The sequence below is a fragment of the Lontra canadensis genome, unplaced genomic scaffold (assembly GCF_010015895.1).
Source record: "Lontra canadensis isolate GAN:19392208 unplaced genomic scaffold, GSC_riverotter_1.0 scaffold171, whole genome shotgun sequence".
Lineage (NCBI taxonomy): Eukaryota > Metazoa > Chordata > Mammalia > Carnivora > Mustelidae > Lontra > Lontra canadensis.
This window is the reverse complement of record NW_022631165.1, coordinates 2,143,407-2,209,689: the sequence shown is the minus strand read 5'-3', so window position 1 is coordinate 2,209,689 and position 66,283 is coordinate 2,143,407. Positions and strand designations below refer to the sequence as shown.

Below are 66,283 nucleotides of genomic sequence, written 5' to 3'. Positions count from 1 at the left end.
TTTCCAGGTGCAAGGCTGCACGACTCTTCTGGTTAAGGACACGTAGTCTGGGCGTGGCCCACAGACTCGTCTCCAGTCCTGCTCCCGGAGGGGACTCTCTTCCTTGCTCCCTCAGCCCTAGCCTCCCCTTGGGCAGGCCCAGCCTTGTGATCCTGCCCACCCTCCTGAGCTCTCCTCGGCCTTGAGATGTGGAGCACCGTCACGCACATTAAGTCAATTAAGGCCTTTATAATTAGTGGTCTCATCATCTTGGCAGACCACAGGGCCTTGATCACGATCATTGGATAATTATGGCAGCTGTGACCTTTTGGGGTTGGATCCTGCAGGCAACACGTGACAGAGGCAATTTGCAAACACGCAAAACAGCACGAGCAACTGCCTGCAAGTGGTGCAAGTTTTCCAGATGGTGCTCCCCACCTGAGCGAGCGAGGAGGCCAGGCAGCTGCAGGTGAAGACATTCCCCTCAGCTGAGTGCAAAGGCCATCACGCAATCTGCCAGCTTCCGCCCAGTGTTCCGGTTGCTCCCTGTGTGGGGGTCGGTGCTTATCAATGCCCAGTGTTGTGGCTGGACCAGCCCTTCAGGTTCTGTGATTGCAAGATAGTCTCCGGCAATCACCATTAGGAACCTGCGAGGGTTGGGGGAGGTTTATTACCTCAGGACCAGGAAATCATAGAACACCCCTGGGGCCATGCAGTGTGGTCTCTAGGCTCACAGGCCCGGGGTTCTGCTTTAGTTGGGTCCATGGTGCAGGGGTACAGGCCTCAGGGCTTTGAGCTTACTCTTTATTGCTAAATCTAAAACACAGTCGCAGGAATTTAAAGCCAGGGGGCAGGGGGCATGGAGAAGTGGTCCAAGGGTCAGTTGTCGAGATCAACCAAACTCTAGGATAAAAGAAGCCTCAGCTGGGGGAGGTGGCCTGGCTCATTAATTTGGCTGGAACCGAGTTTGAGATAACGGGCTTTTTTTAATTTTCCCAAGTGATGCCACTTTGAAATGGATGCTTTGGCAATCAAAGCTTAAGTCAGGCACCTGCATTACCAAACCAAACCAAACCAAACCAAAGCAGGCTATCCCCGCTGACACTACAGAAGCATGTAGGTTTTCCCCATCTTTTTGTATTAGAAATTGTGCCGACAGTGCACTTGGAAGCTCTCCTCAGCTGGACCTTTAGCTGCAGGCAACTCTGTGGGCCCCTCCAGCAAGTGGTTCCCTAGTGGCTCTGGGGGCTCTGCAGGGCGGGGCTGACGTGTTGCCAGGTGGTGGGAGGCCACTTTGTATTTTCTAATTTTATAAGTGATGGGATTTGGCTGATCTTTCACCTTTCAGTGTTTTTTGGTTTTTTTTTATTTATTTAAAAGATTTTATTTATTTATGAGAAGGAACACAAGCATGGCGGGGGGCAGCCGGAGAGGGAGAAGCAGGCTCCTCGATGAGCCTGATATGGGGCTGGATTCCAGGACACAGGAATCAGGACCTGAGCCACCCACTTGCCCTCCCAGTATTTTTAAATACAAAAGTGCCATGGCTGATAGTCATAATTCACCTGAATTTTCATAAAACAATCCTAAGAAAATAAAGTTATTGCTTTTATTTCATTTTTAAAAAAGATTTTATTTATTTGACAGAGAAATCACAAGTAGGCAGAGAGGCAGGCAGAGAGAGAGGGGGAAGCAGGCCTTCCTGATGCAGGGCTCGATCCCACGACCGTAAGATCATGACCTGAGCCGAAGGCAGAGACTTAACCCACTGAGCCACCCAGGCGCCCCTTCATTTTATTTTTTAAGTTTATTTTATTTTATTTTAGTGATCTCTCTACCCAACATGGGACTCAAACTCACCACCTGGAAATCAAGAGGTGCCTATGCTTCCAACCGAGCCAGCCAGGCACCCCTAAAGTTATTGCTTTGATTTGATTTATGTATTTTTAATTTTTTAAAAGGATTTGAGAGAGAGCAAGCACACGGTCACACTTGAGCAGGGGGAGGGGAAAAGAGAGAATAATCCTCCAGCAGACTCCCCAGGTAATCGTGGACACCCATGCAGGGCTCAACCCCAGGACCCTAAGATCACAGCCTGAACAGAAACCAAAAGCCAGACGATCAACCTACAGAGAGCCACCCAGGTGTCTGAAGTTATTGCTTTTATTTATTTTTTTTTTTAAAGATTTTATTTATTTATTTGACAGAGAGAGAGGGATCACAAGTAGGCAGAGCAGCAGGCAGAGAGAATGGGGAAAGCAGGCTCCCTGCCGAGCAGAGCCCGATGTGGGGTTCTATCCCAGGACCCTGAAATCATGACCTGAGCCGAAGGCAGAGGCTTAACCCACTCAGCCACCCAGGCGCCCCTGAAGTTATTGCTTTTAAAGTTGTAGAAACTCTCAAAGTTTAGACAGTGTCTATTCGAAGGAGTGGTGGGGGGACAGTACTGACCCGGGCCCGGGTATGCTGCACAAAGGCTGCCTCCTGCAACAAAGGAGGCAATGCCCCAGATGCTGCAGACTGGGACTGTCCCTGTGGCCTGTGCTGGGACTTCCCCGTTCAGGCTCCATTAAAATTAAAAACCTTTGGGGCGCCTGGGTGGCTCAGTGGGTTAAGCCGCTGCCTTCGGCTCAGGTCATGATCTCAGGGTCCTGGGATCGAGTCCCGCATCGGGCTCTCTGCTCAGCAGGGAGCCTGCTTCCCTCTCTCTCTCTCTCTCTCTCTCTCTGCCTGCCTCTCTGTCTACTTGTGATATCTCTCTGTCGAATAAATAAATAAAATCTTTAAAAAAAAAAAAAAAAAAGACTGTCCTTTAAAAAAAAAAAAAAATTAAAAACCTTTGTGCATGAAAGGATACTATCAAAACAGGAGAAACAACCCACGGAATGGGAGGAAACAGTCACAAATCAGAAATCTGATGAGGAATTAATACCCATGATATATAAAGGATCCTTCTAACTCAATAGTAAAAACAAAAACAAGCCTCCCCGCAAAAACAAAAAACCCATTTAAAAAAATGGATGAAGGACGAACAGACATTTCTCCAAGGGAGATATTCAAATGAACAAAAGCACAGGCAAAATGGCCCTGAGTCCACAGAGAAATGCAAATCAAAGCCGCAAGGACACCCACTGGCATGGCCGGAGCGATAGCCAAGTGTCACGAGGGTGTGCAGCCTGGAACCCTCGTCTGCTACTGGCGGGGTTGTGAAATGGTGCAGCCCCAGGGGAAACCAGTGTGGTAGTTCAATGTAGAGTTCTGTATTGCTGGGTCACCTAATCCTAGGTGTACGCCTGAGAAGTAAAAACACGTGTCCACACAAAAAGTTGTACGCCGACATTCACAGAATTATTCACAATAGCCACGGTGTGGACACCCAAATGCCCATCAGTGAATGAACAGACGAACAGTGTGGTCGGCCCGTGCAACAGGACGTGTCGGGCCGTGAGAAAGAATGAGATTCCTGACACCCGCCGTAGCGTGGACGACCCTTGAGAACATGATGCTAAATGCAATACGCCCGACACAAAAGGAGCAACACGGTGTGCTTCCATCCATGGGGTACCTAGACAGGCACACTTATAGGACAGAAAATAGAAGAGAGGTTACGGGGGCTGGGGGAAGAAGGAAGAAAGGAGTTACTGTTAACAGGGTCAGAGTTTCAGTTTGGATGTTGAAAAAATTCTGGAAACATGGTGGTGATAGCAGCAAAACACTGTGACTGGCTTAAAGGCACTGAACTGGATACTAATGGTTAAAATGGCATATTTCATTTTATGTACATTTTACCAATATACTGAACTACGGTTTCTCACATCACGGTAGCAGAATTTGGAAAGTACAGCAACCTATTTTGCTGGCGAGGCTGTGGGCGAGCAGGCCTTCTCATATTTTGCTACTGGAAGGAAGCTGTCATTACCAAAAAAACATAAGTGTCCTTACCTTTTCTTTTTTTTTTCTCCCCCCCCTTTTTTTTTTAAAGATTCTATTTATTTATTTGACAGAGAGAGATAGATCACAAGTAGGCAGATGTGGGGGGTGGAGAAGGCTCCCCGCTGAGCAGAGAGCCCGACATGGGGACTGGATCCCAGGACCCCTGAGATCATGACCTGAGCCGAAGGCAGAGGCTTTAACCCATTGAACCACCCAGGCGCCCCAACCTTTTTTTTTTTTTTTTTTTTTTAAGATTTATTTATTTTACCACCCAGGTCTACTCACCCACTGTTCCTTTCACTGGCTGAGTGACACAGAGAGAGAGGTTGTGTGTGTGGATAGTTGGCGGACAGAGGAACAGGGAGAGAAGCAGACCTGCCACTGGTGGGGGTGGGGAGGAGCCTGCCTGGGGCATAACCCTGAGATCAGGAATCAAGCCAAAATCACGAGTTGAATGCCCAACCCACTGAGCCACCTAGACGCCCCCTGTGTCTTTACCATTAGCCTTAGCAATGCTAATTCCAGGAATTTACCTGGAAGGTACATCCTCAACAATATGAAAATACCTCTGACCTGGTTACTCATGGCAGCTTGTAATCACAATATCCTGGAAACAATTTAGATGTTCATAGAGAGAAGCGCAGTTGAATGAAAAATCCATCCACACAGCTCTGTGAACTGATGTGGAATGATTTCCAGGCTCTGTTGCTAAGCGAGGAAAGGGACGTGTGAAGGAGTATCTATAATGTGCTACCTTTGTGTACAAAAGAAGGGGAATTAAGAAAATAAACATTTGCCTCCTCACTGCAGTATAGAGAAACTTAGGAAAGAAAACCCAAAGAGGACAGAGATTGATTTCAGAAGGCAGTTGGCAGGACTTGAATGGAGAGAGAGAATTCGGGAGAAGCCATTTCTCTGAATAGACCTTTTTGTCCAGACCTGACTTTTGGAACTATGTTATCATTTTATGTATTTGAAAAAATAAAATAAAATCTTCAAGGATGGGAGAAAAACAAATCCCCCAATTTAATACAAACAGAAACAAATAAACCAAAGCATTCTTTCAAATGAATAACATAAACATACTCAAGGCTGAGAAAAAACAAAACCAGTAACTCAAGTAACTTTTGGACGTAGTAGAATAGGCCACGGGGCTAAAGACAAAAAGAATCTAAACAAATATTTAGTTCTAATCGGAACTGGTAGGCTTCTCCCCCACCCCCCAAATACAGATGAAAAATTCTGAAGCTACTTTTTGGAATTCTGGCAAACTGAACCCACAGATAAAGGAAACCAAGTCCCTCCAGAGTGGAAAATGGGGTTACAGATACTGAGTGGGAGAACAAAGAATGAACCAGCAGGACTGGGTCGGGATTAAAGATGGTGTAAACTGGCGCATGTGCGCATCCCATCCGTTTCCCAGCTCCGTTCTGCAGGAGGTAATGATGCCACAGGTACTCTGAGTGCATAGCAGAGAAACCACACTGACCACCCTTCCTAAACACCTGAGCACCGGAAGGCGGGTACCTTTCCACCCTATGCAGAGAACAGAGCATCACTTCCGTGGTCCCTCCTGCCCAAAGCGTGGAACCTGACATCAGGCTAAACGTCAGACAGATCCAACTTGAGGGACAACAGTTAAATAAGGTCTGCGGGTTACTGCACTGTTTCAGTCTTACTTTCCTTATACTGGAAACTGGGCTGTGGACGTGTTAGGGAATTCACCGCTCTCGCCATAAAAAACGTTGACCGCTTATCCAAGGGGGTGGTCCCGAGCAGCCAATCAAACGCGCTGATGGACACAATTCAGGACCGAACAACGGGTGAATACTGGCAAGGGTCATCCTTGAGAAGAGATCTCACTGGACAGGGTGGGTTCTAAGAAACCGCCAGCTCGGGCGCAGAACTAGGCTCTGCCAGGGTCCCCTGGGTCACTCGGAGGGGTTCCGCTCGTGCCGGCGGGATCCGCAGGTGCCCAGGTTGCAGGAGGGCAGGGTTCTAACAAGGCCCGGCGCTCCCACACGGACCGGCGGGCCTTCCTGTTCCAGCTCCCGAGATCGGGCAGGTTAAAAAGGAAATTTGCTAACAGCCAACACAGAGCCCCAAACCCAAAGGGACTGCCGCCCACCGGGTCCCCGAGCGGGTGCCAGACCCCGCCACCATGACCGGCCCCGCCAGGGGCGAGCCCAAGGTCGGCGGGCAGGCGGCGGGGTCTCAGCCCGGCTGGTTTCGGCTCTGCTTTGAGACAGCACAGCTGGTTCTCAGGCTAAAAAAACCTGGTCTCTAAAAAGGTCACGGGGGACATACTGCATGGGGTGAAAAATTAAGGGTGTTTGTGATGTTTCTACCCTGACACGTTGAGCCCGATGCGGGTTCTGTAGGAGAACATGGCGTCGCGGCCCGGCCGCCTTACCCCGAGGTACTAGTACGAAATCAAGGGCAGCCAGCCCGGTCCGGCACCGTCTGCAGCGTGGAAGCTGCCAACACCTCGGCCAGCTGCTGTGGCCTTCGCCTCAGGCCCTGGCCCTGAACCTGGGCTCTGAAGTTAGGTGTCGGCCCGCTGCTTGGGGTCTGCGGGGGCTTCTCCCGGGTGCGGAAGGCCGGGTGCGACGCGGCCGCGGGGGTGCGGTGCTCACACCTCAACAGCTCTGTTGCTGGCCTCAGACCATCAACTCCAAACATGGGGAAACAAAATGGCGGCCGTGTTCCGGGCCGAAGCCACATACGGGTTCCGCGGCACGCAGGGCCTACAACTCCCAGAGTGCTCTGGGTCGAAAGTGAGGGGGCTGGGAGCGCGCTAGCCTCCCTCGGTGTGGCGCGAGGCTCTGTGCCCCGCCCCCTCCCGGCGGAAACCCTCTGGAATACGTGGCCTGCTCCGGGCCGCTCACCCGCCCTTCTTCGCACTGGCCGAAGGGATTCGTAGTTCATTGGCCCGGCGCTGAGCCTCCCTCGGGTCTTAAGAAACTACAGTTCCCGATGTGACTTCGGCGCTTGCGCACAACGCCGCAGGGCGCACTACGGTTCCCGGCGGGCCCTGCGACGCGCGCAAGTGCGTGCTGACGCGCTTAGCTGGTCGTGCTGACGTGCAGCGTGGCCCAGGCGGGGTGCGAGTGGCGCAGTCGGAGCCCGCTGCGGCCCCTGAGGAAGCGAGGAGGCGTCGGTGTCGGCTGAGGCGGGCGGACCGGCGAGGCGAGGCGGCAGCTCCAGGCCCTGAGGGACTCGGGAGCTTGAGCAGCGGCAGCACCTCTCCCCCTCGGAGGCGGCGGGCGGAGGCGGCGGCGGCGGCGGGTGAGAGGGTGAGGGAGCGCGCGGCTGAGCCGGGTGGGGGAGGGGCGGCGGCCCCCGGCGCGAGGCCAAAGCGCGCGGAGAACGGTCCAGGCCGCCGCGCGCACGCGCGCTCGCCGCCCCTAGTTCATGCGGACGCCCTCGCCTGCCTGCCTCCCCTCCCCCTCTCGCCTTCCTTCGGTTCCTGTCGCGCGCGGGCTTTTACTGCTCTGCCCCTCCCCCATGGCAACGGCTCGCGCCGCCGACTGCTCTCGGGTTCGCGCGCGCTCGCGGCGAGGAGGGGGGAGCGCGCGCCTCGGCTTCTCGCCTCCCCCACGCGTGCGGCCGAGGAGGCCCTCCCGCGGCTGCCCCTTCCGACATTTTCTCGGCGGGGAGGCGGCGGCGGCGGCGGCGGCGGGACTCTGTTCCTGGATCTCTTCCCCCAAGTCTCGCCGGCCTCTGGCTTCCCCGTCCCTCCCGCGGGCTTGCGGTCCGGCGCGGAGCCTCCCAGACTCCTGGCGCCACGCAGCCCCCTCCCCCATGCCTGAAGGCCGAAAATAGGCCTTGGCGGCTCCGCCGCCGCAAGGAGGCCTCGACTCGGTGCCCCGCGTATGGGGGCCCTTCAGACTCGTTACTGTTGGTCTCGAACCGGTAGGGCGAGGAGAGCTCCGAACCTTGGTTTGGTTTGGTTTGGTTTTCTTTTTTTTTTGAAACACGTTCGGCTCAGGTGCGTAAAGGCAGACTGCGTGCTTTTCTTCTTAATTTTTAAAAAAATTTTCCACTTTTTATCGTCGTCTTGGAAGTTGTGTTAAAGCCGGGGAGGCCGTTGGAGCCCTTCTTTGGGGAAGAAGGCGCCGGGCGCCGGTGTAGGCATTACTTGGCACCCAGCCCTCCGGAGCCTTCGTCCGCACTCGCGGCTAAGATGTCGTCTGTGCCAGAAACCGGGAAGAGCGGCTCGTTGCCTTTTAAGCGTGTGGTTTTAGGTCTCGTGTTGAGCTACTATTTCGGATTTGTGGGGTCCCCCAGCGTCTGCCCAGCTACCGAAATGCCCTCTTAGGAGCTTCCGTGTTAGGTCCGTTTTCCCGCACACCCACGTCCTTGTTTCTGGTGCGTTTCTGGAGTGTCTGTTGGATTTCCAGGTTGCCGTCTATCTCTTTGTTAGTTTGGCGTCGCGATTTTAACTTCCCAACAAAAGAAATCCTGTTGTCTTGCTTTGCAGCTTCTTTTTATTCTGACTTCAGCCTGGGTGACTTGGATGCTCACAGTGCGGCGCCCGGTTAGGAATTCCTGTTTTATAAAGTTAATTGGTTTGGGTGATTTCTGCGTGTGGGGGTGTTCCCCTTTGGTCTTTTCTTTTAGTGTTTTGAGGACTGCATCGGAAGCTGTGGGCTGTTTATTGTGCGGGGGATTCCGTAAAAGTTCTCCAGTTCCTTGTGTTTTAAAACCCCTTTAGCAGCTACTGGTTTTCCCTTCTAAGGGAGTGGGAGGATTTTTGTGTGAGGTATGGAAGTGTGGGTGAGTGGTTAGGCTGTCAGAGCATTCTGTAAGGGAGGCAGAAATTAGGTGGGCTTTAGAGAGGCAAAGAAGGACCTAGGTTTAGGGTGGGGAGGATTGGTAGTTGAGAAAGCAAAAGGGAAGGTTGGAAGGTACAGAAACTGATTTTTTGTGTGTTGTAAAGAGATTTTTCTTATTTTGTGCATTTCCATTTTCTTTTCCTAGATTAAGCCTTATTTGTGATTCCTTTACCTTAGTGTAGTTTTCTTTGTTTTCAGCCCTCTTGAGTGCTACTGGGGTTGGGCAAGGACCCAGCCTTTAGCGTTTGGGGATAGAGGTACGAGTAGTTCTGGAATTGGGCAATTTTCCTTCCATTCAGTGTCTCCCTGTACTTAAATTTTTGTTGTTGTTTGCTTTAGTATGTTTTTCCAGGTATTTGTATGGTGTTTTTTTATTCTGGAATTTTCAAAACCTACCGTGTCTTTTTTATCCAATTTTATCTCTCTTAATCTCTCCACTTGTTCCTTGGGGTAGTTTCCCCTTTTATTTACGCTTCGTGAAGTTGTCTACAACAGGATGAGATTGGAGAAGAAACAAAGTGTATACAGTAGGGAAAAGGAATAGAGTATGTGTGAGTAAGAAATGTAACCAGAAGATTGGGGGCATGAGGGCTCATTCTGAGCCATGCTGGAGGTTGGGACAGGTTGAGAGGAGAGAACGTGGTAGAAGGTGTGGAGATGAGTTGAGAGGGATAAGGCAGGGCTGGAAGAGAAACTCTAGGAAGTGAGTGAGATACAGGGGTTGATAGGGAAAGCTGACATTTGTTAGTGAAGGGGGAGTATAAAGAGTGGGGGGCGGCTTCTGAGTAAGTTTAGGGCAAGGAATGTAGACCGTATGGGAACAGTTGGAGCAGAGAGGGCTGATTTGATGTATTCAGAGCATTGAGTTAAAAACAGGTGATGTTTAAGAGGAGCTAATGAGACTTGGGTGAGCTGCAAATCATGTAAGAAATCCTGTTGGCAATTAAATCAAAGGAATAAGATACAGGTGGCTCAGTTGATAGGCGCTTGTAAATAGTTGGAATCCAAGAAATGGCCCCTTCCTTCTGGGACGGAAAGTACAAGAGGATTATGTATCCAAGGTTCATGTGTTTCTGATACGCATACTGGCCTTTATTCTTCAGTGTGAGGCTGTACAGGACGCTTGGCTTATATGAGGAGCCAGTCGGTCCCCCTGGTCAGGTACATAGGGGTCTGTTTTGTTTTCATGACGGGGTAGTCTGAAATTCTCAGGTCTGCTCTTAGAAGAATCTTTGAACTTGGACCGTGGGCCTTCGTTGCCACAGATCTGTGGTGGTGGTGGTTCCCTGTTTGGAGGCCTCAGTCAGACACCAGATGTTAGGGATTAGATTAGTTGGTGGAGACCTCTCTTGTGCTTACTGGAGCTGGAGAATAAAGAGGCAATGTGGAGAAATTTGAGAGAAACAGGTTTCTTGTTCTTTAGTGTGGAAAAGAAGAAATTTAGGTGCATATAGAAATGGAAATATAGCTCTTGCCCTTTGGGGGAAAAGGCTGTAAGAGCTGGGCTGTGATTTTAGTGCAGAGTATGGGAAGGGTGAGGAAGCGTTTTTGTTAGACCAGGAGGATTATGCAGCTAAAGGAGGTTTAGTGCGGAGATTCATGCTGAAATAGGGATGAAGGAGAACAAGGATTTGGGTGGTGGTAAGTGGTTAGTTTGGGGTCAGGGGCCTGACCCGTGTTTCCCCGCTCCCCCTCAGGAGCGGTGGTGCCCCCCCGGGCACGGGGCCATGTACAACGGGATCGGGCTGCCGACGCCCCGGGGCAGCGGCACCAACGGCTACGTCCAGCGCAACCTGTCCCTGGTGCGGGGCCGCCGGGGTGAGCGGCCTGACTACAAGGGAGAGGAGGAACTGCGGCGCCTGGAGGCTGCCCTGGTGAAGCGGCCTAATCCTGACATCCTGGACCACGAGCGCAAGCGGCGCGTGGAGCTGCGATGCCTCGAGCTGGAGGAGATGATGGAAGAGCAGGGGTGAGGGGAGGGCTGGGGGAGAGCCAAGCGCTGAGTGAGTGCAGAGCTGGGGGAAATCAGGTGGGACGTAGGGCGTTTAGGGCTGGTTGGAAAGAGGCCTGGAGAGGAGTTGAAGGGAGGGGAGGAGATAAAGGAGCTAGTGAATGGGAAGGAGTTAAGGGACAGCTCAAAGTGGGAGATGAGGAAACTGTGACAGGAGGAAGCCTCGGAGTCTGGATTACACACGTGGGGAAAGAAGGGAATCGGAGAGAAACATAAATGTGCTTTAAGGGGAGAGGTGGGGAAGCAGGTACCAACCAGGGAGAAGAGTTGAGGTATAAGCGGACAGGTGTCGTCATTGGTAGAGAAGAGGAAGGTAAATGGATTTAAGGATTGAGGCCTTGGAACGTACTGAAGGCAGGAAAACAGGAACTGGAATAATACCTGGATAAGAGGAGATCATGGGTTGAGTAGGGAAGTGAAATTTTGGAAAGGGGGTGCAGTCAGGCAGAAGACCTTTTAGAGCAGTGGTTTTCAAACTTGAGCAGTGGCACCCTTTTTACACAATGTACTTTTGGAATCTCAGGAAATACCTGTTGTTGAAGTTGGGGAGGAGCACCTAGAACTTGCTTAACTTTCCTCTTTTGGCCCCTGGAGTGTGGCATGTTTAAAATCCACTGTTCTAGAGGCTACAGTCAGTGGACAGAAGAAAGATAACAGGAAAAGATCAGAAAGATTTAAGAGAAAGGCCCTTTGGGTGACAGTGAGTGAAAAGTTTTATGTGTGCATGGAAAGGGAAGGGACCCTCCTGGGAATGTGGAAGCTGTAAACCTGGGACTGGGGAAAGTGCTTAGTCTAGCTTTAACCCTGAAGGGATTTGTTCTTTAGGTACGAGGAACAGCAAATTCAGGAAAAAGTGGCTACTTTTCGACTCATGTTGCTGGAGAAGGATGTGAACCCTGGGGGCAAGGAAGAGACCCCAGGACAGAGGCCAGCGTGAGTGTTTTCACTGTCACTTACTTCCTCTGGACGCCAAGTAGTTTATATTCTCCTCCGTATCTTGTACTTTTTCCCTGCCCTCATCTTCTTTTCCAAGTCCCATTGGACTGCCTACAGTTGTGTGAATATCACTCTGCTCTTTGCTGACTCGTTCTGACCTTGGCCTTCTTTTTCCCACAGGGTAACTGAGACTCACCAGTTGGCAGAACTGAATGAGAAGAAAAACGAGCGACTCCGCGCTGCCTTTGGCATCAGCGATTCCTATGTGGACGGCAGCTCTTTTGATCCTCAGCGTCGTGCTCGAGAGGCTAAACAACCAGCTCCAGAGCCCCCTAAACCTTACAGGTACTTAAGGCCAAGACACCCATGCCAGCTCCTTTTCTTGATTCTGAGTACTCTGGTTTTGGTTTTTGTGGGGTTTTTTAGACTGTTTATTATCAAACTGCTGAGATTCTGTCGTTTTGAAGTTGAAATGTTTAAAATTTGTCGTAGCACTTAACCCTGCTTCATTTCATCTTTCCCCAAGCCTTGTCCGGGAGTCCAGCAGTTCCCGCTCACCAACCCCAAAGCAAAAGAAGAAAAAAAAGAAGAAAGATAGAGGACGGTAAGTTAGTTGGGAAGTTACTCTAGTAGCCAGAGAACCAATCCTGTCGTTTTCTTTCTCTTTCTGGAAATGGAGAGTTCTTGGAAGCAGGTGAGAGTGGTCACATAAATCAGGGAAGATGGGAGGTGCCCGGGTGGCTCAGTGGGTTAAGCCTCTGCCTTCGGCTCAGGTCATGATCTCAGGGTCCTGGGATCAAGCCCCGCATTAGGCTCTCTGTTCAATGGGTAGCCTGTTTCCCCCTCTCTCTCTAGAGGCCTGCCTCTCTGCCTGCCTTTCTGCCTACTTGTGATCTCTCTCTCTGTCAAATAATATCTTTAAAAAGAATCGGGGGAGATGGAGTTTCCATTCTGATTTCAGTTGGGGAATGAATATGTATGTTTCTTCAGTGCGGAAAGGTTGATTCTGCATTTTTGTCAACTAAGAGTTAACCAGAAATATCTTTTTTTTTTTTTTAAAGATTTTATTTATTTATTTGACAGAGAGAGATCACAAGTAGACAGAGAGGCAGGCAGAGAGAGAGAGGGAAGCAGGCTCCCTGCTGAGCAGAGAGCCCGATGTGGGACTCGATCCCAGGACCCTGAGATCATGACCTGAGCCGAAGGCAGCGGCTTAATCCACTGAGCCACCCAGGCGCCCCTAACCAGCAATATCTTAAATTGTATTTTCTTTCTCATTTTGAGATTTGTTGCTTTATGCTAGAGATATGCTTCTTGGAGAGTGAATAAGTCTGAGAAACTGGTGTGCCTTTTTTTTTTTTTTTTTTTTTTTTTTTTAAAGAAGCCTCCTTTGGGGGTAATTGTAAGTGGGAGGGTGAGGGAAGGAGCTGAGCAGAATGACTTTGTTTTTAAACCCATCTTTAGCAGGTCAGAGAGCAGCTCTCCTCGACGGGAGAGGAAGAAGAGCTCTAAGAAGAAGAAGCACAGGTATGATGTGGGAGTATGTGGAGTGATTGGAGAGGCTTGATGAGTCCAGACAGAGGTATTGGTTCATTTTTTTTTTTTTTCCTCTTCTCTTCCCCTTCTAACAGGTCAGAGTCTGAATCCAAAAAACGAAAGCATAGGTAAGAGTTTTTTGGGGCATAAGGGGCATAGTGGCGTATGGAATGGTGAGCCCCATTGGCCTTGCCTGTTCTCCAGGGGGTTTCTTGGAATTTAGCTCAATTTTTCAATCTTGCACTGTTAAAAATTTCTCTGATTCTTCCAGTTTCAATTTTGGTTTTATTTTAAAATGATTATTTTTAATAATCTCACTTATATTGTCAGGTCTCCCACTCCAAAGAGCAAACGTAAATCTAAGGACAAGAAGAGGAAGCGGTGAGTGAATTTGTGTGGATTGGAGGGTAATTAATTGGCCTAGCAAGTAGGTAAAGGCTACCTGGTGGGGGATAGAGAAGAATTTATGTCCTTGACTGATGGTGGAGGGTTGAGAGATGGATGAGGAGGATGCAGTACAAGTGTGACAGTGAGTTATGGTGACCTTCCTTCAGGTCTCGAAGTACAACACCAGCCCCCAAGAGCCGCCGGGCCCACCGTTCAACATCTGCTGACTCTGCTTCCTCTTCTGATACTTCCCGTAGTCGGTAAGGGGTGGTCCAGGAGGAAGGGAGGGAGAGGGACTTGTGGGTTAATCAATTTAATATTTATTGAGCGCCCACGGTGTGCTAGGCGCTGCACAGACCATTCGGAAGACACGGTCCCTGCCCTCTAGGAGCTGACAGGCTAAAGCAACAGGATGGACAGACATATACATTTCCCCTTCTCTTTTTTTTTTTTGTTTTTGTTTTTGTTTATTTTGTTATTTTTTGTTTTGTTCTGATGTATATGGACTGCCAGAATAGGGGGGGTGGTGGTTTGTTCGTGGTGTCTGGGGGAGGAAGGAATCCTTACCCTGGCTTCCTTAATCGGGGAAGGCTTCCTGAAGGAGGTGGGCTCAGAGGTGAGTTGTGAATGAAGTGGGTAGGGAATGGGCAGGGTGGAGGGTTTGGGGAGGTTGGGGGAGGTGAATGAAGGGGTAGAGGGAGAATGTTTTTTTGGGGACTGTTTTGGGAAGAAAAAGACCAAAGTGAATTGGGACTTGAATTTCCATATGAGTAATTTGAGTGATGTGTGTAAGAGAAGGCTTTTTGGAAGAGGGTTTGTACAGTCCGGAAAGGTGGATGGGAGCTGGGGAGGGGGTATTTTGTTCTTCCCTGAGCTGATTTCCTTCCTCTTCCCTGCCCTCAATTACCTTCCTCAGGTCTCGAAGTGCAGCAGCAAAAACCCATACAACTGCCTTGACTGGGCGAAGTCCTTCCCCCGTTTCAGGGCGGCGAGGGGAGGGAGATGCACCTTCTAAGGAACCAGGTACCACCAACACAGGGCAGCCTAGCAGCCCGGAGCCCTCTACAAAGCAGCCTAGCAGTCCGCATGAAGACAAAGACAAGGAGGTATGTTAGTGAGTTGATGGATGTTTATTGGGTTGCAGGTTTAGGATGGGTGTGTGAAGTGAAGTTTTTGAAAATGAATTTAGTTCTCTTTTGTGCATTTCTCATCAAGTTCTTTTTTCATCTGCACATTCTTTAAAATTATGTTTTTCAAACCTGAGTGGTTATTAATAGGTTTTACGTCAGCATTCTTTTATAATTTATGTACAGTTTGGGCAAATTTATTATTTTTTTAAATTTAGCTTTACTCCTTGAGATCTCTCCAGTTTTTTATTTTGCTAAATGCTGGCTGTAGCTAATTAAGAGTTTTCAACCTCTTGGGTTGCTGCCTGCAGTTTGAAAACACTACTACATTTGTCTTTTCAGTACCTGTCATTCTGTGGTTATTCTCATTGAGCCTTAGTCACGATGTTTTCTTGCTATTACATAAATTGCTCTTCGCTAAATTCTTTTTTGTCCATTTTCCATGTCATCCACATTTAGGTTTCTAAACAAGGTGGATCGCTAGAAAAATTTGTTTTATATTTAAAAATTTTCTGTCTGTTTTCTGTAGTTCACCATCGTCTTATTTACATAAATCTTGTTCTCAAATCTTTGCCTTTGTTCTTTATTTTAGCATTCTTTTTCAAGGGTGAAATCAGATGCATCCCATTTTGGGAAACTGCTTTGTTTCTCCATTTTTAAAAAGTGCCTTTTTTTTTTTTTTTTAAAGTGTTTCCATAGCATTTTGTTATGGTTGTTACACAGTATCATGCATTAGTTGTTTGTATTGCGTTTTTTCATAGATAATAATACTTAAAGTGACAGCTTGTCCATATTTTTGTGTTATCTTCACTGTCTTTTTATATGATCTTCTTTTAATGAATGATGGCCTATGGTGAGGAAAGGGACCAGTTGGTGTAATAAGGATGTGTAGAGAAAAATTTCAGTGGGAAGGACATTGCGCTTTTACAGGTGATAAGAAGTTTTGGTGCTTACATTCCTATCCGTACTTTTTTTCCCACTCTTAGAAATCTGCAGGTCGACTTAGCCCCTCTCCGGAAAGGAGCAGCACAGGCCCAGAACCACCTGCTCCCACTCTGCTCCTTGCTGAGCAACATGGCGGCTCCCCACAACCCCTTGAAACAACCACCTTAAGTCAGGAGCCAGTGAACCCCCCATCTGAGGCTTCCCCACCCAGGGGCCGTTCACTACCTAAGTCTCCTGAGAAACCAGCCCAGTCTTCTTCAGAGAGCTGTCCACCATCCCCTCAACCTACCAAAGTTTCTCGACATGCGAGCTCGTCCCCTGAAAGTCCTAAACCTGCACCAGCTCCTGGGTCCCGCCGAGAGATTTCTTCTTCTCCCGCATCCAAGAGTCGTTCACATGGTCGGGCAAAGCGGGATAAGTCACATTCTCATACCCCTTCTCGAAGGGTAGGAAGGTCCCGTAGCCCTACCACTACTAAGAGGGGACGCTCTCGGTCTCGAACCCCTACGAAGAGAGGTCATTCTCGGTCCCGGTCCCCTCAGTGGCGTAGGTCCCGGTCTGCACAGAGGTGGGGACGATCCAGAAGCCCCCAGCGACGTGGGCGCTCTAGGTCTCCTCAGCGACTAGGCTGGTCTAGAAGCAGAAATACCCAGAGAAGAGGCAGGTCTAGATCTGTGAGGCGAGGCAGGTCACACTCTAGATCCCCAGCCACTAGGGGCAGATCTCGTTCTAGAACGCCAGCCCGTCGGGCCAGGTCTCGCTCTAGAACACCCGCCAGGCGGAGATCACGATCCAGAACACCCGCCAGGCGTAGGTCTCGCTCTAGAACACCAGCCCGGCGGGGCAGATCTCGCTCTAGAACACCTGCTAGGCGCAGGTCTAGGACCCGATCACCAGTACGACGGAGGTCTCGTAGCAGATCACCAGCCAGGAGAAGTGGCAGGTCACGTTCTAGAACCCCAGCAAGACGTGGTAGGTCACGCTCTAGAACCCCAGCCAGAAGAGGGAGATCTCGGTCTAGAACACCTGCAAGACGAGGACGGTCTCGGTCTAGGACACCTGCAAGACGAGGACGGTCTCGGTCTAGGACACCTGCAAGACGAAGATCTCATAGTAGAAGTGTAGTTAGACGGGGAAGATCTCATTCTAGAACACCACAAAGAAGAGGCAGATCTGGTTCATCTTCAGAGCGGAAGAACAAATCCAGAACGTCACAGAGAAGGAGCAGGTCTAACTCGAGCCCAGAAATGAAAAAATCTCGCATTTCTTCAAGACGGAGTAGGTCTCTCTCTTCACCACGGTCCAAAGCAAAGTCTCGCTTGTCTTTGAGGCGAAGCCTTTCAGGGTCCTCTCCGTGTCCTAAACAGAAGTCTCAGACACCACCAAGGCGCAGTCGCTCTGGATCATCCCAACCAAAAGCTAAATCTAGAACGCCACCAAGGCGAAGTCGTTCTGGTTCTTCTCCTCCTTCTAATCAGAAATCTAAAACCCCATCAAGACAAAGTTGTTCCAGTTCATCTCCTCAACCTAAAGTGAAGTCTGGAACGCCACCAAGGCAAGGGTCTGTAACAAGTTCCCAGGCAAATGAACAATCTGTAACACCACAAATACAGAGCCGTTCAGAATCATCACCTGACCCTGAGGTGAAATCTGCAACCCCTTCGAGACATAGCTGCTCTGGGTCCTCTCCTCCTAGAGTGAAATCTAGCACATCTCCGAGACGGAGCCGATCTGGGTCATCATCTCCACAACCCAAAGTGAAGGCAGTCATGTCACCTGTCCAAAGCCATTCTGGCTCCTCTTCTCCAAGTCCTAGCAGGGTGACATCTAAAACACCTCCAAGGCAAAGCAGATCAGAGTCTCCTTGCTCCAAGGTGGAAGCTAGATTGTTGCAAAGACACAGCCGTTCTAGGTCCTCCTCACCAGATACCAAAGTGAAACTTGGAACACCGCCAAGACAAAGTCACTCAGGGTCTACTTCGCCATACCCTAAGGCCAAGCCCCAAACTCCATCGGGGCACAATATTTGTGGATCAAAGTCACCATGTTCCCAAGAGAAATTGAAGGACTTAACAGCACAAAGTTCTGGATCCTTCTCTCTGTGTCCAGGAGTAAAGGCTAACACGCCACCAGGAGAGCTATATTTTGCTGCTGCCTCTTTGCAACAGAAAGGACAATCTCAAACTTCGCCAGACCCTAGGTCTGATACTTCAAGTCCCGAAATGAAACCGAGTCACTCTGAGTCTCCATCTGTGCAGAGCAAATCTCAGACACCTCTTAAAGGTGGCCGGTCCAGGTCCTCATCTCCAATCACTGAGCCGGCCCCCAAATCTCCGGCAAAACAAGAAAGAAGTGAATTGTCAAGTCCTAGGCTAAAATCTGGAATGTCTCCTGAGCAGAGCAAGTCTCAGTCTGACTCTTCCCCATATCCTGCAGTGGACTCTAAATCTCTTATGGGGCAGAGTAGATTGGAGCCTTCTGAATCGAAAGAGAAAACAGTCTTATTCCTTCAGGAGGAGATGACTGCGTCCTCTCCTAGACCAAGAGACAAATTGAGTCCTCTTCCAGTGCAGGACAAGCCTGATTCCTCACCAGTACTCAGAGAGATGCCTAAAACCCCATCAAGGGAAAGAGGTGGTGGTGTTGGATCATCTCCAGATCCAAAAGACCAAAGTGTGTTAGCTAAGCCAAGCCAAGATGAAGAATTAATGGAGGTGGTAGAGAAATCAGAAGAATCCTCAAAGCAGGTCCTCTCCCATTTGTCTCCAGAACTTAAAGAAGTGGCTGGGAGTAACTTTGAATCATCTCCTGAAATAGAAGAAAGACCCACTGTGTCTCTGACTCTTGACCAAAGCCAGTCGCAGACTTCCTTGGAAGTAGAAGGCCCTGCAGTGCCGTCAACTTGGAGTGGGCCACATTTTTCTCCAGAACATAAAGAACTCTCTAACTCTCCCCCAAGGGAGAATAGTTTTGGATCACCTTTAGAATTTAGAAACTCAAGTGCTGTTGCAGAAATGAATACTGGGTTTTCTCCTGAAGTCAAGGAAGATTTGAATGGATCTTTTCCTAATCAGCTGGAGACAGATCCATTTGTAGACCTTAAAGAACAATCTACAAGGTCTTCTAGACGCAGCAGTTCTGAGTTATCCCCAGATGCAGTGGAAAAAGCGGGAATGTCTTCGAATCAGAGTGTTTCCTCACCAGTACTTGATGCAGTACCCAGAACGCCGTCACGGGAAAGAAGTAGCTCTGCCTCTCCTGAGCTGAAAGATGGCTTACCCAGAACCCCTTCACGGAGAAGCAGGTCTGGGTCTTCTCCAGGACTTAGAGATGGGTCTGGGACTCCCTCAAGACACAGTCTGTCTGGGTCCTCTCCTGGAATGAAAGATATACCTAGAACACCATCCAGGGGGAGAAGCGAATGTGATTCTTCTCCAGAACCAAAAGCTTTGCCTCAGACTCCTAGACCAAGAAGTCGTTCACCATCGTCCCCGGAGCTCAACAACAAGTGTCTCACCCCCCAGAGAGAGAGAAGTGGATCGGAATCCTCAGTTGAACAGAAGACTGTAGCTAGGACTCCGCTTGGTCAGAGAAGTCGATCTGGATCTTCTCAAGAACTTGATGGGAAACCAAGTGCATCCCCTCAAGAAAGAAGTGAGTCAGACTCCTCTCCAGATTCTAAAGCTGAGATACGAGTGCCGCTCAGAGAGAGGAGTCGCTCTGGATCATCTCCAGAGGTCGAGAGCAAATCGCGCCCTTCTCCTCGGCGCAGTAGATCTGGCTCATCTCCTGAAGTTAAAGATAAGCCAAGAGCAGCACCCAGGGCACAGAGTGGTTCTGATTCCTCTCCTGAACCCAAGACTCCTGCCCTTCGGGCTCTTCCCAGACGAAGCAGATCAGGTTCATCAAGCAAAGGCAGAGGCCCTTCTCCTGAAGGAAGCAGCAGTTCAGAGTCCTCTCCAGAACACCCACCCAAATCCAGAACTGCTAGGAGAAGCTCTAGGTCCTCACCAGAGCCCAAGACCAAGTCCCGTACTCCACCTCGCCGTCGCAGCTCTCGATCGTCTCCTGAACTGACCAGGAAGGCCAGACTTTCTCGTAGAAGCCGCTCTGCGTCGTCCTCACCAGACCGTTCTAGAACTCCCCCAAGACGCCGAAGAAGTCCTTCAGTGTCTTCCCCAGAGCCAGCTGAAAAGTCAAGATCCTCACGCCGCCGGCGCTCAGCTTCATCCCCACGTGCTAAGACAACCTCAAGGAGAGGCCGTTCTCCTTCGCCAAAGCCTCGTGGGCTCCAGAGGTCCCGTTCCCGCTCAAGAAGGGAGAAAACCAGAACGACTCGACGTCGAGATAGATCTGGATCTTCTCAGTCAACCTCTCGGAGAAGACAGCGGAGCCGGTCAAGGTCTCGGGTCACTCGTCGGAGGAGGGGAGGCTCTGGTTACCACTCGAGGTCTCCTGCCCGGCAGGAGAGTTCCCGAACTTCTTCCCGGCGCCGAAGAGGCCGTTCTCGGACACCCCCAACCAGTCGGAAGCGGTCCCGCTCACGCACTTCACCAGCCCCATGGAAACGTTCAAGGTCTCGAGCCTCTCCTGCCACTCACCGGCGATCCCGCTCCAGAACACCTCTGGTCAGCCGCCGTCGGTCCAGGTCTCGAACCTCACCAGTCAGTCGGAGACGATCAAGGTCCAGGACATCAGTGACTCGACGAAGATCTCGATCCAGAGCATCCCCAGTGAGTCGAAGGCGATCCAGGTCTAGAACGCCACCGGTAACCCGCCGTCGTTCGAGGTCCAGAACACCAACACGCCGGCGCTCCCGTTCTAGAACTCCACCAGTGACCCGAAGAAGGTCTAGATCTAGGACTCCACCAGTAACCAGGAGGCGATCACGTAGCAGAACATCTATTACTCGCAGAAGATCGAGATCCAGAACATCCCCAGTTACTCGTAGGAGATCTAGATCTCGCACGTCTCCAGTAAATCGCAGGAGGTCCCGCTCTCGAACCTCTCCAGTGACACGCCGCCGATCTCGATCCCGAACGCCTCCAGCTATTCGGCGCCGCTCTAGGTCTCGGACCCCACTGTTGCCACGCAAACGTTCTCGAAGTCGCTCTCCACTTGCCATCCGCCGCCGTTCTAGGTCCCGTACTCCGCGAACAACTCGGGGCAAACGGTCCTTAACAAGATCTCCTCCTGCCATCCGAAGGCGTTCTGCGTCTGGAAGTAGTTCTGACCGTTCGCGTTCTGCTAGTCCTCCGGCAACAAGGAATCATTCTGGCTCTCGGACACCTCCAGTAGCACTCAGTAGCTCCAGAATGAGCTGCTTTAGTCGTCCTAGCATGTCACCAACACCTCTGGACCGCTGTCGATCACCTGGAATGCTCGAACCCCTTGGCAGCTCTAGAACACCCATGTCTGTCCTGCAGCAGGCTGGTGGCTCTATGATGGATGGTCCAGGTCCCCGAATTCCTGATCACCCAAGAACATCTGTGCCAGAAAATCATGCGCAGTCAAGGATTGCACTTGCCCTGACAGCCATCAGTCTTGGCACTGCTCGGCCGCCTCCATCCATGTCTGCTGCTGGCCTTGCTGCAAGAATGTCCCAGGTTCCAGCTCCAGTGCCTCTTATGAGTCTCAGAACGGCCCCAGCTGCTAGCCTTGCCAGTAGGATTCCTGCAGCCTCTGCAGCAGCCATGAACCTGGCCAGTGCCAGGACACCTGCCATACCAGCGGCAGTGAATCTGGCTGATTCGAGAACACCAGCTGCCGCAGCAGCCATGAACTTGGCCAGTCCCAGAACAGCCGTGGCACCTTCTGCTGTGAACCTTGCTGACCCTCGCACCCCTACAGCCCCAGCTGTGAACCTAGCAGGAGCCAGAACCCCAGCTGCCTTGGCGGCTTTGAGTCTCACCAGTTCTGGCACATCCCCAGCTGCTGCAAACTACCCCTCCAGCTCCAGAACACCCCAGGCCGCAGCCCCTGCAAACCTGGTGGGTCCTAGATCTGCACATGCCACAGCTCCTGTGAATATGGCCAGCTCAAGAACCCCTCCTGCCTTGGCACCTGCAAGCCTCACCAGTGCTAGAATGGCTCCAGCCTTGTCTGGTGCAAACCTTACCAGCCCCAGGGTGCCCCTGTCTGCCTACGAGCGTGTTAGTGGCAGAACCTCACCACCGCTTCTCGACAGAGCCAGATCCAGAACCCCGCCGGGAGGCCCAGGCTCCAGAACCCCACCATCTGCCCTGAGCCAGTCTAGAATGACCTCTGAGCGGGCTCCGTCTCCTGGCTCTAGAATGGTCCAGGCTCCCTCGCAGTGTGTTCTCCCTCCAGCTCAGGATAGACCTAGGTCCCCTGTGCCATCTGCTTTTTGTGACCAGTCCCGAGCTCTGCTTGCCCAGACCACCCCTGTAGCAGGGTCTCAGTCCCTTTCCTCTGGGACAGTGGCCAAGACCACGTCCTCTGCTGGTGACCACAACGGCATGCTCTCTGGCCCTGTCCCTGGGATGTCCCATCCTGAGGGTGGGGAACCACCGGCCTCCACTGGGGCCCAGCAGCCTTCTGCACTGGCCGCCCTGCAGCCGGCAAAGGAGCGGCGGAGTTCCTCCTCCTCCTCCTCCTCCAGTTCCTCTTCGTCGTCGTCGTCTTCATCGTCCTCTTCCTCCTCCTCCTCTTCTGGTTCCAGTTCCAGCGACTCAGAGGGCTCTAGCCTTCCTGCTCAACCAGAGGTAGCACTGAAGAGGTGAGGGGCTGGGCTCTCAGAACTGTTTCTACGGGGCAGGTTTTGGGGGTGCTTGGCTGGGGGGAGGGAGAAGCCCCATCCAGAGATTCTGCTCTTTGAAGGAGGTGTGGGGACCTTGACCCTTAAGCCGGGGGTAGAAGAGAATGCTGGGGTGGGGGCAGTGGGAGGGGGAGGAGGAGCGGGTCACATAAAAGTCTCCAAAGGTTCATTCTCTAGAGGATAATGATGAGTTTTCCGTCTCTACAGAGGACAGAACTAGAGGAAATGGACTTAATTTTACAGCAGGAGGGATGGCAGTTAGACCTCAAGAGGAACTCCCTGGGCTGGAAGGATCTTCAGAGGTCATCCCGTCCCTCTCCCTGCCTCCAGGCAGGACGGCCCCTCCCCCAGCCAACCCGCGCACACGCAGGGGCCTCCCCAGACTGTGGCTCTCCGTGGAAGGAGACCACCCTGCTCGACTTCCACACCTGAGCCCAGGGGCTTTATTCCTCCATCAGGGACATTCTTGAGGTTTAGCCTTGATCCCTTGTGCTGCGGGCCCCGGCCTGTCGCTTGTGTTAGCAGAGGTTGGGTCAGCTCGGGGCCACTGCTCTCCAGAGGACGCACTCACTGGCGCTCAGCCTGGACAGCGCGCAGGGCCTCTCTGCGGCACCCCTCCCCCACTGCCGTTCCTCCAGGCCAAGGAAGGTAGGGCTGGGGCTGGGGCGGCTTGTCTCCTTGTGACACTCTGCTTCTCCCGCAGGGTGCCCAGCCCCGCGCCAGCCCCAAAGGAGGCTGCTCGAGAGGGACGTCCTCAGGAGCCGACGCCAGCCAAGAGGAAGAGGCGCTCTAGTAGCTCCAGTTCCAGCTCCTCCTCCTCGTCCTCCTCGTCCTCCTCCTCCTCGTCCTCCTCGTCGTCCTCTTCCTCTTCCTCCTCCTCGTCCTCCTCCTCCTCCTCTTCTACTTCCTCCCCCTCCCCTGCTAAGCCTGGCCCTCAGGTCTTGCCCAAACCTGCAAGCCCCAAGAAGCCGCCCCCTGGCGAGCGGAGGTGAGTGCTGCCCGGCTTGAGCTGGAAGGGGTGGGGGGAGACCCTGGGTGTGCAGTCCCTGCCGGGAGTCTCAGGCGGACTGTGGTGTCTGGTTCTGCGGGAGGAGTCGGGCTCTCCTCTCCCTGCCACCTTCGTGGTGCCCTGCTGTGGCAAAAGGCTGCACCATCCGAGTGGGTGCTCTGGTCCAAGTCGTGGAGGCCTAGGTTCCGGCCTCTCCCTGCCCCTGACACGGCGCCTGCTCCCTGCTCCCTGCTCCGAGGTCCCAGGGATACGAGCTTTTAAGTCTCCCCGTTGCTCCTGCCAGGGCTCCGGTCTGGCCACCGTCATCTTCTCCCGACTCTGTCCACAGCCTCTTCCCTGTCTCCCTGCCTCCACGCCATTCTCTTCCACACGTAGCCAGAGGGATCTTTCTAAAACGCACATCTGGCTACTTCCCTCCACTCCACAAATCCTTCCGGGACGCCCCGTGGCCTGCAGGATAAAGCCCCACCTCTGCGGGAGTGGCGCGCGAGGCTCTTCGCCAACTGGCCTCGCCTGCCCTGTGTTCTCCTCTCCTCCCGCCCCCACACATGCCCTGTGCTCCAGCCACACCCGCGCCTTGCAGTCTAAGGAGAACCCCATGCCTTTGGACATGCTGTTCCTTCTGCCTGGAATTCCCTTGTCCGCCTGGTGAACTCCTCGTTCTGCAAGACTCCGCTCAAACAGCACCTTCGAGAAGACTACCCCGCCCCACTTCCCCTTCCCCCGGGTCCCCAGCCCCACGTACACCGGTCCTTGTGGGGCTGCTTCCCATACACGGGGCCAAGTGGGCCTCCCTTGGCCTTCCTCCCCCACCAGACCGAGCCCCTCCAAGGGCAGGGACTCTCTTTATCTGTGCCTCCCCCGCTGCACCCCGTGCCCTGCCCACTGGGGCACTCGGTGGATGGTGTGCGGGCGGATGGGTGAGTGAGCAGACAAAGGTGGGTCTGAGGCTGGCCCTGTGTGGTATGAGGTTTGGTGGTCAGGACCTGGGGGGTGGTCCTGAGTGCCGGCTGGTGGCTTTGGAAGACTGCGGTGCTATGGGGACTTACTCTGCTCCCCAGGTCCCGTAGCCCCCGGAAGCCAATAGACTCCCTCCGAGACTCTCGGTCCCTCAGCTACTCCCCTGCGGAGCGCCGCCGCCCCTCACCCCAGCCCTCGCCACGGGACCAGCAGAGGTAAGGCCTCCGTCGGACCGGCGCGGCCCCGTGAAGTTTCGCGGCCCAAAGGTGCCGGGGGTTGGTGTTGCCTTGCGCGTGGTCTGATGTCATTTCGGTGTTGCAGCAGCGGCGAACGGGGTTCCCGCAGAGGCCAGCGTGGGGACAGCCGCTCCCCGGGCCACAAGCGCAGGAGGGAGACACCCAGCCCCCGTCCCGTGCGGCACCGCTCCTCCAGGTGGGTCCTCCTGGCGCTCCAGCGCCAGGTCCCCTTCTGTGTGCCCCCGCGCTGGCTGGTCTCGGCACTGACTGTCCTTTTTTCTGTTGCAGGTCTCCTTGAATCTTTGGGGCGGGGGGGACTCCACCACACCCTAAGTTCTGGAGCTGCAGGGAGTGTCCCCTTTCCCCAGCAGAGCCATGGGGAGGGGTCCATGTCTGCCCCCCTTTGAACCCTGGCAGCATCTTGGGGGAGGGCGCTCTCTTCCCTCCCTTTTTTCTTTGTTCCTGTGAAATGTTAATCTCTGTGAGTTTTTCCTGGTTCACGTTTTGGGGGGTTTGGGGGTGGGTGGGAATGAGAATGGGAGTTGTGGGAGGGGAGGATACAGTTGGGGACACCCTGGTCTTGAGTTAGAAAGGGCCTGGGAGGCAGTGATGCCCCCTTTTAACCCTAAGTTCCTGGGGGGCAGTGCTTTGGAATTTGGGAACTTGCGTGAGGTATTCCTGGAAGGAAGGGGCAGGAGTGGAAATGAGTTGCCCCCTGCTGCCCCCCCAGTGACGTCGTGGCTCCTCCCCCAACTTTTCTTCACGTTTCTTAAAGGCATTTTGGTTTTTTAAAATCTGTACAGCAAGAGCAACTTTTTCTGTCAAATAAAAATGAGAAATGCAGGAATTGGGTCTATAGATGGTTTATTAGGGGTGAGAGCTGTTCTACTGACCGCCCCCCCACCCCCTGTGCATTCTTACGGCCTCCGAGGACCTGTGTTGGGCAGCTCTAGGCTTTGGGTCCTCTGTGGAGCCCAGTCTAAAGCCAGCGCACTGGCTCCAGCTTCCTTTGGCTCCTGGCTTGTCCTTACCTCTCAGAAGCTGCCGTGAGCCTGCCTACTGGCGGGAACTCACGAGAGGAACAAGGCCTCAAAGCTTGGGTCTCCAGGCTGAGCAGAAGGCTGGCCTGCGGGCTCTGGGTTCCTCCCAGGCCCCTGTGGTGGCCTCAGAGGGGCAGGCTGGGCTGGGGGTGGATGGCTGGGACCACAGAGCTTGTGGTCTCTGAAGGTGGCCTTAGCAGCGAGGGGCGGAGGTTGGGTCTCGCAGGGGTGCGGACCCATCCCGGGGAAGGCGATGCCTGCAGCGGGAGAAGGTGCGCAGAAAAAGGCAGCAACCAGGCAGACACCCAAATCTCTCTTTTATTGGGGGGGGCACTGGGGCGGGCCCGGGGCCCTCTCACTGCACCGCTTGTTCATTGGCGCTGCTTCCTGAGTCCTGTGGCTTCATCACATCGGGCAGCTCAGGTGGGCTGGAGAAGGGCTCGATGCGCAGAGCCTCAAAAGCTTCATCTGGTGGACAGGGGGGTTGAGAGAGCTGGAGGGAGCGGTTAGCACCAGCTTCTGGGGTCCTCTGACTTCCCCACCTCTGCAAAGTGCGTCTCCTCCGTGATCCTACTAGAATCGCGTCCCCCCCCCCCCCCCCCATGCCCAGCCCGGACTGCCCACCCGCCATCCCCATGGTTGAGTCCTCTGCCTCCCCCTTTATACCCACTAGGGACGCTGTGGGGACCCCTGCCCATCTGTCTCCCCCACCCAGAAGCTCCACCATCTCCTTGTCCCTTTCACGCCTCTCTACCAAGTACGGATTTTTAGGTTCAAACCAGACTGTTCTTCCTTGTGTAAAGCCTTGCAGTGGCTTCCCGTCACGCTCTGAATAAAATATCTCAAGTCCGTTGCCCTCTGTCCACCTGTCTCCTGTGTTCCCACATCAAGTGCTCTCCTGCCTCGGGGACTTTGTATTTGCTGGGCCCAAGCCTGTCACTCTGGCTGGTTGGGGGGATTCAAGGGGACAACCCAAACCTCACTTGTCAGAGAAGCCCTCCCCAGCCTCTCTACGTAGATCGTCACTGCATCCCAACACGTGTGTCGCTTCAGCGGCACTTCCCTACCGCTTCGCCACAATGGCCTTGACCAACCAAGCTGCTTCCCCCACTGGAACAGTAGCTCCAGAAAGCCCCCTCTGGTTTCTGTCACCTCAGCAGAGCAGATAAGCCCCACTTCCAACCGGGAGACTTCTCTCCCCCCTGGCTCAGGTTCTCAACCAGTGAGGCGACCCAGGACAGCTGCCCACATCTGGCAGTGACAACTTGGCCGAGTGGGCAGGTGGCCTTCTCTCCTAGTGGCCAGAGATGCTAATCACCCTGCCGTGCACACCCAATGGCCTGACCCCCAGAGGTCAGCAGTGCCGAACTGGACCCTGGCTCAGCTTAACTAGTTCATCTTCCAAGCCACAAATCTGCAGTGACCATTCTTGCCTTCGTTCACAATTCCATTTTTGATTAGCTAAATCTGGAAACCGCCCTTTAACACTTGAGTTGAGCAGCCATTTGCGCTGGAAAGTTCTGTCTTGCCCTTCCAAAAACTCTAAGGAAAACACTTACCCACGCAAAGGGCATTTTCGCAACAAAAGTAGCCCAAAGGAGGAAAGAACATCTAGTCCGGTCCACACTGTGTCCTCTATCAAGACAACAATCACCTGTCCCAGTGGTGACACCGCCTAGGGGCTAGTCACCCTCATATTCAATGCCTTAAGGGGGTCATGGGAAAAACAAATGCCCTCCCTCTGTCCTGAGCTCTTGGCGGACAAAACTGGCCGACGACATCTCCCCAAGAGTCCCCACAAGCCTGCAGGAGACGCCTGCCCTCGAGAGGCCGGGGAACCCCGGGGGGAATGCAGCCGAGCCCACGCTTAGGAAGCAGAATGGGAGATGCGCCGTCCCCCCACCTAACCCCCTGCCAAGCGCACCCCTGTACAAAGTCTGCACCAGCTGTGTGCCTGCCTTCACGTCACCGAGAGGGTCAGAGGGGACCCACGGGAGAGGCCCCTTGGATACGCATCTGCTGAGCACCCTCAGGCCAAGGCCAGGGGTGTGTGGGGGCTCGCACCACCTGTGAGGCTGGCCTGAGCGCCACACGCCACTCTGGAGTCGGGAACTCCGGCTAGGAGGACGGGAGGCACGAAGTAAGCGCCCAAGGACAGAGCTGCTGAGGCCCGGCACAGTGACCCTCATGAAATCCGACAGTGGCTAAGGTGGTACGCGCCTTCCTCAGGCCTCACTACAGTTTTCTCCTAAGAAGGCAGAAAAATCACTAATCACCTGAGTCTACGCAGCCATCCACACAAGGCCAAGTCCACGGCTGTGAAAACAACCCCTGTTCAAGTTTCTAGAGACACGAAAATTCAAACCTCTCTCTCTTCGGAGAAGAGGGTGTACTGGAGGGCAGTGACCCACCCCCACCCTTGAGTTTCTAAACACTGGGCAAGGGGCATGTGGTTCATGAGAACACAGTCCCTGGGGCAGGCAGACACATGAATTCCAGAAGTGACCTCACTTGCCCAGGCTCAGTTACTCATCCTTAAAATGGGCACAACACAAGCGTGCGGGTGGAGATGCTGGAGGGCTGTGATGGCTGCAAACACTGCCGGGCATGGTGCTCAGCTCAGGCCAGGTCCCCGCAGTCTGCATCTGGACCGCAGCTCCCCAGGGGACTGCCTCAGTTTCCAGTCTCCAAAGTGGGGACTGAGTATTAAATGGAAAAATGGAAACAGAACGCAGACTACAGGACCCAGAACTCGCTAAGAGCTCTGCACACACAAGCTGGGAGCATGGCTCGGACTGTTTGAAACCTTCATGAAATAAGCTTCAATTTCTACAAACATCTCTGCTTTTTTTTTTTTATAATCTTGCCAAGAAACAAATACACGGTCACGAGACACTGACCGCGCTTTGTGGCCTAGGAAGACACTGCCATTGAGGCTGGGAGGAGCGACAGCGGGCTCCCCGGTGACCCCTTCCTTTGGCTGTCCCCGCCCGGCCTGGCGGCCCTGCTCACCTGCTCGGAAGGCCAGCCCTACAGTGGCGGGGGCCTGCGGCCGGGCCGTCTGGCTGGTGAAGCCGCACTCTCCCAGCGTCTTGCCGTCATCCAGAAGCTGGTCATCCTGAGGAGAGAGGCAGGGTGTTGGGAGAGGCCCCAGGAGGGGTGGGTCCCAAAGACTTCCCTGGTCAGCAAATACCCTGAAAGTCAGAAGAGGGAAGATAGATGGCCCCAGGTGGGGCCCAGGACCACCCCCAGAACACAGCAAACACAATTCACAGGGCCACACACAACACTTTCCAATCAGAACCTTCCAGGCTACCAGTGAAGAATCTTTTTCCCTCCCGAGTCTCCAGGTGATTCTAATCCAAGGCTCCAGGTGATCCTAATTTCAAGAGTCCGTGACCCAGACTGTCCATGGGCAGAGCTCATTTGAATCCCAGCTCTGCGACCTTGGACAAAACGGTCGAGCTTTTTGATGTGCCGTTTCTTTATTGGTAATAAAGCTGGGAATTCCCGGAATTCCCAACTTGCCGGGCACCCCCAGAAAACACGGAAGGCAGCACAGGCAGCAGGGAAGCGTCCCTGGACGCCCGGCAGAAGGGGCTTTCAGAGACGAACCCAGGCTCGGTCTGGAAGCAAAGGCCAGTTTCCCACTTCCCACGCTCCAGCGAGAGTCAGACCAGGGCCCCCAGGAGAGGGGCGCCATGCTGGACGCCCGAATCGGGCCAAGAGGACGGACTGCCCCATGGAAACCCGAAGCCCCAAGCCATCTTCGCTACTTAACTGCAGTGGGTTTGAGGGGGGAGGACGGGCTTTCAGAGCACCGGCAGGAGCGTGGGGACAATGCGCTCGCTGGCGGAGGCCTGCGGGGCCGCTACTCACTCCGACCCCCTGTGCTTGTCGGCAGCCAGGAGTGGAGCTGAAGGGGTGCGCTTCCGACGGGCCCATGGGGCCCTAAAGGCAACGGGGTTCAAACCCCGGCTCTGCCGCTGACCTTGGGCTGAGCGGCCGCCTCGCCCAGCCTCAGTTTCCCCAGCCCTCCGCTGCGGGGATGAGACGCGCCGCCGGGCCCCCGCGCGACCCCCGGGGCCGCCCCTCCACCGAGCGCCGGCGCCGCCTCGCCTCCACGCGGGGGAGTTCCGGCCACTGTTTACACCAACGACGCGGCAGCCCCGCAGCGCCCGCCCCCGCCTGCCCCGGGCCGCACCTTGTACAGCCGCTGCTCGTCGGGCGGCCGCTTGAGGATGCCCTCGACGATGCGCTTCAGCTCGAACACGGTACTCGACTCCTTGGCGTCCGTGAAGATGGTGGTCTTGTGGCGCCGGATCATGAGGAACACGTCCTGGGGGCGGCGGGCCGGCGTGAGCGCCGAGCCCGGCACCCCCCCCCACCGCTCCCCCGCCGCTGGCCGTCCCCACCCCCACCCCGCGCGGCCCACCGACCCCCGTCGACCTCCGCCGGCCCCGGCCCGCCGCCCCTCCCCCCGCACCCGCTCACCATCGCGGCGGCTGCCTGTACCCCCTCGACGCGCCGGCGCGGCCGCGCTCCGCCCCGTTCCCGGCAGCCCGCGCGGCTCGCCCCAGCGTGCCTCGCGCCCCGCCCCAGCGTGCCTCGCGCCCTGCGGCCCCGCCGCCGCCGCCGCCGCCGCCGTCGCCACCGCCGCCATTTTAAGTGATGCGAGCCAGCCGCTCGATCCGACTGCATGTCCGGCCGCCATCTCGGCGCCGTGGCCTGGTGGGCGTGCGGCCGGGGTCCCGCGCGGCAGGTGGCGGCGCCATCTTGGGAGTGGCAAAGCTGAGCCCTACCCCCACCCCTCCGGTAGCAGTTGGGGGGTGGTCTGGGCGCAGCATCGGCCCGATGGCGGGGAACGTTGGGGACTGACGTGGCGAGTGTATAGTAGCCCCACATCCCAGGGAGGGTCAGTGAATGCGGTGCATCTTGGTCATCGGGGTGCAGGACTTTCGCGTCTCAACGACGCCTGGGCTGGTGTGTGTGGGGAGGGAGGTCTCCTAATTGAGGGGCTCCCTGGCCGCCATTTTGAGGGGGTGATAATTCCGGCTCTTCCGGCAGCCCTCATGGGTGGGCTGTCCCCATTTCCACCGCCAGCCTTGCCTGGGCTTTGTGGCCGGGAAGGACCCTAGGAAGCTGCCCGTGGGTGTTGGGGGAGGGGGTGGGCTGGGGGAACTCCCAGGGAAAATGTCCTAAGGCTCCGGGGGACTGCGTGGCTCAGTAAGTTAAGGTCTGTTTTCTGCTGGGATCCAGACCCCCCACTGGGCTCTTTGCTCAGCGGGGAGTCTGCTGCCTCCGCAGTCTCCCCCTGCTTGTGATCTCTCGCTTGCTCGCTCGCTCTTTGACAAATAAAATCTTTTTTTTTAAATGCCCTAAGCCTTCGCCAAAGTTGGTGCTCGCTCCCCAGGGGAGGAGGAAGGAGGAGCCCCCCAGCCCAGGGGCCTTGGCTGGCTCCGTGCACTGGGGTTCTGGAAGGACCCCTAGACTTGGTTTCCCTGGCTGGCTGTCCTTGCAGGGGGCTTCCCTACCAACAGCGCAGGCCTTGTCCTTGGGTCACTGTTCTGCCTTGCCCCAGGTAGCACTTACACTAGAGCAAGGGCAAGAGGTGTTGTCTCTCCCATAGCCAGTACTGGGAGGGACAGAGCCTCAGCTGGGTCGCTCACGGCTCGTGTCCCCCATGCCGGGGCACCCAGGGAGCCGGTGGGTGGCCCTGCATGCCAAACAGCGCTGCCGATGTTGGGGGCTGCGATGTGATGATTCTTGAGAGTGGTTAGAAGCCGAAGCTGCTGCTGCCTTGGCCGTGAACCAAGCTGTGACTAACAACTATTACCCTGAAGAAAATAAAGCTGCCGGTTATTTTACCAGTGAAACTGGGCTTACCTGGGGAAAGCGGAGAGTTACAAGCCAGGACGAGCAAGCTGCAGCAAAACCGTAGGCAAGTCGGCAGAACGAGGGAGAGAAACTCTGGTAACAGGAAAGGCGAAACCGGGAGGGCTGTTGCAAACGAAAAAGTTAACTGGAATAAAGTGAGTTCTAGTAGTGGCTTCTCATTGGCTGGGCTGTTGCCTTCCTCCAGCTGGGGTAGTCAGGCCGCGTGCACCTGCCCGGGGGTGCGACTCTCCCCGTGGGGGCCGCAGCTGATGAGCGAGAAAGCTGACAGCGCCCCCTGCTGTCCTCCCGACTGCGTTCTAAACGAGGTTTCCTTTGACTAATTTTCCCCGGGCTGGGCTTGGTGTTCAGACCACCGGGGGATTCAAGTCCTCCGTCCCGGTGCAGCCTGTGCCGCTTTGGACAGTTAAGGTCATGAAAGCCCAGTTTCCTCGTCTTTAAGAGGAGAGAACAGCTGTTTATAAAGTTCATGGATTTTCATCAAGAATCGGTACTGGGGGTACCCGGGGGGCTTGGTTGAGCGTCTGCCTTTGGCTGGGGTGGTGATCCCCAGGGTCCTGGGATGGAGCCCCAAACTGCTCATTGGGCTCTCTGCTCAGCGGGCAGCCTGCTTCTCCTTCTGCCCCTCCCCCCTGCTCATATTCTCTAATGAAATCTTTTTTAAAATAAAGAATTGGTACTCAGTAGGTGTTTCTAAAACTATAACCAAAATGATTATTTTTTACTTCTAGCCTCTGCCTCCTCCAGAGCCCCCTGAAGTCCTTTCCCCTCCTGTGACTCTTCCCTCCCTGATCCAGTGGCTGTGGCTCCCCGCTAACTCCCCCATCCCTGGGTGACCTCAGGAGGCTGTGGCGCATCCTTGGCTCAGGCCAAAGATTTCCATCTTCATCTCAGCCTCTCTGTGTATAGAGATTTGGGGGCTTTAAATCCTGTACTGCTGAGGAAGGAGAGCGTGCGGCAGGGGAGGCGTGGGGACTGTGGGGACCGTGGGGGCCAAGGAGGTTCTCAGATGGGAGCTCGGGTGTGGGGAAAGGAGGGGCCTCCTCTCCGCCCACCATGTTCTGTCCCAGCTGCACCCCGGCCCGTTGTCCCTAACGTGTGCACTCTTGCCACCTAGATACCTGCCTTATTAGGTTTGTCCCGGCCGGTGTCACAGCTCAGGATGCCTACCAGGAGTCACCCTGAGTGGGCCCACACTCCATCCCTCCAAAGATCATGTCTGTCTCCGCCCACCCTCCAGCAGCCCGTCTGGGTTCAAACATCAGCTTGGTAACTCCAGCAAGGCCCTGAGCCTTAACCTGCTTTCCCATCCACGAAGCGGATACACAGTTGGACTCTGCAGGGCACTTGGGGGCGTTACGGAACTAACACGCAGCCCAGTGCTGGGGTTTGGGTGATGACTGGTGTCTGATTACAGCGGTCCCCGCTGTGAGAGGTCACCCAGCCTAGGGGAGGTGGCAAGGAGGGTGGGGGGCCTGCCCAACATGCCCCTTAACCTCTCTGGGCCTGTCCCCACGTTGGCGAAAGTGAACAGGAGGAGGCCCCGTGGGTGTTCTTAGCGCAGCCAGGACATGCCCCGCAGGTGAGGGCCTTAGCCGTCTTCTCAGCCCTCCCGGCCACCACGAGAGGGCGAGCAGTGTCAAGTCAGAAGACAGAAGGGGAAACCGAGGCCACGTCAGCGGTCTTGAGAGGGCCTAGGCCAGCTGGCTGCAGCATCACCAGCTGGAGCAGCAGGGCAGCTGGGAAATGCCTGCCTTACAGGGGAGCCCAGCGTCCCCCTTGCCCGGGACTCCCCAGGACCACCCTGGGCGACCTGGTGCTCCCCTCCTGGGGGCACAGCCTCCCGGCCTGTCACCTAGCAGGTCACATCACTCCCCACGCCCCCCAACACCCCCACTGACCTTGCGGACCAACACACAGCAGGAAGGAGCAGAGAGAAAGGGGGCCCGGAGCCCCTGCGCTGTGGGGAAGCAAGCGGAGAGAGTAAAGGGGATTGGAACCTCCGCCCTCCCATCCCCAGCTGCCCACAGAGTCAGACCGCCTGGGCCAATCCCAGCCTACCATCTACCCGTTGCATGACTTGGGGCCTCAGTTTCTTCGTCTGATTGATGGGTATCAGGTGATTTCCCACGCGGCGGTGCAGCAAAGCCCTCCGCGTGGCATCTGGTAAGGGCTTCATGAGAAGCAGCTGATGTGTTGGCATGTGCGGACCCCTCCCCTCCAGCCCAGCTCCCGCCCCTCCAACTCCGGACTCTCCCGTTGAGCTCCTAGGTTACCCTTCAGAAACGCGGGGCCCTTGGAGTGCGGACCCACTCCCCCAGTCGCAGCAGGTCCTCGGCTGAGGCAGGCCGGCTCCCAGCCCCTGGCTTGTGCCCATCTCGGCGCTTTGGGAGGCATCCTGGGGAAGGTCCCTTAGCTGGCTACAGGCTGAGGGAGGGAACGAGGATGGCCAGCATCACCCAGTAGGGGCCACCGGGGTCCCCTTGCGGACGTGCCCATAGCCATGCCCCATTCTGGACACCCTGCTCCCCAATAGCCATCCCCCAAGGACAGTGGAGCGCTTCCCTGGACGGAAGACGCTCGGCGCAGGGAGAATGCAGTCTGGAGCCCTCTGTGGGCCCACCCTGCCCGCCCGGCCTGGTGCGCCTACCTTCCTTCTCTCCTGGGAGGGAAAGGAGGAGGCGAGAATCGGTCCTGCGCTCCCCCCACCCACCCCTGGGGCCACATCTTTGATGATGGCCTCCTCCAGGTCTCCTGGCCCCACTGACCCTGTTAGCCCCAAAGATTAGGCTTTGGGGTTCCCAGGTTTTGCTCAGTTTCTTGATCTTTCTGCAAACACTGAGCTGTATCTACTGGGATGGTCGGTCTTCCACCCGCCAATGAGCAGACGGGAGGGAGGGCACAGGAACCAGGTCCCAGTCACACAAGGGTGGGCAGGGAGCTGCAAGGGGCCTCACCTGGTTTCCAGATGCAGGTGGCAGGGGGCGGTCCTGGGCGTGGGGGTCTTCGCCACAGCCGGGACACAGCCGCAGACTCTCCCCAGCAAGGGGCCCCGCCACAGAAACTAGCACGGCTGAAGCTCTGGCCAGGCCTGTCTAGGGCCTCCCAGCCCTCCCTGGATAGAGGGCATGGGGCTAGGTATCCCAGGCTCCTGAGCCTTTTAGAGCCTAGGGCTGGCCCACCCAGACCTCGGGGGCACCTCTCCTGCAGGGGGGCGAGGTCTCTACTCGTTTTCTATTGCTCTGTCGGAAATGACCACCACTCACGGAGCAGCCTGCAACACCCACATTTATTAAGTCACAGCTCTGGGGGCCACGAGTCTGGGAGGGCTCCACTGGGTTCAAGGGCTTGGCCTGTGGGGTGGCCTGATGGGCTCTCAGCTGGAGGCCTGGGAGGAGTGGGGGGGGCACTGGGTCCCAGGTTCATTCAGCTCCTTGTGGTTGTGGCAGGGAGGGGCTTCCCCGCCGGCTGTCAACTGGGGGTCCCCCGCAGCCATGGAGAAGCATCTCCTGGGCCTCAATCCCTCTCATACTTTGACTGTCCCCGACTTCCTCCAGACAAACAGACAAATGGGACCCAGAGGCCAGACGGCGCACCAGCTGACTTGCCTGTCTCTGGGCACCCAAGGGCTGCAGCTGAGAAGGGTAATATGAGCGGGAAGGGGAGGGAAAGGGAGGGATTGTGACACAGCCCCCCTCCACCCCACGGGAGGCTCCTGGAGGAGGGCTGGTGGCTAGGGCTTGGTGGGCCCTACAGAGGAGACAGGGATGGACAGGTGGATGATACCACCCGTGAGCCTCAAGTCGGAGGTGCAAGGCGGGGGGACTGCGCAGGTCCTCAGAGGGACCCCAGCCTCTGGCTCCAGGTCAGTGTGACTGCGTTAGAGGCTAAGGCGAGCCTGAATCCAGGGGCTGTAAGTGGCCACATTGGTGTAGACCCCTGGACGGTTGGGCAGGGCACAGCCCTTGCCCCAGCTCACCACGCCCACCAGAACCCAGCGCCCAGATCTCATGCAGGTCAGGGGTCCCCCAGAGTCACCCTGCAGGAGAAAGGCAAGCTTAGGTCTCAGCCCTTTGAAGATGTGGGAGGGCAGTCCCAGGGCTCCAGTCCCCGAGGTGCTGCCTCCGGGTTAGGGGCCAGGATGGATGGCCCTTTGGTCTTGGGTTCCAGGGAAGGAGGGAGGGTGCTAGGCACAGGACCTAGACTCCAGGGCTCCAGGCAGCTTTGCGCACCTGACAGGCGTCTTTGTGGCCCTGGACGTAGCCCGCACACAGGTTTCCTGGCAGCACGATGTGCTCAGTGCTGGGCACGTCGGTGCCCACGTGGTACAGACGGTCACAGGTGCGCCTGTCCAGCAGTGGTACCCTCACTCCCTGCAGAGGTCGCCAGTCTGGAAGTGGCACTGGGGTCGGGGCAGGGGGTGGGAGGAGGACTTCTGAGAGCTGGGAGAGACCAGGGCTGACGAGCCTGACCCGGCGGGCCAGGCACGACTCGCCGTCTGACTGGGAGGAGGACAAACAGGGAGCATCTCCCCAGAGGTCGCGCCGAGTCCCGGACAGGGACAGCGCGGGGCTGGGGTTCCCGTCAGAGGGTGATGGAGAGGCGTCCCCGCCCCCGGCCTCACCTCCCGGGTGCAGGCTGCCCCAGCCGGTGACCCAGCACGGTGTGCCGGTGGGCGGGCGGGCCCCGGGCTCGGGCAGGCACACGGGCTGGACGCGGGCGCTCAGGGGCACCGGGCGGCGTAGCTGCAGCAGCGCCAGGTCGCCGCGGGCGCCGTCCTCGGAGAAGTCGGGGGGCAGGAGCACCCTGCGCACGGGCGCCGAGAGCGCGCGGGGCGAGGCAGGGACCAGGCGCAGCGCCCCCAGAAGCACGCGGTACTCGGACAGCAGCGTAGGCCTGCACGACCCGGCCCAGCTGGCGAGGGAGCCCCAGGCCCCGCCCCCCGCCCTAGGCCCCGCCCCCCGGGGCCCCGCTGCCCGCCCCTACCCGGGGCCCCGCCGCCCGCCGCCTCTGCCGCCTGCCGCCGCCCGCCGACCTGGGCAAGCAGTGCGCCGCGGTCAGCACCCACTGCGGGGCGATGAGCGAACCCCCGCACACGTGCGCCCCGCGGTGCTGGATGCTCGCCTGCCACGGCCACTGTCCGACCCGGGCGTCCCGGCCTCCCACGATCCGACTCGACACCTGGGGCTGCCCGCAGTCTGCGGGGGACAAGGGGGACTCGAGGGAGGGCAGAAGACGGGGGTGGGGGGTAGGCTGCGAGGTGGGTGGGGTCGGGGAGACGCCGGGCCGAGAGTGCAGGGACTCTGAGGCGTCCTCACCTGCGGACTCCCGCGTCGCTGTCCCAGCAGCTCCTGGAGGAGGAAGCAGCAAAGGGAAAGGCCTGGATTAGGAATTTGGTGTCAGATAACGGGGCTCGGGGGAGGGATGTCGGAGATTAGGAAGGAGGGTGGAACATACTTGTCACACGGACCAGGTGCCAGGCTTTTGTGCAATCACCACACTGGCCTGGTTACCTGATTTAACCCTCCCCAGGGCAGCCTGATGGGAGGGGGGTCTCACACCCCTACACACATGAGCACATAGGAGCTTAGAGAGCCCACGGTCAGCAACAGGGAGAACGGAACCAGTGAAGCCAAGATTAGGGTGTCCCCGAGTGCTCTAGGGGAACCAGGCCAGACAGGGGTGTGATGGGACATCAGGGACCCCCCCTAGCCCTTGACCCCCACTCACCCAGCAGCAGTAGGACCAACACCCCGAGGCAGGAAGCCCCACTCATGGTGTCTTCAGGGCTGGGCCTGGTAAGGGTGGCACAGCTTAGGGTGGGGGACTCTGGTCAGAGCCTGCAAAGAGATGGAAGGAGGGTCCTAGCCCAGGCCCCAGAGGCCCTCTGTCTTCCCTCAGCCCCTGGTTGGTCCTGGATCTATCCTGGCTCCTGGGGCTGGGGGACGGAGACAGGTCCTATGCACGGCCCTCTGCCCACGCCCCAGGGACCACACCTGTCCCCCCAGCTCCTACAAGATTTGAGCCCCCTTGGCCTCCCCAGGCCCCCATCCCACCACCTTAGCTCCTCTGCCTGCCGGCCGCCCTCGCCTGCCCGACAGTCCCTGAAGCCTGCTCTCACCCTCTGGCCGGTGCCCTCCCTGCTGACGCGCAGGGGAGGACCTGGGGGCTTAAAGGGCTAGAGGGGGTGGGGGCCTGGCCAGGGGGTGATTAAGGAGCCAGGGCGGGGCTGTGGCTTCACCAGTGGAGCCTCAAACAAAGATGCTTTGAGCAGCACTTTCAAGGTGGCAGGAAAGGGACTCCTGGGTTTGTCAAAGGACACCTGGCTTGGGCCACGGTCCTGGGAGCTGGGGGTGGGGGCCTGGGCTCGGGCGGCCAAGGATAGGGGCGGAGGGCTGCGGTCAGGCCAGGAAGCGCTGGAGAATCCCTGGCAGCTCATCTCTGAACCTGATCCCGGCTCCTGGCTGCTGTTCGTGCCGGTCATGGAGCCTGTGAACACTACCATTCTGTCCAGAAATCCCAGCGCGGCCGCCCACACCGAGCTCTACCCAGCTCCCCACTCTGCACTAATTCAACGTGAGGGACGGCTGGTTCAAAGCCGCCAGCACTCCTTGCTTGACCAGAAGCAGACTTGACCCTGAGGAACAGTCCATTCTTGAATTTGGTGTGGCCGGAACAGCAAGGCTGCTGGCCTCCGTGAACCTGGTCGATGCTGGGAACCAGGGTCGGGGGGTCGGGCCTGGACTGTGTCTACCACCCAGAAGTCTCTGGAGCTCTTTTCTGCCGGCTCACCTCCTCCTCATCCCGCAGCTGTCCACTCCGCCCCGGCCTCTTGGGGTGCCTTCCTGCCCAGCCCTAACTCTGTCCCAGGCATGTCACTGTGTGCATTGACATGTGATGGAGGAGGCCTGATTCACGGCTGTTCATCTCCTCCCTGGGAGGTGAGGTCTGGGTGTCTGTCTCTGCTCCGGCTGCCAGAACAGAAAGGCACACTGAGCCCTGAAACAAGCGTGTCTCACCGTTTGGGAGGCTGCCAAGCCCAAGGACAGGGTGCCGGCAAGGGGGGTCCCATCCTGACACCTCTGTTCCTGGCGCCTAGGCCACGGCTGTCTCTCAGCGCCCGCCCGCCGGCTCTTCCTGCCTCCCGCCTAGGGGACCAGAGCCCCGCTCTCAGGACCCAGCTTAACCCTGGCTACTTCCATAAAGGGCCGGTCTCTAAATACAGTCACGCGGGAGGGTGGGCTTCAAAACGTGAATTTTGGAGGGGACAGAGACGTTCTGTCCATAGCGGGCCTTGAGGGCCAGAGCAATGTCCCGCGTGGAGCACAGCCAATGAGCCGGTGAGCACGGTGAGCGGGGCTGCGGGCAGGCAGCGAGGGCGGGGGCCACGGGAGAGGGAACCTGGTGCCCGCCTTGGATGCGGGCGGACGGACGGAGGGCAGCCGCAGGACTGACCCCGGCAGCCTGTGCTCCAGCCCGAGGTGTCCGACACTGGGCTGTGGCCCGCTCTCTCTGCAGTCCCCCAGCGTCGCAATCTCCTCTCCTGTGAGGGGCCGTTGTGAAGAGCGGGGTCAGCCCAGGCGCCACCAGGGAGCCTGGCTCACTCAAACGCAGTAAAAGGGCGAGGAGAATAAAAGCAGCTCCCTCCTGTCCTCCCTGGGCTCCTGACCTTTTATGACCTGGGGTTCAGCGGCCTCCTGAGGGCTTGGCGGCAGTGGGGCCAGAGGTGGTCCCTGTGGGGCAGCTGGAGAGCCCAGTGGGAGAGTGACAAGGGACCCTGGGGACACAGCCACCTCTGAGGGCGTGGAGTGAACTCGAGGTGGGAGCTGGCCGGCTCCAGTATCCTCCCGGCAATTACCTTTCTGACGGATCTAACCAGAGGCGGTCCTAGGATTTGCCCCCCAAACTTTTCAGATAGCACGGAGGAGGCTGAGAGGCAAAGGGACGACCTATTCCGAGCGGCGAAAGAATAGAACCGTCAAGCGACAATTCTGTCTTGGGCAAAACTACCCTTCAGGAAGCGAGGGAGAGTTTAAGAGATTCTCCGATAACCAGATGCCAAGAGGGGGCGTCGCGGGCGGACCCACCGTGACGCGGAGCGCGAAAGGGAGCTGTTCTCTGCAAAGGACACTGCATCCTTTCACGTGAGGAGAGACGGCACGGGTAGAGGTGTTCTTACAGTCTGGGTTTGTCACTTCTCTTTTCTCCTTGCATAATTGAAGACACATGCATAAAGCAATCGGACGTCTCTGCTCATGGTTACACGACATGGAAACGGGACACTAACAGCTTAACAGGGGGGAACAGAGCTGTACAGGGGCAGAATTTCTCTATACTACTGAAGCTGAACCAGTATTGATTCAAAATAAATTGCTATAAGGGCGCTCGGCAGGCTCAGTCAGTGGAGAATATGGCTCTTGACCTCAGGGTTATGAGTTCAAGCCCCACATCAGGTGTAGAGAGTACTTAAAAATTTAAAAAAAAGGAAAATCTTGAATAAAACAAAATGAAGTTAAGTTTACGTTGTTGATTGTCATCCCCGGGACAACCTCTACAAAAACAGAACAGGAAATGGGAAGGGAATCAACACAGGACAGTAATAAAACTCAGTGAATCAGGGGCGCCTGGGGGGCTCAGTGAGTTAAGCCTCTGCCTTCGGCTCAGGTCATGATCCCAGGGTCCTGGGATGGAGCCCCACGACGGGCTCTCTGCTCAGCGGGGAGCCTGCTTCCCCCTCTCCTTGCCTCTCTGCCTGCTTGTAATCTCTCTGTCAAATAAATAAATAAAATATTTTTAAAAAATCAATGAAACACAAAGGGAGGAAATAAAAAATATCCAGGACATAGACGTAGCTATTAGACACGACAAGAAGCAAACAGAACAGCCGGAGAGGTCCGTCCTTACTCATCAGTAGCTAATTTTAATGTAAGTGGACTAAATACTCCAGAGTAGCCCCGTGGCAGGATGGATCACAAACACAGGACCCCACCACATGCTGCGTGCAAGACATTTTAGAGTCGCAGCACACGGAGCTGAAGATGGAAGGTGGGGGAAGACAGGCCATGCGAACAACAGCCAGAAAGGAGCAGAGGTTGTGTCTGAACGTCAGACAAACAGACTTTCAGTTAAAACTTGTGAGAATCAAACAAGAACATTCTAGACTGTTAACTGTCAAAATCATTAAGAAGACAAAATAATGACCAACATCTACACTCATACCCAGACCCAAAATACATGGAGCAAAATTGACAGAACGAGTGGGAGAAACGTTCTGACCGCCGTGGGAGGCTCCATACCCCACTTTTAATAACGAGCAGAACCGCCAAAGAGGAGGTCAGCCGGAAGAGGGCCGGAGGATGCCGCACAGTAACGAGATTTAACACACACTGACAGAACCTGCCCGGACAACCGGCAGAACACATGTCCCTCTCAGGCACGAGGGACACCCTTCAGGACAGAAAATAGGTCTAGCCACAAAATAAGCTGCAAGAAATTAGAAAAGATTGAAATTATATAAAATGTTTCCCCGGGGTGCCTGGGTGGCTCAGTCGTTAAGCGTCTGCCTTCCGCTTAGGTCATGATCCCAGGGTCCTGGGATTGAGTCCTACATAGGGCTCTCTGCTCAGCGAGAAGCCTGCTTCTCCCTCTCCGCTTCCTGCTGCTTGTGTTCCCTCTCTTGCTGTGTCTCTCTCTGTCAAATAAATAAATAAACTCTTAAAAAAAAAAAAAAAAAGAAAAGACAAGTTTCACCAAGCACAGGGGACTGAGGCTGGAAGCCGCTAACAGAAGACTGAAAAATTCATGCATGTGCGGACACGAAACAGCATATTCCTTACCAATGGATTGAATTTAAAAAAAAAAAATTTAGAAGGAAAATGAGAAAACGCTTTGAAATGAATGCAGATGGAAATAAGACGCAGCAAAACTAACGGACGCAGCACGGGCAGCCCTCAGAAGGAAACTTACAGCTGGGAACGGCGACGTTAACACAGGAGAAAAATCCAATGTACTTAGATTGACAGCTTCAGGAATAGAAAAAGCAGAGTGCACTGACCTCAATGGGAGAAGAAGGAAGGAGATTGTAAAGAGAGGAACAGACAAAATCAAGCTGGGGGTAGAAGAGAGGAAATCAACGAAACCAGAATTTGGTTCTTTGAAAGACAGACAAAAATGACAACGAAAGTAAGGACATTACTACTGACCTTATAGAAATAATGATGACCGTAAGGGACTATGACCAGTTGTACCCCTAACAAATTAGATGACAGCAATGAGAGGTACAAAATCTTAGACCCACTACCAAAACAGAATCAGAAAGAAACAGAACGTCTGAACAGAGCAATTAAAAGACTGAATGTGTGCTGGGAACTTCCCAGCAAAGACAAGCCTGGACCAGAGGCCTTCAACGGTGAATTCCACCAGACATCTGCAGAAATGAACACCCATCCTCCTTGAACTCCTCCAAAACATAGAAGAGGAAGGAGCACTTCCTAACTCATTCCCGGGACTAGCATTATGGTGATGCCGTGTCCCAGACAAGGCATCCCGAGAGACAGAAACAATAGATCCATAACACTTACGGATGCTTGTGTGCAAGTCCTCACCAAATCGTAGCAGACTGAACCCAGCACATCTCAGAACAACCGTATGTCATGGCCAAGTGAGATCTGGCCCATGAATGAAAGCGTGGTTCCACAGGTGAAAATCGATCAGTTCGATGGACTTTGTACATGAACAAAACGAAGGGAAGAAACCACAGGGTCAACTGATGCGGGCAAAGCACTTGGCAAAATCCCAAAACTCCTTCGTTACAAAAGCCCTCTATAAACGGAACGGAAGGGGCTCCCTCAGCATGATAAACGGCTGTAAAAAACCCACAGCTAACATCATACCAAATGTCCAAGACTGAAAGCTTTTCCCCTGGGGTCAGGAAGGCGACAATGAGGCCAGTTTTTGCCATTTCTCTTTGACATTTTATTGAAAGTTCTAGTCAGGGCGGTTAGCCCAGAAGAAGAAATAAAACACTCCAAACTGGAAAGGAAGAGGTGACAGTACCTCTACTCACAGACGATGTGGTTTTATATACAGAAAATCATAAAGGACACACAAAAGAGGACTACGTTAATAAGTGAAGTCAGTGAAATCGTAGAGTCCAAGATCGAGACATGAGTCTGTTATACCACCAATGAACAATTCTAAAAGGAAATTTAATAAGAAATTTCATTTACAAAGCATCGGAAGTAATAAAAAGGGAATAAATTTAACAGGAGATGAAAGACTTATGCACAAAAAAGCTACAAAACGTTGCTGAAAGAACGTGGAGACCTAGAAGCACCTGGGGGGCGTCTGACTCTTGATTTCAGCTCCGGTCATGAACTCAGGGTTGTGAGATCTAGCCCTGCACCAGGCTTTGTGCTCAGCATGGAGTCTCCTTGAGGTTCGCTCTCTCCTTCTCCCTCTGCTCCCCCCCTCCAGTTTACATGTTCTCTTGCTCTTTCTCTCTCTTAAAAAAAAAAAAGAAAAAAAGAAATTTTTAAAAAACCGAGTTTGCATATTCTCTTGCTCTCTCTCTCTTAAAAAAAAAAAAAAGAAAGAAAGAAAAAAGAAAAGAGGGGCACCTGGGTGGCTCAGTGGGTTAAGCCGCTGCCTTCAGCTCAGGTCATGATCTCAGGGTCCTGGGATCGAGGCCCGCATCGGGCTCTCTGCTCAGCGGGGAGCCTGCTTCCTCCTCTCTCTCTGCCTGCCTCTCTGCCTCCTTGTGATCTCTGTCTGTCAAATAAATAAATAAAATCTTAAAAAAAAAAAGCTTTAAAAAAAAAAGAAAAGAAAGAAAAAAAAGAAATTTTTAAAAAGGATTTCATTTGGGGCACCTGGGTGGCTCAGTGGGTTGAGTCTCTGCCTTCAGCTCAGGTCATGGTCTCAGGGTCCTGGGATCAAGCCCCACATCGGACTCTCTGCTCAGCAAGGAGTCTGCTTCCTCCTCTCTCTCTGCCTGCCTCTCTGCCTACTTGTAATCTCTCTGTCAAATAAATAAATACAATTTTTAAAAAAATAAAAAAAATAAAAAGGATTTCATTTATTTGAGAGAGATAGAGCACAAGCAGGGGGAGGGAAAGAGGGAGAGCAGGCTCCCAGCTGAGCAGGGAGCCCCAAGTCGAGCTCCATCGCAGGACCCTGGGATCATGACCTGAGCCGAAGGCAGATACTTAATGGACCAAGCCACCCAGGGTCCCCGGGAAAAGGAATTAAAGACCTAAACAAGTGGAACTATATCCCCGTCCATGGATTGGACACATAATGAAGATGGCAGCACGCCCCAAAGCAATGCACGATACCTCTCCAAATCCCAATGCTCCTTTTAGCAGAAATTGACAAGTTGACTCAAAGAGTCCGATGGGCGGAGCTGGGTTCTCCCAGCAGGGACCTGCCCCCTGGGAACACGCCTGTGAGTGAGTCCAGGGGTCTGGAGGTTTTACTGTCCGGCTTCCACCCCATGAGCACAGAGCCCCTGTGGCGACATCAGCGCCTCCAGAGGTCCCGAGGGCGCAGGGTGGCCCTAGACCCTGCCGGCGGCCACACTATGAGCGTTAACTATCTGAAGGGGCACAAGGCTCGTGTCTACAGAGATGCTCTCGTCAAGCAAGACATTCCAGAGGCTCAGAGGTGATTTCCTAGTAGCTGGTCGAGGGCCCCTGCTTTCTTTGGCCAGTGCCTGGGGGGAGCGTCGGCGGCCTGGCACTAGTCTGTGACCACTGCACAACCACCAAGGACAAAGCAATGTTCGCGGAAAGCCCATGCGCACACCAGAAACATCTGTTTGAATCAACGGCACCGCCTTCCAGGAGAACCGAGAGATGACAGGGGACAGGAGAGGACTTGGAGGATCCTAGCTGCTGTCCCCAGGAAGCTCCTCCACCGTGCTGGCAAACAGGACACAAGAATTACCCAGGGAAAGAGTGAGCAGAGAACAAGAAAGGGCAGACCTTGAAGGTGCTGTTGGGAGAGATCGTTTGGGGCAAGGGCTGAATGAGAAAATGGATGTAGCTAAAGGGTGAACCGGCAAATTTGAAGAAAAGGTAGAGAAACCTGTTCAGACCTCAGAGCAAAAATACATGAAGATGGCAGGACAGAAAATAGTGCCGACGGGGAGGGACACACGAGGTCGGTCCCACAGCGGACAGTCGTCTACGCTGGGTGACGACTTGGTGTTTCCTGTTCTCCTCTAATCTGTGTATATTTAAATTTTGCTGTAGCAAAAAGTGTTTTAAGTAAAATAAAATCAAGGGTTGAGAGCAAAGACAAGGCAGGGCTCTAGATGGCTGGGAAGGTCAGCAGACCGTCAGCCCCGCCATGTCCCCTGCCGTGTGCCTGGCCTCGCTTGGAAGGCTGCGGTGGGAAGGTATCTCTCTGCCACCCTCCTCTGTACATTCCTAACACAAGGTCAGGAGACACAAGGGATGGCGTGAGCCCACACCGAGGAAGAGGACTGTGACATCACTTCTGAATCAAAGGCTTTGCTGGGTGACCTCATCCACTTGGGCTGCTGTGACAAAATACCATAAAGTGGCTGGGAGGTCACAGATAACAAGCATTTCCTTCTCATGGTTCTTTGTGGGCTGGAAGTCTGAGGTCAAGGTGTCTGGTGAGCCGAGTGGGAGGGGTGGAGGGAGAGGGAGAGAGAGGATCTCAAGCAGGCTCCGTGCTCAGCCTGAAGCCTGACCTGGGGCACAATCCCACAATCCTGAGATCGTGACCTGAGCCAAAATCAAGAGTTGGGGACCCCATTGACTGACCCCCCCAGGTGCCCCAGGGCTAGGAGTCTTAAGAATGAAATATAGGGATATTTTACATTGACGCAAGTTACAAGTCGCTGACAAGATTATGCCTCCAACAACAGAGCTTTGAAATACGCAAAGCAAAAAAAAAAGTTCCAAATACTCAGGATACAAATAAATCCACATTTTTCTCAGAAATCAAGAGATCTGGGAGATGGAAAAAGCAACAACACCAGAGTACTCACTGAACATGCTTTGGACCTAAATCAAGTATTTGGGGCTGCTCGGAAGCCCACCATGCCCCCCAGAGGGAATGAGCCCCTTGGAGAAGGAGCTGCCTGGAGGCTGGGCTGACCTGGGGCATCAGGGAGGATGGGTATTTCTTGAGAAATGGATAAAACTCAGCAATCAGGGAAAGTGTCCTGCACCCCTCCTCCCCCCAGGGGCCAGGCTGCTCGGCTCTGGTTTCGGGGCCCGCAGCTCTAGAGAGGTAAGGCCAGCGCAGGGCAGGGCCCGTCCAGGAGCTCGCTATGTGTGTAGGCGGGGGGAGGGCAGGGCTGTGCTCTCCAGCGGCTCCTGGAGGAATGTCTCTTCTCACTCTTCGGGCATCTGGGTCCCGCCTTAGGCCCCTCAGAGCCCCAGGGTGAAAACGAGCAGCTGAGAGAGCAGAGCGGAGTGTGTCCGAGGTTGGCAGTCCCCTCTCCGCCCCCCGCACTGCGGCGCAGAGCACGAAGTCGAAATATCTGGCTTTTCCCCTCTCGGGCCTTGGTCACGTCATTCGACCGCGGGAGTCTCACTGACTCTGCTGTAAAATGGGGCTCGTGACAGCTCCCGGGGAATCGGGAGGCAGAGGCGCGGTTGACATAGGGCTGGCACACGCTGGGTGCCCCAGACGTGGTGGGGGTGGGTGGGTGCTCTGATGCCGGGGCCAGGGCAGGAAGGGGAGGGCGGGTCCTGAGGGTTTGGCCAAAGACGTGGGGGTGGCCGAGGACCCTGTGCCCAGGAGCAGTCTGGTGGCCTCGAGGACGAGGCGGGGAGGTGGCAGCCCCACCCCGGGGCAAGCCCAGCACTCGAGCTAGACTGCCGTCGTCTTCGGCTCCTCAGTGCGTGGACTCTGCTCCCGGAAGTGGGGGCTGGAGCACACCATGGAGCTGGCCCTTACTGCCACCCTGCTCGCCCTCCTCCCCACGGCCCTCCAGCAGAGCACTCCCCTCCCAGCCAACCTCTCTGTGACCCGTGCCTGGGCGAGAAGCCTGGATTCAGGTAGGACAGATCCTGGGGTGGGGAGACGGCCACTGCAGGACAGTGAGCCTGGGGCCCGGGTTGACAGGGGCATCAGAAAGGATGGGTCCTTCTGGAGAAACGGATAAAACGTAGGAATCGGGAAAGTGTCCTGCATTCAGGGGGCAGATCAAGAGGAGTGTGTAATTCCTTCCCTGCCCCTTCTACCCTGTGCTGGGGCATGTTCTCTAAGGAACTCTGATGTTGGGAGACCCTGCCAGACCTCAGCCCCTTCACCGTCCCCGCCGGCCAGGTGCACAGTGGCAGGCACCGGGCCACAGACAGGAGCCCTGAGCCAGCGGCTCCCAACTCCCCTCTCCCCTCTGAGCCTGAAAAAACCACCCAGCCCCCCAGCTCCCACTTCCCCTGACTCAGCGACTCAGCGGCTGTGCGCCCCGCCCTCCCAGGGCCACCAAGTCCTTCCCTCCAGCAGAGGGTCCTGCATCACAAGGAAGTCCACCTTGGGGAGGCTGGGAGGGACCAGGTGCCAACCCGTGAGTGGCAGGGATTGGCGAGGGCAGGTCTGGGGGGCCAGGGGATCCCAGGCGGGATCACGCCTAGCCGGCCCATGGCTCCCTTTGCAGAGTGTGGACGCCCACACGTGTCAGGCCGCATCCTGTCGGGGCAGGACGCCACGCTGGGCGAGTGGCCGTGGCAGGCCAGCCTGAGGGAGGAGGGACAGCATGTGTGCGGGGGCACCCTGATCGCTGAGGCCTGGGTGCTGACTGCGGCCCACTGCTTCGACCAGTGAGTACCTCCAGGGGGCACGGCTCTGAGCTGGGGGTCGTGCTCCCCGACACCCTCCCTTCCCCATTTGAACCACAGCCTTCCACGCATCTGGAGCTGTGTGAAGGAACATCCTTCTGGAGCATCACTTATCCGCCAGGATGGCCCCTGTCCTGGGGCCGGCCCTGGGGAGAGTGGGGGAGGGGACAGACCCCGCCCGGCTCTCCATCCCTGGTGAGATGATTCATTTCCCAGAGACCAAAGGCTCCCATATGGGGATCTCTCGAGAAGCTGAGGCCTCCAGTCCACTGCCCAGCATCTGGACGGCACGTGGACAGGTGACCGCCTCTCAAGCCTGATTCACACTCACCGGATGGACGGGCTGCTGGGGTCTGTGCAGGGATGTCTTGAGAAGTAAACAGGGTCCTTTTCGTTTCTGGCATGTGCTCTGCTTGCAAAGCTGTCTATAATGTCAGGACCCTCAAATCAAGATGGTCCCTTCCCCCGATCGGTGAAACCCGGCACAGCTTTCCTGACACCACCCCTCACCCCCCCGGACTCTCTCACCTCCAGGAAGCAGCCGCTGTCTGCCTACTCTGTGCTGCTGGGCTCCATCTCCTCCTACCCCCAGGCCGAGGAGCCCCAGGAGCTCCGAGCGGTGGCTGAACTCATCATCCACCCAGAGTACTTGCAGGAGACCAGCAGAGCGGACATCGCCCTGGTGCAGCTGGCCTCCCCTGTCACCTACAGTGACCTCATCCTTCCGGTCTGTCTTCCCAAACCCGGAGACCCCCTGGATCATGGCACCTGGTGCTGGGTCACCGGCTGGGGGAACATCGACTTGAGTATACGTAAGGACGCCCAGGCGGGGAGGAGCCCCATAAAGGGTGGCCATGGAGTCCGCACACACTGTTGTGCGCGTGGCAGAGGGCAGCCCCGGAAATACGGCCCCGAGCGTGGACAAGCAGCCTGCCACCCCAGACCCTCCCTCAGGCTCCCCAGGCTGCCCTCCCAGCACACGACACCCCAAGGATGAATGCTGGCCCAGACTGGGGCCCAGGCCCTTCTGACGCGCCCCATACTGGTTGGAGAATGCGATGCACGTCCCCCACCTCCACCGTCATCCTCGCGGCACAGGAACTGGGGCCAGACTTCCTGGCCTTTGCCCTGGCTGAGTGACCTCACCGGCCGCCTCGCTGGGCTGTGGCTGCCCCCTCAGAGAAGCAGAGCCTTCAGGGGATGATACATGTCAGGCATGTCCCACAGGGCAGGACAGAAGCAAGGTCCACAGTGTGGCGGGGCCATCGTGGTCACTGTTAGCACGATCACCGCTCATCGGTGTCCTGGGCCACCACGACAAACCAGCACAGGCTGGGGTGGGGGTTCAAACCATTGAAATGTAAGCTCTCACGGTTCAGGATGGCACGAGGCTGAATTCAGGGTGTTGGCAGGGCCGGGCTCCCTCTGGAAGCTCCAAGGGAGGACCCTTCCTGCTCCTTCTGGCTTCTGGTGGCTCCTGGTGATGCTTTGTGTCCCTCGGCTGGTGGCTGCGTGCCCCTGCCTATCCCCATATTCACATGGCCTCTCTTCTGTGTGCCCCTACGTGTCCCCTCCTTTTCTGTCCTGCTGGATCCCATATGGCTTCATCTTAACGAATTAATCTGCAAAGCCCCTATTTCCACCAAAGCTCCCATTCTGTGGTGCGGGGTGGGCTTGAGTTTTTGAGGGGCGCACGTCAACCCGTTTTTGGCCAGAGCCTTGGAGAGCCACGAACAGTCGGGTCATCTGGTGGAAGTGACTTGACTACACTTTGTGTCCAGGGCCAGGCCCTAACACTGGGTCTTGGCTCTTGGCTAGCACCCCAGTGTGTCCCCAGCCCGCCCCCCCAATCCTGCCCTGGCCTGGGCACTGGGAGGGCAGCCAAGCCCAAGGGGAGCTCCGCACGTCTGTGCATGCCCCGCCAGAGGGAGGAAGGGAACGGTTCTTCCTTGTGCTTTGAATATTCAACGCAGGCTCACCTTGGCACCCAGGCTCGTGGGTCAGGGACTCCCGGACACCAGTGCAGGCCCAGGGTCCTGGAGAGGCAGAGCAGTGGAATGCTGAAATGACAAGAACAGGCTTCTTGTCCTCGGTCCCGCTGTGCACGGGGCAGCAGGGATGGGCCGGTGAGAGCCGGTGGACAGTCAACCCCATCTGAGCCCTGCTCTGCTCCCCACCCCAGCGCTGCCCCCGCCCTTCACCCTGAAGGAGCTGTCCCTGCCCCTCATCGATGCCCCGACCTGTGACGGCTACTACCACGAGAACTCGGACACCCCCATCCAGGAGCCCATCATCCTCGAGGACATGCTCTGTGCCGGCTTCGAGAGTGGCCAGAAAGACGCCTGTGGGGTAAGCAAGCGCCCTCCGGGAGGGGGGGCGGGCCGCAGGATCTCCCACTCCCCTGCACCCTCAGGGTGGAGGAGGGCAACGTTGCTTTAAATACCAGAGTCAATTCCAATAGAAATCATGTTCTCTCCCCGCTGTCTCCCTTTAAATGTATCGTATCGGTTTTATCAGAAATGAAATACTTGAAAAGCGTTCAAGCAAACGGTGACCCTATCCTTATTCCTATAGCTCTTCTTTGGGGCCCAGAACGATCTTTTTTTCTTTCCCAAAAAGAACTTCAAGGCCTCTGAGCTGATGGCCCCCAGGACCAGGTGACTTCTGGGCTGGGTTGTTACTGTCTTTCCTTGTCTGCTTTCACAGGCGAAAGGCACGTTATCTCACACTCCCTCTTAGCATTGTTTTATCACAGATTTTTTTTCATCCCAAACGAAGCAAACAGCATTCTTAGCAACACGAAAGTGCCCCCTGAGCCCCTACCCTGACATGCACAGTTGTATCTGGAGAACGCGGCATTCCCGTGCCACTGCTTCTCCCACCTGCCAGACAGTTTGCCCAGAATTCCCAGACCTCTGCTGCCTTCCAGAAACATCCAGCCTGCCGATCCTCAGTCCACCAGACCTAGCTAGCCGAGCTGAAGGGAGGTTGGTGGGCCCAGGGAGATCCCTGGGAACTTCCTTCCCCCTCGCAGTCCCTACACTTCTGGACTCCTCCTTTGTCCCTAGGGCGACTCCGGGGGACCCCTGGTCTGTGACGTTGGTGGAGTCTGGGTCCAGGCAGGCGTGGTAAGCTGGGGCTTTGCCTGCGGACTTCCTAAAAGGCCAGGAGTCTACATCAACGTCAGCACGTACGCCACGTGGATTGCCAGCACCATCCCGGGCTCGGACCTACACACCGAAAACTCTTCTCCACGTCTTGCTGGGCTCTTCTTCCCGCCCGTGCTGCTGGTTCTGGGGCTGCTGGGGGACACGTTTGCCTCCCTGAGGCTGGCCTAACCAGGCAGCCAGCCCTGCAGACTCAGCCTCTGCTGTGGAAACTCAGGCCCTTTCTCTGGGGTCTGCGGCATCTGTCTGGAAACCCCTCCCAGAGCCCTCCCAGGAAGGCCCCCTTCCACCACCGTCCATCCAGGTCTGAGTCCCAGGGCGCACACACACTCTGGGATTCCTCTGGCCGCTTGGGGGACTTGTGGCACTGGGGTTTCCAGCCCCCAGCACAGGGCGGGTGCCTTTGCAGGCCTGTCTTGTCTGAAAGGCAATAAAGAGAAGCCGGCAGGCAGAAGGCCCTTCCTCCCTGAGCCTCCGGGCCCCAGAGAGTGTCCGGGAAGGCAGCTCCCACTTGCGGGAGCTCTCACACCAGGGTGCTGCTGGGTGCTCACAGCAGCCCTGAGAGGTGCATGTTACTCTTATTTCCAGTTCTTCAGACATGGAAACTGAGGCTGAGGGGGGCTGGGTTTATATCTGGGCAGGAGCTGGGAGGAGATGAGGGCAACCTGAGCCTGTGCTGGTAGGAGTTTCAACCCCCGTCCTGGGACAGCCCCCACCCTGGCCTATGCCTGGCTCTCCCATGCACAGGTGAGCCGAGTGGTCCCATCCTTCAGTGGCCCCCTCTGCCCCCGAGCAGCAAGCTGAGACCCCTTCACTCTCTGGAGCCCCCAATTACCCCTCCAGCCCTTTCTCCACAGCGTCCCCAGTCCCTGCTGCTGAGCCCACCGGAACCCCATGCTCCCCTCTCTGGAGACTTCTCTGCACGCACAGGGCCTCTGGGTCCCCATCAGGGCTGTCTCCCGATGGCCACATAGCCAGGGAGCTGCCCCCATCCCCAGCGCTGGGCCTCTCCGGGAGGGGGAGCAGCCATGCAGGTAGGATGGGGGGCTGCGGCGAGGGATGGCCTGAGCACTGAGCCACAGGTGTCAGAGCAGGCCCCCTTGCGCGGCCCGCCCTGGGGGAGAGGGAGCCCATGTTAGATCTCCAGGATCATCTGGGGCCCAGACCACAACTATGGGCTGACCACCAGGGTCACGGCTGCAGTGACTACACCCCCGAGGCCCCACACGCGTTTCCAACACGTGTCAGCCAGGCACCCCAGGGACGAATGTGAGTCCCTTGTGCATATGAACAACAGACACGAACTCTGGCTGCTGCTGCCCGTCTACTCCAGGCGCTTCCCCTGGAGGCACCTCCTGGGGTGGCAGCCGAACGTGACAGTGTACATGAGGGAGCGAGAGGAGGACAGGCTATCGCCTCACCTACCAAGGGGGTCTCAGTGACCTGAGCCTTGCACACCCTGCCTCTCCATCCCCAGGAGCTGACAGCCCCCAAGGAGCTCCAAGGGGACACCTGATGAAGCCCATGGTCAGGGCCACTCCTGGGCCACTGATGTCTCCCCTGTGCTCCTCCACACCACTCCTCCCAGGCCAGGAGACCTGGAGGCCCTCAGGGAGGCAACAACAGGGACCTCGAGAGCCAGGGCCCCTCCAACCCGGGAGACTCTCTGCCAATCCACATCCTTCCTTTTCTACCTTTTCTCCTTCCAACCCTCCTTCCCTTGGCTCTCCGTCAACCCTTCAAGTCCACATACATCAAGCCTGTCACACAGAGGTCCTGGAGGCTGACAGCCAGATGCACACGTGACCAAACAAGATCCTTTTGGATATCGCTAACTTCTACGAAGTACAGGGGAGCAGTGAGACAGTTGGGGAGCAGGAGGGGGACATGGAGCTTGCTGTGGCACCAAGATCTGAAGTCTGCAGGGAGAGGTTATCCCAGGCTGGAGCAAGCTCGGGGTGCACTAGGAAAAGACAGCTGGGGAGGGGAGGGATTCAGAGGTAGGAGGGCCCTGGGCGAGCCTGGACCTGCGGCGGAAGCGATCTTTTGGGCTGCAGCAGAGAAGGGACGGCCTGGGCTCTCTGTGCAGCTCCAGCAGGCAGGCGCGGGCACAGCATGCCACACGGGCCCCTGCCGTGGGGAACTCGCAGGAGACTGGCCAGTTATGGTGCTGTGGTGCCAAGGGCCACAGAGGGGGACTGTCGTAGGGAAAATCTTGCCCCCTTGCCATGCCTGGGGCCCCAGTCCCACCTAGCAACGGCCTCCAACAGGGACCTGTTCAGTCCCTGAGTCCACCTGGCTGAGCCAGTGCCCACCACCTCTCACTCTGCAGGTGATTTGGTGGGGGGCACACCAGGGTGCAAAGTCAAGGGGGTCTGGTGACAGGCCAGCTTCAATACCTGGAGAAGGTTCCAGGGTCATCAAGCATCCAGTGTCTCTCACTGGTGTCCCCCTCAGTGTGCCTGCATTGAGGGCACCGTGCGGAACTCTCCTGCTCATGCAGGTAGGGGAGCCCAGGCTCCTGCCTCCAGCACCTGATCCCTTGGCCACTCATTGCCCAGGCCCAGCTGAGTGTGTTGTGGGGCTTGGCCCACCCGTAAGGCTCCCACAGAGTGGACACCTCGGGACACCCCTGCCAGTCCAGACTGGCTCCCCTGCCTGGAAGGACCCCAGAAGCTGATGCGGGGAAACTCACAACTTTGCCTATACCACCACATGCCCAATAGCGCTCAGGACACAGACAAGGACACTAAGAAGTCACAGCCCTCCCGGAAGCCCCACTGGGACAGTCACTGGTCACAGGGACGCCGAGATGGATAACCTCCCGGTGTCTCTCTCATTTAGGCCATTTCACTCCCCCAAGGACCCTGTGCAAGAAAGTAAGTTTGGTAAAGGTGGTTTCAACCTCCAAAATGTAAACTGAAGGAGGATGAGGAGGGCTGCGGCCTGCCTTGCCAGCTACTGGCCTGGAGTGGGCTCAGGGCTTGACAAGACCCGAGACTACCATTTCCCCCAAGAAAGGAAGAAAGGGATCTTCTCTTCTTGGCTCAGCCCCTTACTGCCAGGCCCCCGACGGCGCTCAGGGAGCATGTGTCAACGTGTTCTCACGGGAGTCCTGGCCCTGGGCCCGACGCGGACCTTCCCAGAGGAGGGGGTGGCTGGAGGAACGGGGGAAACTGGGGGGGTGGCCAGGACCCCAGGGTCGCCGACAAGCAGAACTGCGCGCGGGTGCAAATTGGACCCAGCCCAATTTGGGGCTCCGAGCCCTGCGCCAGGAGGCCCGAGGTTACCGGACCACGGGCCCCTCCCTCCCGGAGATGTCCGAGGGGGCGGGGGCCGGGAGGTGGGGGCCGGGGTGGCGGGCGCTCCCTCTCCCCCAGGGGGCGCCTGGGCCAGGCCCCCAAGCGGGCGGAAGCAGAGGGGGCGCCACGCGGCGGGAGAGGAGGCCATGGACGCGCGCGTCGGGGCGCTGCTTCTGGCGCAGCTGCTGGTGCGAGCGGAGCTCGGGGCGCAGGGTGAGCTCAGGCAGGGGTACCGGCAGCCCAAGGGCTGGGGGCGGGGGTGGGGTGGGGCCTGTACAGACCGGGCGGAGCTCACCCGTCCCCCTCCCCCCGCCCGCCCCCCAGAGTTGGAGGAAGAGGACCAGTTGTTTGCAGGTAAGACGCCCAGGACGCGCGCTTCCCCGCGCGGGCCGCGGAGCCGGAGCGCAGACGGCGCCTCATCTTCTCCTCTCCCCCCACCCAGGTTTCGAGAACTCATCGTTGCTCACGTGTAACTGCCGGGCCCCTGGGGGGAGGGGCGGGCGCCCGCGGACCTCGTGGGGAGGGTCCCGGGCTCCCCCGGCCCCCCTGCGGCGGGTCCCCGACGTGCGCCCGCCCTTGTTGCCCGGGAGCCCCTTCCCTTCGCGCGGGCGGGCGGGGTCCTGCAGCTCAGCCCGGTGTCCCTCTGTCCGTCCCAGGGCCCTGCGGCCAACGAACCGTTCCGACGCGCATCGTGGGCGGAAAGGACTCGGAGCTGGGGCGCTGGCCGTGGCAGGGCAGCCTGCGCCTGTGGGGCTCCCACCGCTGCGGAGCGAGTCTGCTCAACCGCCGCTGGGTGCTCACGGCCGCGCACTGCTTTGAAGAGTGAGTCTGGGGCAGGCGGGCCGGATCATGCGCCCTTTGGGTGCGGATATGGCCTGCCTGTTCTCCTGAGCTCCAGGCTGGGCTGCAGGCACGTGAGGCAAACCCTGTTCCCCTTCTTCTAGAATGTTCTTCAGAGCATTCACAAGCACTTTTGTGTCGTGTTCTTTTCTGTCTTCTTTTCTTCCCAAATGACAGCACCAGGCGTCCCCTTCCTCATCCCAGGTCCAGGTGGAGGTGTACTGGGGGTGGGAGGCGGTGGGTAAGTGCTGGGCCTGTCCTGTGGCGAGGACGGTGGTCGAGTTCTCCACCCGCCCTGGTCCTGTGCATCTGTTCACTGTTCTAGGACGGCTGCGGGAGGTGACCGGCCGGCTGAGTGGCCAGACCAGGCCCTGGGGGAGGCATCCTGCTTCCCCACCCCCGTCCCGGCCCAAGACATCAGGTGTGCTCAGGGGCCGGGCCTCCTCTGAAGACCCTGCCTGCTCTCTCGTCCCTGCCAGCCACAGTGATCCGTTCGAGTGGTCCGTCCAGTTCGGCGAGCTGTCTTCCTCACCGTCTATCTGGAACCTGCAGGCCTACTACAACCGGTACAATGTGGAAGAGATCATTCTGAGCCCTCTGTATCTGGGGGCTTCGTCCTATGACATCGCCCTGCTGAAGCTGTCCTCCTCCGTCACCTACAATAAGTACATCCAGCCCATCTGTGTTCTGACCTCCTCCTCTGAGTTCCAGAACCGGACCGACTGCTGGGTGACTGGCTGGGGGGACATCGAAGAAGAACAGGGTAGGGCTGTGGGCAGGGGCCTGGGGCGGGGGGAGCCTCACGCCCCACCATCTGTTCTGTCCGCACCTAGGTCTGGGTGCAGCTGGGTCCCTCCTGGGGCCGCTCGGCACTTGTCTCATCACCTGCCGTCCCTCCTGCTTCCCCTGAAAGGACAGACTTCCTGTCCTCACACCAGCTTCCTTCTCCCTTCCAGAGACTGTGAGCCAGAAGCTGCAATGAGAGGGAGGCCAGCTGGGTCGGGCCTGCATCCCCCAGACGGCAGGGGTGTTGGGGTTGTGGGAGGGCCTCAGGCGGCCTCGGGCATCGAATGATTTAGCCAAGCACTCTTTCCACGTCGGCATGGATGCCAGCCAGCACCCAGCCATCCCCACCCTGGCTCTCCCACACCTTCTCCATCTCCCTGCCTTGCTTCCTTGCCTGGAGCCCTGAGCCCGTGAGTCTCCTCTTGCAGTTTCAAGCCATCCACAATCCTCGGCTTCCCACCCAACTCTCCGGGGGTCCTCGAGCCGGCGTGAAGTGCCTCCTGCATACCTCTCACCATGAGTTCCCCAAAACTGCTGGGCACAGTCTCCCCAGAGGGGCCCTGGGCCCGGACTGCCCCATACACAGCTCCCCGGCCCGGCCCGTTCCCGCAGCACCCTTCCCACAGCAGCAGCAACACACAGAGCTCCTGGCGTCCCTGCTGTGCACCTGGCCCTGTTCTAGGCTCTCGAGACTGAGGAATGAGCAGGGAGAGGTCTCTCTCCCTTCTGGACCTTACCTATGAGTGAGGCTGGAACATTTTTATACCTGCTTTACAGATGAGGGAAGTGAAAGAGGTAGGGAAATGGCCCTAAGGCCCCAGAAGGAGTCAGTGGAGAAGCTGGGGTTCACTGGCCGAGAGGGTCATGTGTCCGTAAGGTCACACATCTGGAATTGGCAGGGGGTGGAGGGGCTTAGAGTACCCACCGCCGGCCCCACCTTCCTCGAGAGCTGGGGTCCTGGATGAGTGTCCCTGCAGACCTCCCCTGGCCCAAAGCGCCGAGCGGGTGTGAGCCAAGTGGCCCAGTCCCCAGACTCCCCGACCCCGGGCAGACAGGTAGTCCCGACCAGGCCCAGGCTCCCCCTTCCTCCCGGCAGGTAGGAGGGGGCTTCTGGACCCCACCATCTTGCAGGTGTCAAGCCCAGCTCAGCCACGTGCCAGGTGGGAGACCTCGGCCGCCTCACGTGGAACGGGGTCAGCGGAGCTCGCACCTGCTGAGGTGGCTCAGAGCTTTGAAACCTCATACAGAAGGGCCCAGGCGGGGGCGTGGCCGACAGGAGGCCACCCCGACTCGGCCGCTCTCGTGTCAGCCCTGTGGCTGTCCCCTGGCTCGGCTGCTGGCCTGGGCCTAGACTGCGGAACTGCACCAGTTTGGGTTCACAGCTAGCTCAGGCTCCCCTCGGTGCTCTGCGGGGGCGGCGGGGTGGTGGGGTGTGGGTTGGGGGTGGGCAGTCTTCCCTCTGCGTCTTCCCTCACCTGAACGAGGGTCATGGTGGTGCTGTGTCCCATGAGGGCGCCAGGAGGCCAGAGAGCTCCCGCTGTTCTGGAAGCCTGGGGCTGTGTGAGGAGGGGAGGCCACGAGGGGAGGCCACGGGCTGGCCCACCTGCTCGCATGGCCTGACCGCCCCCTGCCGAGGCTCAGCTGTGTCGGCTCCGCCCCCTGGGCTGCTGGCCGCCTGCGCCACCGCCACCGCCACCGAGGCGCTGCTCTCTGCCTGCTGCGGAGGGGAAGCTGCGTGTCGGGAAGGGGCTCTGGCCGCCTGCCGTCGCCCACAGTGGGCTGCGTGCTGGCCCAGGGACCCTCTCCCCTACCCGGTAGCCTGGGCCAGTCCTCCTGCCCAGATGGCAGAGGAGAGGCTCAGGGTGCCATCTTTGTCTCCCCCTCCCCCCAGAGCTGCCGTCCCCCTACGTCCTGCAGGAAGTGCAGGTCGGCATCATAAACAGTGCCATCTGTAACTACCTCTACGCGCAGCCTGTTTTCCGCTATGACATATGGGGAGACATGATCTGTGCCGGCACTATGCAAGGTGGCAAGGACGCCTGCTTTGTGAGTGTCCCTTCCCAGCCCAACCAGGGGCGTCTGGGGCCTGGCAGGCCACCACCCCAGCCCCAGGCTTGAGAGCCACCCATAGCCCTGTACCTCATTTGGTTCTTGTGTCCCCCTCAGAGGGTAGAGACCATGGCCCCACTTTGCAGATGCAGAAACTGAGGCTTGTTCACTTCCGGGGTGGGGCATGGGGTTTGCACCCAGTCTGCCCACCTCCACAGCCCCTCCTTCTGTCCCCGCCTCTCCACTGGCCCCCTGCCCCCCCACCCCCAACGCCTGGCTCTCCCACGCTGCTCCCCAGGGTGACTCAGGCGGACCCTTGGCCTGCGAAAAGAAAGGGCTGTGGATTCAGGTTGGAATCGTGAGCTGGGGGTCGGGCTGCGGGAGACCCAACCGGCCTGGAGTCTACACCAACGTCAGTAGGCACTTCAAATGGATGCAGAAGCTGTTGGCTCACAGTGGAGCTCCCAGGCCAGCCCCGCCCCTGCAGCTGCTGCTCCTGGCTCTGCTCATGCTGGCCTCCCCCCTGCAGATGGCCTGAGCACACCAGAGCGCCTGGGAGTTGGGGCCCTCTGCTATGCCAGGTCCCATCCCCCACTGTCCCTCTGCTAATAAACACGTTTGCATGATGGAGTCTATGCCTTGGAGAGCCCTCTGTGGCCCGGGGGGCTCCCCGGACACCCTCCCAGTCACCCCAGCAGCACGCCCCCACTCCTGAATCCTGCTGCAGGTGTCTGCACTCTTTGGGTTTGGGGGGCAAATCATAGGACCCCTCTGGTTAGATCAGTCAGAAAGGTAATTGCTGGGAGGACATTAGTAGCCCCTGGGGAGACGAAGGGGGTTGCCGGGAGGAAACGTCCTGAACCCCCTGGTGCTCAGGCCCCCCACCACACACGACAGACACTCCTGGTCTGACCTCTTTCCCCGAGGCTGACCTGGGACCAGGACTGGAGTGCAGGAAGCTGATTTGGGAGGTAATCCCAGGAAGCCCCAGTGGGGAGGGTCCCGCTGTGGACAACTGAGACACAGTCCCCCTGGGGCCTGTGAGAAATCACGGCGGCACTCGGTGTCGGCAAAGCCAACCTCCCGGCTCACCTATGATCCTGGGAGACGGGAAGGGGGTTCGCTTCCCCAAATGGGGAGTGGTCGAACGCTGGTGGGCTGCCACAAACAAGACCAAAGTCCTCCCCACTGGGCAGGAGGCCCCCAGCCCGCGCCCTGTCTCACCAGCTCACTCAGAGGCGGCTACTGTGTCATGTGCAGGCCCCGGTTTCTGTTTCCTTCCTGCCCTCCCCTGCAGCGGGAGGAGCTCCCCTCCACACGCAGCAGGGCCTGTGGCTTCCCTGGGCTCCTGGCCGGCGGGGCACCCCACCCCTGCAGGGACCCTGCCACCTCCTGTCGCCCCTCACCCCTCTCGAGACTCCCCACCGTGCTATTATTACATGGCACCTGTGTGACCGGCTCTGACCTGACTTGGGGTCCTTGCAGGTACCCTTCCTTTGGTCTAGAATGTTCCCCCTTTCCCTGGTTGAGCCCTGTTGTTCTCCAGGCCTCAGCCAAAACCTTGCTCCTTCCACTCTATCATCCTGCTCATCACGTCCTTACAGTCCTTCCTCCCAGCTCTCCATTTGTCACTAAGTGGCCTTGACCATACCTTCCCACGTGGGCGGTCCCGGAGCCCGCGTGGCCCAGCCATGACCATGCAGCCCTATGCCCTTCACGGTGGAGATGCCCCACCACCGCCCCCGAAATCAGTGATGGGCTCCGGGAGGTCTAGCCACGGCCCCCCGCCACCCCTTCATGTGGCGCAGGCCACACTGGATGTTTCCGGGCCCAGGGTGGAAGGGAGCTCCAGGGGACCGTCGACACTGCACCCCGGGGGTCATCGTGGGGCAGTGTTGGGTCCCTGGTTTACTCACCCCGTAGTGTCCCCTGCCTTTGCTCTCCTGAGATAGGCCGGAAATGGTGAGAGGTCTCAGCCATCCTGGGAAGGGAATCAGCAGCTTGAGGTGGGTAACTCGGGCTCATCACTCCACGCACCCGTCCCTACCCCCTGCAGCATCCCCGTTCCCAGCTGTCTTCCGGGGAAGACACGACCCTGCCGCAGAGAGAGGCCTTGTGCGCCTGGGCATGCGTGGTCCAGCAACCTCCAAGCTGATGTTGGGACCCTGTCACTGACCAGTGGGCCTGACGTGGTGGCCATTGGAATTGCTTGTCCCCCCACAGGTGGTTCAGCATGCCGCTCTGCTGTGGACACCTCAAGTCACTCTGACTGCTGGGGAGGACATGCGTAGTGGGGACATGGGAGTCCTGTCTGGTGAAGAAGTTGGAGGCTGGGTGAGGGGGGTCGCCCAGACCGTAAGTGACCACTGTCCTATCGTGTGCTTTCCTGCCAGCCAGTGTCAACCGAGAGGGGGCCTTCCCTTGTGGTCAGTTCATGGAGACAATTAAACCCGCAACTTTCACCTTTAAGGACATCTTCAGCTTGGAGTCAAAGTTTTTTTCTTGTATCATTTTTTCTTTTCGCTCTCTTTTCTTTTTCTTTTTTCTGTAGGCTCCACGACCAGTGTGGAGTCCAGTGTGGGGCTTGAACTCACAACTCTGAGATCGGGAGTCAAACGCTTAACTTGGTTGCCTGAGCCCCCCAGGAGCCCCTGGAGTCCAGACTTTCTGAACATAGTTTTCATAGAGCAAATGTTAGCTTATGACACTCATCATGATTTTTCACTCCTATTATGGGTGATACCACCAATGTATTTTTTCTTTTCCTTTTTCTTATTCTCCAGAAAGTTGTAGAAGCCAGAGCAGATATTTTAGGTAGCCACTAAGATTTACTACTTCCCTTATGCAAACAAGAATAATTACAGAGTTGGGCTGCCTGGGTGGCTCAGCGGGTTAAGCCTCTGCCTTTGACTCAGGTCATGATCTCAGGGTCCTGGGATCGAGCCCCGCATCAGGCTCTCTGCTCAGCGGGGAGTCTACTTCCCCCTTTGTCTCCCCCTGCCTCTCTGCCTACTTGTTCTCTCTCTCTCTAATAAATAAATAAAATTAAAAAAGAGTAACTATGGAGAAACGGAAGTATTTTGGATGGGTTCTATGCATAACCACAGTCCAGAGCTTCGTGCATTTCATAGCATGTGGAGAGTCGGGTGCAACTAGGGACACACCGGAGTGTCCACACTTGTCACCCCTGGGTGATAGCCGTCTAGGCGCTTACCATCCTTTTAAGCCTTTTCCAGATTTCCTTCCCTACCCCTTTCCTATCGTGTTGTAATCAGAAAACAAAGCCAGTAAGTGCATTTAAAGACCAAACAAGAATCCAGTTGGTTGGGTGTGTGGACAGGTGACATTTTCTCAGGCTTATGGAGGAGGATCTGCTGATGCACTTTCAAGCCACCTGCCTGCCACTTGCAAGGACAAACGCCAGGACCGCCGCTATCAGCAACAATAGAACAGCTACCAAGATTCTGGAACAAGAGCGAGAAGCTGGTGCTACAGGGTCTTCAGAGATCGGAGACAAAGTTACGTGCGTGGGTTTTGAATTCTAGATCCGCTAACAACCAGTCAAGGGGGAGGGCAACGTGATGTCATTCTCAGGCGGGATGGCTGATGAAGGGGACCTCCCGCCTGCCCTTCCCCAGGGAGGTCCCTGTGGCAGGGACCAGAATGGAGCCCAAGGATGTCAACGTCCTAATCTCCGGAGACTGAGTGTGTCACTCTAGGTGGCAAAAGACACTCTGCAGACATGGCTGAGCCAGCGGTGTGACATGGGGAGTTGTCTTGGATTGCCCCGGTGGGACCGGTGTCATCACTGGGGGACTGAAACCTGAAATTCCTGGGAGGAATCGGAAGAAGCAGTTCCTAGAAGTGGTGCCCAAGGATGAGGCCAGAGGAGGCAGCGGACGCAAGAAAGAACAAACAAGAGATGCCAAAACAGCAGAAATACGGTGTCAATGTCCCATTTCTACTGGAAAGAAGAGGGAAAAAAGGCAGTCAGTGGCATTAGGGGTGAGGGCAGCAAACCCAAGAGCCAAAATTAGCCAGCATTCCCCAAACTGACCTGATCATGAAACCCTTGTCTTGGGGGGAATTTCACAAGAGACCTGTAAGACGCTGCCCCATGTCTCCAGGGCCAAGCTGGGTCCTGGCAGTCCCCTGAGTCCCTCCCTCTCCTAGGAGCCCCTGACCTGCTACCCTGCATCTCCTGGGGTGGATTTTCCTTCCATAAGCTCTCGGGGCTTTCAGCACCTGTCTCTGCCATGTGCGCCCTCTGACACAAGGGGGCACTGCTGAGCCGGAGCTGCACAGGGGCTCTTCTAGAAGGCAGGCCAGGGCTCTGGGGCTTGGTCCCCCACTGCCTGTTTGCTAAATAAGCAGGTAGCTGAACATGCAGGTGACTTGGGGGCCTGAAGCAATGTTTCTGTCCCCATACTTATTTGTATGGGATGAGGACCCCGCCCCTGCCCCATGCGTCCCCATTGCCATTAGCCCCGTTCTGTGTCTGCGGGATCCCTTCCCTCCACCCTCAGGAGGTGTCTCCCTTTCAGAGTCCGAGGCCAGGTACAGAGCCAGGCACCCACGGAGCAGGCTGTGCCCCTTCGCATGTGAGAAGCGGACGGTCACCTGGAGACTCTGCACGTACCCTGCGTGGGGGACAGACCTACTTGCAATGTCCAAATACCCTCAAGATGGTGATTCTAAAATCAACGCGTCCTCCTTAGGATATACAAGTCCACAAAAGGAGCATAAAGAAGAAACCCTTCAAGATCACCAGAACCGAGGGGTGCCTGGGGGGCTTAGTGGGTTAAGCCTCTGCCTTCGGCTCAGGTCAGGATCTCAGGGTCCTGGGATCGAGCCCCGCATCAGGGTCTCTGCTCAGCGGGGAGCCTGCTTCCCTTCCTCTCTCTCTGCCTGCCTCTCTTGCGATCTCTCTCTGTCAAATAAATAAATAAAATCTTAAAAAAAAAAAAAAAAAAAAGATCACCAGAACCGAACTTTGAACTAATTTCTTCATGTTGGACGTCTGGGTTGTTGACCAACGTCTGGGACCCCTGTGCGGTTCCATCAGCTAAGCGTCTGACTGGATCTCAGATCAGGTCTTGATCTCGGGGTCGTGGGTTCCAGCTTCGAGCTCGCTCCACACTGGGCGTACAGCCTACTAAAAAACAACAAAACACGACATCTTTGGGGAAATTTTTATAAATCTCAGCACCTGCTCCTAAGCATTCCTTTGGCTAACGTGTCTACAGGCGCGGTGCTTCCGTCAAATGGACTTCGTGTCTTCAAAGGACTTTAAACAAGGAGGACGACGCCATGGCTCTCCTCCAACAAAGGAAGAGGGACCCACCTCCCAGCCTGTTTTGACCCTGAGGGCATACACTTTCATATCCTTTGTAAACTTATAGGTTAAAAAAACACTTCTCAGGGGCATGGGTGGCTCAGCAGGTTAAGCCTCTGCCTCCGGCTTTGGGCCATGATCCCAGAGTTCTGGGATCGAGCCCGGCACTGAGTGTTTCTGGTTCAGCCGGGAGCCTGCTTCTCCCTCTCCCTCTGCCTGCAACTCCCCCTGCTTGTGCTCTCTTGCTGTCAAGTTAATAAAATCTTAAAAAAAAAAAAAAGAGCTTCTCAGTTTGTAAAAGTGGTAATCTAACCATAACAACAAAAAAGTCAAAGCAGTAAAAAAAAAAAAAAAAAAAAAGGACAGGGAAGGGAGAGATATCCTAAATGCCCTCATGTGGAAGTAAGCATAGTTGCTTGGACATTGCTGCAGAAGTCTGTTTGGGCAGGCAGGTTCAAGGGCAGACAGGTGGAAGGATGGGGTAGGGTATGCGTCAGGGTGGGGTCCCAGACCCCAACAACTCTGAACTCCAGGAAATGAGGAGACGTTTACAAAGGGACCCCTGCTACGGGGCAGGCCTCTCAAAGCAGAGAGGAAGATGGGTTTGAGATGATGGGGGGGGGGGCCTCAGTGGGCCTGGGGGAGGGGCTCTGGCCATCTGGAGGTGGGATGCACTGGCTCTGGAGTTTGGGAGAGGCTCCCAACCAAGCCTCAGGCTGGCTGGGTAATGTCCTGTGATGGGTTAGATCGTGGTCCCCCCAAAAGGATATGTCCACCCAGAACCTCTGATGGGACTTTATTTGGATAAAGGGTCTTCACAGATGTAATTAAGGCAGGGATCCCGAGACACTCCCGGATAGAATGGGCCATGAATGCAACACCAGCCGTCCTTACGGAAGACGGGAAAAGAAGCCACAGACACAGGGAGCAGCGCAGGTGAGGGAGGAGGAGAGACTGCAGGGGTGTAGCTATGAGCAGAGAAGCACCCGGGCCAGCAGGCAGCCAGCAGAGAGTAGAAGAAGCAAGGGATGTTGTCCTTCAGAGATTTGGGGCTGAATAAGGATTTACTGAGAGAGTGAGCATGAGCAGAGAGCAGAGCAGAGGGAGAGGGAGAAGCAGGCTCCCCGCTGAGCGCAGAGCTCGCCCTGGGGCCCTGCGCGGGGCTGGATCCCAGGACCCCGAGATCATGACCTGGGCCAAAGTCAGACACTCAACTGACTGCGCCACCCAGGCACCCCGTGGAATTTGAACTGCGTAAAAGATTAGACAAAATGTGTGGTTTTCCAAAATAGGAGTTGCATTTCTCTGGAGAGAAGTGGAAAAAATGCTTAGCTTAGAGCGGGGCATCGGTGAGAACCGGAGGATTTCTTGTCTGCTGTGCCGCAGGCTGCAGGGCACAGAGGGGCCTCCCCAGTCCCCACATCCAGACGGGAGGGTGCCCGGTCCAGCCCCTCTCCTCTGCTGGGAGAAGGCCGCATTGTTTCCGCTCCTGGCAGTGAGGTCTGAGCACGTGCTTGGTGGGGATTATGGCCTCGCAAATCCCCTTGTGGGGAGCTCTTGCCCTGAGGGACAAAGGGCCTGTGTTGAGCCTCCCCAGGGCCAGCACTGCGCCACAGGGCATGAGGGGGTCCCTCAGTAGGTGTGCATGTGTGCGTACGTGCAGGTCCCGTGCAAGGCCCTGTGTATGGACAAAGCCGGGCAGGCGTGCGAGCTTGAGGGTGCGTCCGAGTGTGACCGCATGTGTGTGCACGTGAGTCCTGCCCTCTGAAAAAGTCCCTCGTGTGTGCTTTTTGGCACGTCCTGGCACCCCTGTCATCTAGGCAGCGACTGGCTCTTCTAGTCAACCCCCTAGGCAGTGCTCCCCTGAGTTCTACTCCCCAGTAGGATCCCCAGAGTTCTACCTCCCAGGGAGCGCTCCCCGGGGTTCTACCACCCCAGTCAGTGCTCCTGGGGTTCTACCCCCCAGGTACTGCTCCCCAGGGCCTTCCCCCGCCCCCCAGGCAGTGCTCCCTAGGGTTCCGGTTCTCACAGATTCTCCTGGGCGCAAGCCCAGCCAGCCTGGCACTAGGAAGAAGGCACCTGAGTTGGCAGCGACAACCACAAAAGCACCCAGCAATTGAGTGGGGTGAGAAACAGAGCCCCCTTTGTGCAACCCCCATCCCCTCCTCCCAAGTCACATCTGCCAAGGTCCTGGGCCTCTGCCACCTCTACTGCCTACGCCCCACAGGAGGCTCTGGGGCCTCAGGAGGGGATTGGCTGCCCTTGCCCCTTCCCTCAGTGGGCCCGAGGGCCTCTGGGAGGGGCGAGGAGCATGGGGGTCAGGTGGGGAGCCCTCGGCTTTCAACGTGAGTCAGCGGGGGATGGCTGAGCCATAAGGGGCCTCTGCAGAGAGACCAGCGCAGGCCCAGAAGGAAGGGTCCTGTCCAAAGCAGCCCTCGCTCTCCCCACAGGGGGCTAGCTGGGAGATGCTGTGGACGGGACCGCCTCTCTTCCAGACTGGGGACCAGCGAGGCAGCAGGATTGCTGACTTTGTGGGTAAAGGGCCAGAGGACACACGTGGCAGGTTTTCTGGGTCACAGAGTGTCACAGTGGCCCAGCTCTATGGGGAGATAGCAGCCCTAGACGATGAGCCCGTGAATGGGCTTGGCTGTGTGCCTGGAAAACTTTCTTTGGACCGTGCCAATGGAGTTTCACTGGCCTTTCATGTGTCACAAAGTGCTATTCTTTTGAATTGTCTCTAACCTTCGAAAACTAAGAAGTGTTCTTAGCTCTTGGGCTGTGCAACATGGGGGTGGGAAGTGGGATGTGGCCGTGGGCCGTGGTTTGCTAACCCCTGGCCTGGTACCTCGGAGGCACGTAGGGAGTGGAGGTCCCGTGAGACAGGGCCTCCACACCGTCCCCAGTCCCCCAACACCAGCATCCCGGTGAAAGCAGGAGGGGGGAACCCGCGCTTCCAGACTGGGTCTGTGCACATAAAAGGCCGTTCTCAGCACCCACTTCTTGTGACCTGATGGGACCTTCCCGAACACCCAGTCTGTGCTGAGCCTGGCTCCCGGCCCAGGCCACTCATCCCTCCTTCCTTGAGCCCACGGAGTGCTCCCCTGCACTGCCAACACCATCATTTATGTGTCCGGTCACCAAACGGACAAGCGTGTTGTTTCTGATCTTTAGTGATTTCGGAGGACATGGCCCAGGACGACCTTGCCCACCTAGCAGAACAGAGGAGTCCAGGATGGCCGGACCCTTGCCGGAGAAGGTCCCTCGAATTCTCATAACGCCCACGAGGAGGCTGTACCGCAGCCCATGGACAGCAGATGACCTGATTGTGTTGGGGTGGTGGGAGCTCCCGGCAGCAAGCCCCACACACAGGGAA

The 66,283-nt window shown here is 56.7% G+C and overlaps 5 protein-coding genes across 16 annotated transcripts; 3 read left to right on the top strand and 2 right to left on the bottom strand.

Moving 5' to 3' along the window:
* Nucleotides 1–6,995: 6,995 nt before the first annotated feature.
* SRRM2 (serine/arginine repetitive matrix 2) lies at nt 6,996–25,522 on the top strand. Of its 10 annotated transcripts, none has more exons than XM_032845908.1 (15): nt 6,999–7,200; nt 10,448–10,719; nt 11,587–11,694; nt 11,878–12,042; nt 12,224–12,301; nt 13,165–13,224; nt 13,329–13,361; nt 13,564–13,614; nt 13,788–13,880; nt 14,537–14,726; nt 15,734–22,431; nt 23,174–23,458; nt 24,541–24,654; nt 24,761–24,871; nt 24,964–25,522. In XM_032845908.1, the coding sequence occupies exons 2-15, from the start codon at nt 10,478–10,480 to the stop codon at nt 24,971–24,973; spliced, it is 8,238 nt and encodes a 2,745-aa protein (XP_032701799.1). In that variant the 5' UTR covers nt 6,999–7,200; nt 10,448–10,477; the 3' UTR covers nt 24,974–25,522. The 10 variants fall into 10 exon arrangements, 9 of the variants coding, with proteins under 9 accessions (XP_032701805.1, XP_032701799.1, XP_032701798.1 ...); XM_032845907.1 differs by having other exon boundaries at nt 13,162–13,224; nt 24,764–24,871; XM_032845905.1 differs by having other exon boundaries at nt 13,162–13,224.
* Nucleotides 25,523–26,013: 491 nt separating this feature from the next.
* Nucleotides 26,014–31,821, bottom strand: ELOB (elongin B). Of its 2 annotated transcripts, none has more exons than XM_032845916.1 (4): nt 31,602–31,821; nt 29,920–30,054; nt 28,728–28,833; nt 26,014–26,183 (listed from the first exon to the last, which is right to left on the bottom strand). In XM_032845916.1, exons 2-4 carry the CDS (start codon nt 30,040–30,042, stop codon nt 26,071–26,073), a joined length of 342 nt encoding a protein of 113 aa, XP_032701807.1. In that variant the 5' UTR covers nt 30,043–30,054; nt 31,602–31,821; the 3' UTR covers nt 26,014–26,070. The 2 variants fall into 2 exon arrangements, with proteins under 2 accessions (XP_032701807.1, XP_032701806.1); XM_032845915.1 differs by lacking the exon at nt 31,602–31,821 and adding an exon at nt 30,210–30,296.
* A 3,485-nt stretch (nt 31,822–35,306) lies between these two features.
* LOC116860154 (serine protease 33-like) lies at nt 35,307–57,048 on the bottom strand. Of its 2 annotated transcripts, XM_032846044.1 has the most exons (7): nt 38,403–38,570; nt 37,341–37,450; nt 36,929–36,961; nt 36,646–36,808; nt 36,235–36,506; nt 35,843–36,012; nt 35,307–35,649 (listed from the first exon to the last, which is right to left on the bottom strand). In XM_032846044.1, exons 2-7 carry the CDS (start codon nt 37,384–37,386, stop codon nt 35,491–35,493), a joined length of 843 nt encoding a protein of 280 aa, XP_032701935.1. In that variant the 5' UTR covers nt 37,387–37,450; nt 38,403–38,570; the 3' UTR covers nt 35,307–35,490. The 2 variants fall into 2 exon arrangements, with proteins under 2 accessions (XP_032701935.1, XP_032701934.1); XM_032846043.1 differs by lacking the exon at nt 38,403–38,570 and adding an exon at nt 57,002–57,048 and having other exon boundaries at nt 35,843–36,506.
* Nucleotides 46,531–50,852, top strand: LOC116860155 (serine protease 33-like). Its single transcript, XM_032846045.1, has 5 exons — nt 46,531–46,648; nt 47,251–47,413; nt 47,966–48,243; nt 49,614–49,780; nt 50,500–50,852. Exons 1-5 carry the CDS (start codon nt 46,531–46,533, stop codon nt 50,767–50,769), a joined length of 996 nt encoding a protein of 331 aa, XP_032701936.1. The 3' UTR covers nt 50,770–50,852.
* LOC116860156 (testisin-like) lies at nt 54,012–58,113 on the top strand. Its single transcript, XM_032846046.1, has 6 exons — nt 54,012–54,113; nt 54,225–54,254; nt 54,557–54,722; nt 55,220–55,503; nt 57,418–57,572; nt 57,874–58,113. Exons 1-6 carry the CDS (start codon nt 54,047–54,049, stop codon nt 58,111–58,113), a joined length of 942 nt encoding a protein of 313 aa, XP_032701937.1. The 5' UTR covers nt 54,012–54,046.
* Nucleotides 58,114–66,283: the final 8,170 nt, after the last annotated feature.

What these genes read in the sequence shown, in the direction of transcription:
- SRRM2 (XM_032845905.1), top strand. Translation starts at nt 10,478, where the DNA reads ATGTACAACGGGATCGGGCTGCCGACGCCCCGGGGCAGCGGCACCAAC. An exon ending in ACCCCAGGACAGAGGCCAGC is followed by an intron (nt 11,695 to 11,877) that starts GTGAGTGTTTTC and finishes TTTTTCCCACAG; the next exon opens with GGTAACTGAGACTCACCAGT. An exon ending in AAGGACAAGAAGAGGAAGCG is followed by an intron (nt 13,615 to 13,787) that starts GTGAGTGAATTT and finishes ACCTTCCTTCAG; the next exon opens with GTCTCGAAGTACAACACCAG.
- ELOB (XM_032845915.1), bottom strand. An exon ending in ACGAGCAGCGGCTGTACAAG is followed by an intron (nt 28,834 to 29,919) that starts GTGCGGCCCGGG and finishes CTCTCTCCTCAG; the next exon opens with GATGACCAGCTTCTGGATGA. An exon ending in AGGGCTGGCCTTCCGAGCAG is followed by an intron (nt 26,184 to 28,727) that starts GTGAGCAGGGCC and finishes CCTGTCCACCAG; the next exon opens with ATGAAGCTTTTGAGGCTCTG.
- LOC116860154 (XM_032846043.1), bottom strand. Translation starts at nt 37,386, where the DNA reads ATGAGTGGGGCTTCCTGCCTCGGGGTGTTGGTCCTACTGCTGCTGG. An exon ending in AGCGACGCGGGAGTCCGCAG is followed by an intron (nt 36,809 to 36,928) that starts GTGAGGACGCCT and finishes TGTCCCCCGCAG; the next exon opens with ACTGCGGGCAGCCCCAGGTG. An exon ending in GCCACAAAGACGCCTGTCAG is followed by an intron (nt 35,650 to 35,842) that starts GTGCGCAAAGCT and finishes TTTCTCCTGCAG; the next exon opens with GGTGACTCTGGGGGACCCCT.
- LOC116860155 (XM_032846045.1), top strand. Translation starts at nt 46,531, where the DNA reads ATGGAGCTGGCCCTTACTGCCACCCTGCTCGCCCTCCTCCCCACGGCC. An exon ending in GGCGAGAAGCCTGGATTCAG is followed by an intron (nt 46,649 to 47,250) that starts GTAGGACAGATC and finishes CTCCCTTTGCAG; the next exon opens with AGTGTGGACGCCCACACGTG. An exon ending in GAACATCGACTTGAGTATAC is followed by an intron (nt 48,244 to 49,613) that starts GTAAGGACGCCC and finishes TCCCCACCCCAG; the next exon opens with CGCTGCCCCCGCCCTTCACC.
- LOC116860156 (XM_032846046.1), top strand. Translation starts at nt 54,047, where the DNA reads ATGGACGCGCGCGTCGGGGCGCTGCTTCTGGCGCAGCTGCTGGTGCGA. An exon ending in GCCGCGCACTGCTTTGAAGA is followed by an intron (nt 54,723 to 55,219) that starts GTGAGTCTGGGG and finishes CGTCCCTGCCAG; the next exon opens with CCACAGTGATCCGTTCGAGT. An exon ending in GGACATCGAAGAAGAACAGG is followed by an intron (nt 55,504 to 57,417) that starts GTAGGGCTGTGG and finishes CCCTCCCCCCAG; the next exon opens with AGCTGCCGTCCCCCTACGTC.